At 47.5% G+C, this 70,676-nt stretch overlaps 2 protein-coding genes across 3 annotated transcripts; one reads left to right on the top strand and one right to left on the bottom strand.

Annotated features, from left to right (window-relative positions):
- The first annotated feature begins 11,882 nt into the window (after window positions 1-11,882).
- Window positions 11,883-20,981, top strand: ISCU (iron-sulfur cluster assembly enzyme). Of its 2 annotated transcripts, XM_074295887.1 has the most exons (6): window positions 11,883-12,537; window positions 13,738-13,981; window positions 15,935-16,048; window positions 16,768-16,878; window positions 17,911-17,989; window positions 20,384-20,981. In XM_074295887.1, the coding sequence occupies exons 2-6, from the start codon at window positions 13,874-13,876 to the stop codon at window positions 20,473-20,475; spliced, it is 504 nt and encodes a 167-aa protein (XP_074151988.1). In that variant the 5' UTR covers window positions 11,883-12,537; window positions 13,738-13,873; the 3' UTR covers window positions 20,476-20,981. The 2 variants fall into 2 exon arrangements, with proteins under 2 accessions (XP_074151988.1, XP_074151977.1); XM_074295876.1 differs by lacking the exon at window positions 13,738-13,981 and having other exon boundaries at window positions 11,896-12,537.
- Window positions 20,982-40,686: 19,705 nt separating this feature from the next.
- TMEM119 (transmembrane protein 119) lies at window positions 40,687-51,456 on the bottom strand. Its single transcript, XM_074295864.1, has 3 exons — window positions 51,282-51,456; window positions 48,316-48,438; window positions 40,687-42,725 (listed from the first exon to the last, which is right to left on the bottom strand). Exon 3 carries the CDS (start codon window positions 42,697-42,699, stop codon window positions 41,803-41,805), a length of 897 nt encoding a protein of 298 aa, XP_074151965.1. The 5' UTR covers window positions 42,700-42,725; window positions 48,316-48,438; window positions 51,282-51,456; the 3' UTR covers window positions 40,687-41,802.
- Window positions 51,457-70,676: the final 19,220 nt, after the last annotated feature.

The raw sequence follows: 70,676 nt of genomic DNA, 5'->3' as shown, positions 1-70,676 counted from the left end.
GGGGGGCGGGCCGTACAGGATTAGGCGCCATTTGGGGAAGGACAAGGGCGCTTTACCTACTGGTCCTTAAGTCTGCGCAGGACGCATGCTCCAGGCAGGTGCATCGAGGCACTTGAGCCCTGGGTGCTCTTCTGGCCGCGCGTGCGCGCCTTGGCTTAGCTTTGCTAAACGTAGTCAGCTGCGTCAGAATCTCTAGTGTTTTTCTGTTCCATTACACGGGCTTCGATACGTCTGGAACCAAACTGTCCTCGGCCGGTGGACTCCAGTGAGTTATGACTCACTCCCCGCCCCGCAGTTAACTCGGAGCTAGCCTGTGCTCTGCCTCCCCCGGCAGGAAACTGCACTGGATTTGGGACCTGCGAATAAATCACTTCCCTATGTTGTCAGTAAAAATGACTCATATCTTCTGGCCCCATTCAAAGAGACACATGCGGTCTAAGCTGACTATGAAGAAAAAGTCCGTCGAAAACAAATAAAGGACCCTTCCCTCCCCCCCCCCCGAAAAAACCACGCAAGTTCCCAAGGTCAAGGCCCTAAAGAAAACTGCATATACTTTACCAATTTATCAATTAAGCACATTCCTGATGTACATGCATGAATATATATATATATATATGGAATATATATGGAATGATAGGACAATTCCTCAAGTTTTCCCTACAGTCAAGTGATGTTTAATTCACAGAAAGTAAAAAGCAGAGAACTGAGGTAATGAGGTGTAATTTAAATGAAAAAGGTTACCCACTGCTATATTATCACTTTATGAAATATAAAAAAGGCCCTAGTTGAATTGGAAAGGAAGTTTAGCCCTGATCCTAGGAAGTTAAAAAGAATCCACTAGACCTGTCTACCAATGCAAGAGGAACAAGATGCAAACCCTCAAAAGCTACCAGAATTTAGGCATCCCTTTCCCAAAGCACACATAAGACTTGGTATAAATACCTTCAATTACAAGGTACGATTTACAGGAATAAAAACAAATAGCTGGAGAGATATTCATTGCTCGTGCCTATACCGTGGCAGCATAAAAATATTTCCAAACTTAATTTATATTTTTAATGTTACATTATCACAAGGATGCTTTGTAGAACTTTACAGAATTTGATTTTTAAAAATCCATTGGGAAAAGATGAAAGATAATATAAAGGAACATAAGTGAGTTATGGAAGAAGAACTATTTTATAAAGCATCACTCATCAAAACCATCTGGTAAAACAGAAAGTTAAATCAATGTAACAGTGTCCTAGAGAAATGAGAATCAGAAAAAATGGAATTTCAATAAACAAAAAAGTCAATTACTTAGGAAAAAAACCTATGACAAAAATAGCAAAATCATCGGAAATAAATTAAACTTGGGACATACTTACCATGTCACAAATGGACATGTGACTATAATATAAAGGTCATATCAGAAATTGGGAGACAAGCAGATCATATAGATATCCCATCTATGGATAAGAGATGTAATCAAGGAATAGAAGAAATCACAAATGTTAATATTACATGAAATTGAAAAATTTCTGCACAAGCAAGATAATGCATCTAAGTTAAGAGAAATGGTCAAGTGGGGGAGGAGGGAATCCATAAAATATATTAGATAAGGGTTTGGTATCTAAGATATTTATATATAGAGAGAGTGTCCCACAAGTCCTATTAGTTTTAAAAGTTTATGACTCTAATCATAAGCCATATTAAAACTGCACTAAGATTTGTGGGAGAGCCTAAATATGACCACTCCCCAATAGATAATTGATCAAATCATAGGAACAGTTCTCAAAAGTACAACAACAAACTATTAATAACTACATAAAATACTCTAAATCCCAAGAGAAAGGTAAAACAATCGAAGTTTTACCTCATGCAACAAATCGACAGAGATGACAAAAGATGGGAATAGTCAATGCTGGAAGAGTTTTTAGGAAAATAGGTATATTCGTGCATTGTTGAAGCTGCAAGTCAATGCTATCATTTTGGAAAGCAAATTGGAATTACTCAAATGAAGTCATTAAAATGCCCATATTCTTTCACCCAGAGATTCTTTCATAAAAGCAAATACTCTAAAGGGACTATTGATAAAATGTCCACATACCCCCAAACATGTATATCACCATTTTTGGTAGCACAAACTTGCAAAGCGGATAAACTGTGGTATATGAATGTAAAGGAAAATTACTGTGCTATCATAAATGATTCCCTCATGGAAGTCTAAAGGTATTCCATACAGACACTAGTAAGGTTGTTTCCTAAAAGTCACAGCAACAAGTATTTATTAAGTCCTTACTCTTAAGCCTCTAAAACTATGGGTTGCAATCCCATATGGAGTCTCAGAATTGAATGTGGAGGGTAATGAAATTATGATCTGTATACCTATTATACATACCTATATACCCTGTATTTCTCAGATGAAAAGGAATCATAAGTGGAAAAAATTTAAGAAGCCCTGATGTATGTCAGGCACAGGATTAAGCACAGAAGGACAAAAACAAGGCATCTGCTTTCAAGGAAGTAACAGAATAATAATAAGGGAGACAATATGCAAACAATAAATTATCTGCCACAACATATGTAGATAGATGAAAAGACTCTCAGAGGGGAAAAAACTGTTTTTGGGTTTGTTTGTTTGTTTGTTTGTTTGTTTGTTTAACTTAAAGCAGTTAAAATAAACTGTGTTAAACACAGGCATTGCTTATGTGAGTATATTTATTGAGAATGCAATTGGGAAGAGAGGAACATCCCTGGATTAGAAAGATCTTTTAAACTGTTCTGGCATCATTTGGGAGGGGTTTGGAGGGGGAAGAGAAGGAGGGAAAGAGAGAAAGAGAAAAGAGAAGGAGGAAGAGGAAGAAAAGAAGGAGGAGGAAAAAGAGGAAGAGAAAGAGGAGGAGGAGGGGAGGAGGAGGAAAAGGAGGGGAGGGAGAGGAGGAGAAGGAAAAGGAGAAAGAGGAGGAGAAGGAGGAAGAGGAAGGAGGGAAGGGGAGGAGGGAGAGAGGGAGAGAAGAAAAGAAAGAATATAAACAGAAGAGGACAAAGAAAATGATAGATTCATTACAATTTCCCAGAATCCAAAGAAAAAGTTTATATTTGGCAATCCATTTAGACAATAAGTCAGTAAGGAGATACGGACTGGCTGCAGAACAAAATGAATAGTGCTGGACTTAGAATGTCTTGGGTTTAATCTTGCTTCAGACACTTACTGTTGACCCTGAACAACTCTCTGAGCCACTAGACTTGGCCTCCAAGCTCCCTTTAATGTCTGGCTGTACCACATAACCCTGCTGACTGCTTCCCACAAACAGCCCTGCTATGTATATCCCATAGAATCTCCCCCAACAGAATAGGGGTTGCTTTCTTAAGGACAAGAACCGTTTGATTGATTTTGCATCCCCAGTATCTAGAACAGTGCCTGGCACACAGTAGGTATTTAATATTTGCTTATTGATGACAGATCAAACAGTCCAGGGGGGTTTAAACTGAGATTCCCTGAACTAGATAGATGAATATAGTTTAGGGAACTCATGTTTTATAATGCACACACATACATGCATGCATATATACATACACATACACATATACACATAAATAATTGACTTTATTTGTAAGCATAAATCTGATTTTAGACATTTAAAACATTCTGAGCAGGGCTTTGTAGCTTTTACCAGACTCACTGCCCATGGAGTCCAAGCCACAAACAAGAACCCTGACATAGTCTAACTCCTGTATCTTACAGAGCAGAACACAGGTTAGAGAGGAAGCGGCATGCTTGCAGTCACAGCCCAGACTCTGACCCACCGCATCCAACACCGAATCACAGGTCATTTTTTTAGGAGAAAAGATCCAGAGCTGAGGAGACTGCCTGCTCCAGCTCCCCCTGCTGCACATGGAGGCTCTGGTGCCTCTTGACTGCACTGGGCTGCAGCAGGGCACCGTAGAAAAGTGCTGGGCTTTGAGGCTGAAGTCCTTCTATCTTGATAACACCGTTCCCTCTCCTTAAATCCTAAGGGTTGGGCTAACCGAGCTTTGAGGTCTTGCTGCTCCATCCATCAGGTGCTTGAGTGAAGTGCTGGTGACAGAGCAATGACCAGACCAGATGGGGATAATGGGTGGACTTGGGGAGGGAATCAATAACTCCTTTAAAATGCAGAGATGCTAGAAGCATGGAATGTAAACTCCTCAGCATAAGGTTGTCTCTCAATTCCCCCAATCCCTTACCCCTGACACACAGCGGCTGGAACCAGAAGTGGAAGATTTCCTATCTCCCTACCATGCTGTCCAAAGGAATGGGCATTAATAAATTTTATTAAACAAATGCTGTTATTATTTAGTTCAACAAACACCTGGTACCTTCTGCTTGAGATCAAGAATGCAAAAAAGTGACACACTTTGGCCATCAGCAACCCCCAGGATTAGAGCAGAGGGGGCCTTTGGCATCCTAGGGTCCATGTTAGAGAATACTTGGACACTGACATCAGTGCTGAGGATCTCCCCCAGGCCTACTGATCAGATCCTGACCGTGGCATAGGCTTGGTCAGCCCAGGCTAAAAGAATATCTCCCAAGAAAGATGCTTCGATGTGTCACTGAATCAGCATCAATGACCAAGAAAAGGCCATCCTTACCACACTGAATCAGGCCATCTTCCAAAGAGTCCATTCTAGGTTTATCAAGGAACCTGCCATATTTGTAACAGCTACATGGTTATCTGCCTCAGGCAGTGGTTTTGAGGAAAGTCTCAGCCAACCTTGTGAAGGGAAATGAATTAAATGTATGGTGATGATGTCACTACTTTGAGGATCTATAAGTTCACGGATGTAGATGACCCTGTAATAAGACCACAGATCTAGAGCTGGAAGGGACCTTGAAGGTCAGAATCCAACTTGCTCATTTTACAAATAAGGAAACAGACCCAGAGGGGTCACTTTCCCATGTTCTGGGTTCAAAAAGTATCTGAAGCAAGATTTGAACCCGACTCCAAATCCAACTCTCTAATATACACCACATAACCTCTATGTTTTAGTATGTGGTTTTAGAGTAGAAAACTCATTGCCCAGTGTGCCCCTAGTGGACACAAATCTGAATTCAGGAGGGTTCTTGAATAAGAGCTATAGCCTGGGCCTGTACCTGAAGTCTTGACAGTTTGAGAACCTAGGATCCCCTCACACCCCAAGGAGGTATTGGAGGCAGACTTGGGTGTAAACACTCCCAGGATGTGATTTTGGGAAGGCCATTTTTCTGCCCCTCAGCCTCAATCTCAACTATAAAAGAGGTTGAATGACAGATGCTCTTCTAGCCTTCTGACATAAGAAAATACAGCCACTTTCTGAAATCTTATGGTAAGCAAATGTAGAAATGAGATAACAGCTCTATTCTTCATCCCTCACCTTTCATTCCTTTCAGCATCTTAAGTTCCAACTTCCACATCTTTCCATCTTCATGTGGTTCTCCTCCATTCACACTGTTCTACCTGAATGAACCTCTTAGCTCTTCTCTGAGCATAAAGTTCCATAGGAAGTAAAGAACTTCAATAAATGGCCCCGAGTTCAAATCCAAATTTTGCCATTTATTATTTTTGACAAATTTAATAACTTTTTTATTTTTCCAAATACAAATATAATTTTCAACATTCCCCTTTGCAAAACCTTGTTTTTAAAATTGTTCGCCCTCTCTTCCCCCCATCCCCTCCCATAAACAGCAAATAATCCAATATAGGTTAAATGTGCAATTCTTCTAAACATTTTCATATTCATCATGCTGCACAAGAAAAAATCCGATCAAAAGTTGAAAAAATGAGAAAAGAAGCAAACAACAAAAGTGAAAATATAATTCTTTGATCCACATTCAGTCCCCATGGTCTTCTCTCTGGGTACACATGGCTGACTCCATCACAAATATATTGGAATTCGCCTGAATCTCCTGTTGAAAAGAGCCAAGACCATCACAGTTGATCATCGCATCATAATCTTGTTGCTGTATACAATGTTCCCTTGGTTCTACATCAGTTCATGCAAGTTTTTCCAAGTTTTTGTTCAGAAAATGATTAACACCAACTGTGATGTGGACTGCCACAACCTCCTAGTCATCCTGATAACGTCAACATACCAATAATGTCCTTCATTCCTACTCTTAAAATGAAGAGATTAGCTTGAGTTGTCACACTCTGAAGTCCTATACTGAGATTTCCCTTGTCCCAGTCAAGCTGGTTCTAGGCCTTCAAAGTTCTTGCCCCTTCTACTAGAATTTATGGTTTGAAAAGCAAAACAGCCAAAATGAAGTGGTTCTCCTTGCTCAGATTGCCAAGACAATTGAGAACTCATTTCCAGGCCTTGCTACCTCATGCTGCCTCTTCCCCCTTAACTCCCAAGGGTATAAAAGACTTTTGGCCTCTAGTTGGGGAAATCCACTGGCTGTCCGTAGGGTTTGCTACTTTGTTCTCTCAACTAAAGCCCCTTTCTCAACTCACTTACAGATAAGGAAACTGAGACCCAAAGGAGTCACTTCCCATGTTCTGGGTTCAGAAAGTATCTGAAGTAGGATTTGAGTCCAACTCCAAATCCAACTCTCTTAATATTTCAGAATTTGCCATCTTAAAGAAGCCACTTCATGTCTTGGACCCTTATTATGCTTGACTGTAAAATGGAGTTGAGGACTGAACTAGATTAGCTTCTAAGTCCCTTCCAGATTCAGATCTAAGACTCTTATCTCCCACCTCTATTGCCTTGCATAGCAGTGCCTGAAATTCCTTCTTTCCTTACTTTCTCTTAGAATTCTTAGCTTCCTTCATAACCCAGCTCTAACTTATATGAACTGCTGTTAAGTGAAAGGAGCAGAACCAGGAGATCATTATACACGGCAACAAGACTATATGATGATCAATTCTGATGGACATGGCTCTCTTCAACAATGAGATGATTCAAACCAGTTCCAATTGTTCAGTAAAGAAGAGAGCCAGCTACACTCAGGGAGAGAACTATGGGAACTGAGTTTACAGTATAGCATTTTCACTTTTTGTTTGCTAGCATTTTATTTTGCTTCTCTTTTTTTCTTGTGTGGCACAATATATATATACATATTTTGGATTTATACATCTCTACCATGTTTAACATATATTGGACTACTTGCCATCTAGGGGAGGGCGTGGGAGAAAGGGGGGGATTGGAACACAAGGTTTTGCAAGGGGTAATGTTGAAAAATTGTGCACACATGTTTTGAAAAATTAAAAGTTTTAAAATAAAAAATAAAGGGAAAAAAACAACTTTAGGGGCACCTCAAAATCCAGACTTTATTAATTTGTCCAATTGTTACTAAATTTTCTTTAAAATGACTTCCTTTATTCATCTGTGTGTGTTTTACTTCCCAATAAAAAGGAATCTCTTTGAAAGTAGGGATTCTGCATCCCCAGTGCGCAGATCTGTGGAATTTGTTTATTGAACTGATTGTGGACATAACAATGCTCCCACCTGGCAATGCTCTATTTCTTATCACTGAGGGATACAGAGGTCACAGGTCACATTCTCCAGAAGGGAAAAGTCCTCCAATTCAATTCAATAGACAAGTATATCAAGCAACTATTATATACAAAGCATTGTGCTAGGGATAAAAAGTAGTCCTGGACCTCAGTTTATCTTCTACTTGCATAGATTAAAGCAGTATACTTTTTAAAATTTATACTTTTAACATATTTCCATATGAGCCAAGTTGGGGAAGAAAAATCAGATAAAGGAAAAACCATGAGAAAGAGAAAAAGATGAAAATTGTATCTTCAATCTATATTCAGTCTCAATCTCTCTCTGGATATGTGTAAAGGGTCAGTGTCAGTTGGGAAACTCTGGGTGAGGTATAAGACCCTTCAGCCCAGAGGGAACCAGCTAACAATGTCTGGTTTGGCTCCCCATCCTCCCTAAGGGCTCTCAACCTTCCTGAGAAATCAGGGGGGTGGTGACAACCTGTTATGATTGAAAGAGTGTGATACCAGGTAGCAAACTATATACAATAGCAAGTTGTTTATGTGGTCCTATATCTGCAGTATATACTGGGCATATGCCCAGTGTTTTTGTCAAAGGGTATAAGGGTATGAGAAAAGACTTTGAAATAAATGGACTCCATTTTTCCACCATCTTCAGGAATCCTGCCTCATCACTTCTCCACTAGGAAGGTATATTTTAATCACCCCAGTGTGGGGGCTCTAGAAAGCAGTGCTATGTTTTGTCACCCCGACTTGGGGGCTCTAGAAAGCAGGACACAACAGATATGGATGGCATTTTCCATCCACAGCTTATTGGACTTGTTAAGAAGGGTTGATCATCATACAATCTTGCTGTTGCTGAGTACAATGTTTTCCTGGTTGTGATTCCCTTCATTCAGTATCACTTCATGTCTTTCCAAGCTTTTCTAAAAATCGGTCTGCTCATTATTTCTTATGGAACAATAATATTCTATTACTCATATACCATAAGTCATTCACCCATTCCCCAGTTGATGAGCATCCTCTCGATTTCCAATTCCTTGCCACCTCTACAAATGGAGCTAAAATATTTTTTGCATATATGGATCCTTTGCCCTTTTTTATGATCTCTTTGGAATACAGACCTAGTAGTAACTGGAGCAAAAGGTATGGAGTGTTAGATAAGCTTCTGGGTATAGTTTTAAATTGATCTTCAGAATGGCTGGATCAGCTCTGCACCTCCACTAACACCCCCTCCAACATTTATCATCTTTTCCTGTCATCTTAACCAAACTAATAGGTTTGAGATGGTATCTAAGAGTTGTTTTAATTTGCATTGCTCTGATCTATAGTGATTTAGAGCATTTTATATGACTATAGATGGTTTTAATTTCATCTGAAAATTGGTTCATATTCTTTCATCATTTTTCAATTGAGAAGGGAATTGTATTCTTTTACATTTGACCGAATTCTCCATATGTTTTAGTAGCGAAGCCTTTATGAGAAACACTGGCTCTAAAGAATTGTTTCCCAGCTTTCTGCTTCCCTTTTAATCTTGGCTGCATTAGTTTTGTTTGTGCAAAAACTTTAATCAAAATCATCCATTTTGCATTTCATAATGTTCTCTATTTCTTGGTCATAAATTCCTCCCTTCTCCAAAGATACAAATAAATTATCTTGCTCTCCTAATTTACTTAACAGTATCACCATATCTAAATCATTATACAAGGTAATTTGAGGAAAGAGAGAAAACACCTGAGCAAGTTAGGGGAAGGTTCTTTGAAGAGGTGATACCAGTGCTGAGCTTCAGAGCTCGAGGTTCAAGAGGCAAAAAGAACATTCTGGATAAGAAAACAGCTTATACTAATGAGGAATAAAAAGTTGGGACAAGGAGTGTTTGGAATAAAGCTGGAAATGTGCGTGGGAGTTGCTTGTAAAGACCTCGGAAGCCAGGAGTGTGATTGAGACAATCGGGGATCATTCAAGGTTTGGGGAAACCTACTTTAAAGAACCAAGATCAAAGGAACTGGCAGGTTAATTGGTGATCATCTTTTACCAGAGAAGGCTTGCCTGGGGAATTCGATGAGCTGAGGCAGGGAGAGGGATCACTGCAGAAATCTTTTAAACAAAAGATGTAAGATTAATTTTTAAACATGAGAATTTCTGCTACAGTAAAAGCTCCTTCGCATGGTGCTTTATATGCAGGAGTTCATTTGTTCTTCCCCACAATTCTGGGAGGTAAATGCCACAGCTAGTGATTTTATAGATGAGGAAATGGAGAATGACTCGATGACTTTCTTCAGAGGTAGGATTGGATCTTGTGGATACCAAGTCCAGTATTCTGATGTTGCACACTAGCTGTTGTTGCAACTGTCATCAGGACAAAAGGGCTTGAATCAAGGTGGTAGCCATGGAAAGAAAGGGAAAGGGAGGGAAGGAAGGATGAAGGGACAGACACGAGGGGGTATGGATAGATGAGATAAATAGGATATAGAGATGATAGGTGAGATGCATGGATGGATAGATAAGGTAGGTAGATAGGATAAATATAGACTACAGATGGATCAATGGATGATGAGCTATGTAGCTATAAATGAGCTACATTTGAATGAGCTAGATGAATTCATAAGACAGCTAGATGTATGATATAGATGAAAGTATGAGGGAGAATATTTGTGCCAGATATTGTGCCAAAGCAAGCTCTAGTATCTTCCCTCAGAGCACTTCTATTCTAACGGGGGAAGCCTCGTGTCCACACCTTAGTCCCAACCGGGAAGCTACGCCAGAGAGATGTCTGATAATTTTTTTTTTTTTGAGGCAATTGGGGTTAAGTGACTTGCCCAGGGTCACACAGCCAGGAAGTGTTAAGTGTCTGAGGGCAGATTTGAACTCAGGGCTAGTGCTCTGTCCACTGCGCCACCCAGCTGCCCCAGTGATAATTCTTTAAAAACAAGTATCAATAAAACCTATCCATGATTATTATGCAAAGGGAATTTAAAATCATTTGAATGAATGAGCTCAAGAGTTTACATTTGACCCGCACAGATAAAATAGTACAAGCTTTGTGAAGCGCATCTTATATGCCAAGTACCGTGCCGATCCCTGAATGAAAAAGTAGCTGCTGCTGTTGGAGAGCTCACATTTAAGGAAGGAGACGGCACATGAGGGATCAGGTGCAGGGCCATCGGCAAGGACTGGCAGCCCTTGGGATGACACCACTGCTCATCCACCGTTTTGCTCCTAATGAAGGGAATGAAATACCCAGAAAGGGAAGCCCTGTTGTGACAAAAGGTTCTGCCTCTGATTTTTAAGGTTGCCACCTTCGGCCTTCAGTCTCATGGTGACCTGGGTGGTACCAGGAGGACCAAGATGATAAGTGACTATCTCAGAAATCTCAATGGTAGAGATAAGCATTCTGCAAACACTGGAGTCCGGTAGAAATTGGAGTTATCCCCATTACAATGGTCCCTAAATCCTCTAAATGCAACAGGTTTCCATTGTAATGCGCTGCAGCCAGAAAAGTTTCTTTGCTGGGCCGCCTTCTGGTGGTGAGGTGGCAGGCTCCTTGTGAGGGCACAAAGGCAGGCTGGGCTGTCAGGGCCTGGGGTCAAGGCTGAGGCCGTGGGGGGGTTGCCCCCGCTGGAATTCCTGCGAAACCAAGGTCCCCACTCTGGGCCACCGCCTCTGGAGCCTCATTTCCTTCTCTGTAAAATCAGTGCTCCCGCAACAGGGCCGAAAGACCTCGGGCTCTAAAGCCGGGGCCCCTGGGCCAGAGTCCGAGAACGTCACCCTAACATAACCCGCAGGCACTGCAGCTTGTGCCCCTTGGCTGTCCCCCCTACAAAGTGTAAGCTCTGTCTGTGATTCCCCGCACCGGGCCTGCACAGCACAGGCCCTCCGTGTCAGGGGGCCTTCGGTAACCGGGACCCTGGATGCGCTTCCCGAGGTTTCCCGAAGTTTCCGTCACTAGTTAGTGGAGATGACATATCCCTGCCCTTCCCATCCAGGCCCGGCTGGTAATAACAGCATTTAACGCTTCCAGGCTGCAGTTTTATAAAAGCGAACTCCCCTCACCCCTCGCCCTGCCAGGAAAGGACACAGAGGTGGGTCTGGCCCTGGATCGGGCAGCCTCAAACTCGGGACTGGACTCGTGCCCCGGGAGGAAGCCCGACCCGGGCCTCAGTCTCCTCGCCGGGTAGAGGACCCGTTCCGTCCCCGTCCTGTAAACATAGGCCAGGGGGCTGGCCGCATAGGTCTTTTCAGACGCGCAGGGCCCACGTGGCGGAGGTCAGCTTCTCCGGGCTTCGTTCCCTTGCCCAGGACCCGGCTCTTCTCTCCTCCGCCCCCGGGGGCGGCCGCCCAGGTGCCCAGAGTCCACTCCTGATGTCCTCGTGGGCGCGGCCGGGAGACAGGGGGCGTGGCCACGCGAGAGACAAAACCCGGAAGGCCCGCCACTAGGGTGCAGTCACGTGAAGAGAGCTGGGCAGAGCGCGGCCGCAAGGGCTCCCCTCCCATTACCCCGCCCCTCCCCCTCCATTCCCCCATCCCTCCCCCTCCTCCTCCCTTTCTCCCTCGGCCTAGCGGCCGCCCCGCTTTCCCCTCCGGCTTAGGCCCCCACCTCTGAGCCCTCTTTCTCCTTTCCTCCCCCTCCCCACCCCGCCCCGTGTTCCTCGCGTTTCCTCCCCTCTCCCCTTTCTCTCCTCCTCGCTCGGTCCCAGCTCGGCCCCGCCCCCCAGTTCCGCCCCGCCCCCGCCCGGTAGACCCCACCCCCACCTGCTAGGGCCCCGCCCCCCTCACTTTCTAGAGTCCAGTCGAACTGGGTCCCGCCCCCTCACTCTCTCCACCCCTTCGCCTTCGGCACTACCCGCCCGATTTGGGCCCCGTCCCTTCGACTACCTTCCCTAGCACCGAGCTCCGCCCCCCAGACTGTCGGCCGCGGCCCCGCCTCCTCAGCGGTTCAGCATTCAGACACAACATGGCAGCGGCGGCGGCGAAGGCCGGATTGGCAGGGTTGAGGCGAGCGGCCTCGGTGGTGTGCCTACGCACTCGTCGGCCGCCCCTCCGGGAGCTCTCGGCTCCGGCCCGCCTGTACCATAAGAAGGTAGGGGCCGCGGCGCGCCTGGGAAAGCGGGGTCGTTGGAGACAGGGATGACGCCGTTAGTTAGAAGCGGCGCGCCCCTCCTGCGCCTGCGCGCCCCTCCCCCCTCTCGGCGTGCGCATGCGCACCCGGCAGTGTCCGTATGTCCTCTGAGCATCCCCCCCCCCAATCTCCTAGGGCGCCGGCTGAGCTGGTCGGGATTACAAGCATTTAATAAGCACCTACTGTGTGCCAGGCACATAGATAAACAGGGGACAGCGCCCTGAAAAAGGGACTGACTCGTAGAGAGGAGGAAAGTGGTCATTGCAGTGGGAGAGTGACCGTTGGGGAAACAGGTTCAGAGAAGAAGGCGTGGGGTCCATGGCTCCTTGGCGAGGCGGGGCCCTTAAACACCCCAGGGTGCTGCCTGTGGGGGGGCTTACAGTAGTGAGCCCAGGTAGCGGAACTTTGGGAATTAGGCAGAAAGGCCGCTCCCTTGCTGGGCCGGAGTGCCGGCTTAATCCGCGTGGGCTGGCGTGGAGGACCCGGCCCCTGCGCGCGGCGGTCGTGCCCCGCACCCACTGCAAAGCCAAAGTCACTCCGCCATTGCGCCCCCCTTCAGCTCCCCGCCAGGAAACGTCGGGAGTGGCCTCTGAACTTGGGGTCTCCCGGTCTCCGGGCTTACCATTCATTATTACACCTGCCGCCCGTGCACAGAAGGAAACTGAGGCGCTGGTAAATGTCGGAGCTGGGCTCGGCCCCGCCCGCAGGGAGATCCGAAAGCTTTAGTTCTTATTGGAGGGCCCAGATTTATGCACGTGAAACAAAGTAGCAATGATTCAGACCCCTGCGGTTTCACCGCAGCTGGTCCTCCTTTTCTCAGTGCGTGCTTCAATGACGACTTTTGTCCAGACCGGTCTGTGTGCTCAGTGCCTGGTACACCCTAGGTGCTTAATAAATGTTGACTTGCTCTTAGCTAGGCCGACCTCCAGGCAAGCGGCCTCCCCTCCCACTCTGGCAGGTGTTGCCGGCACAGCTCCTGGGCCACGAAAAGTTTCCCGCTTTATGGCCTCCAGCTTTACTGCAAAGCACTTTATGGTGAGGTGGCAGGCTCAGCGTCACCCCCTTTTCCACATCAGAAGCAGGAGTTGGTCTCCGTCTGAGAGCCAGAGGCCACACGGCCGGGATTTGACCCCAATCTAGGGCTCCTTTCTACTCTACCAGCAGGAAGGATTCTGAGCAGATCAGCCCTAAGTTCCCTCCTGGTCTAGACGAGTCAGGACTGCCTCTCTATGAGCTGCTTTGGTCTTAAAGCAAAGAGCTCTGAAGCAGCGGGTGATGATCAGGGCTGCAGAAGGGGATGTCAGACTGCCAGGAACCCGAGGCTCCCACGGGGAAGGGGACTTGCTGTCAGCCTGGATCTCCTCACCCCCGCCGCCTCCTTCCATGTCAGGTCCACCTGTCTCTGGTATGTTGGTGCTGGGGGGCTGGGGAGAAGCCAGGAGAGCAGGGGGCAAATGATAACCCGGTACTCGGTGATGGCCCGGGCGGGAAGGGCCGTCCTCTGGAAAACCACCTGATCCGTGTGGGACTCCTGGAAAAAATCTGCATCAAGGAGCTGTTCTCTTCAGGCCCTGCCTTAGAGCCCTTTGGTTTTTTCCTAAGGAAACAGCACCGGTCAGATTTTGGGGGTGGGCCCAGGTGACCCCTATGGTCCCTTTGAGGTCCTGATCATTTTCTTATGGTAGCGAGCATTAATATAACAGGTTAAGGCTGGGGAAGTTTTTGACCACTCTGACCTCGTTTGACCCTCACAAGAACATCTGACCCCTGGGTATCCGCTCCTTCCCGCCTTGTTGCTGTGGCCGATCCCACATCTGACCCCCGGTGTCCACTCCCTGGCCCTGCGGGATACGTCCAAGTCCAGACGGGCCAGCTGCAGTTCCGCCTGCCTCTCCTGCCTCCAAAGAAGGGGGAGGAGGGTCTGTGACGATGATGAGGTTTTCCCGGGAATTTACTCCCCACCCCTGAGGCAGCTGTGGTTGACCCGGAGCTGGTTCAGCAGCCAGTCTGATAGACCCAGGAGGTTCCTCATGCTCTGGGCTGTCCCCAGCCCGACACTGACCCAGGAAGGAGTTTAACAGGAAGTAGAAACCTGTGCGGGCTGGGCTGGGGTAGTCAAGTGCGCCCCTGCTTTAGCACCTGCTTACTGGGACCTTCTTCCTGGAAAGAGCTGCTGGGACTGGGCAGCCCTGGGGGAACAGCCAGAAGTCTTTCCAGCTCTCTTGGTGGGGGGAAGGGGGGATTGCTCTAAACCAGGGGTTCTCAAACTACCCGCTGAGGACATTTATGCGCCCGCCGGGTTATGGCAAATGGGCTGGGGGGGGGGAGACAGAGTGAGCTTTTGTTTTTACTCTGGTCCGGCCCTCCCACAGTCTGAGGGACAGGGAACTGGCCCCTGTTTTAAAAGTTTGAGGCCCCTGCTCTAAAGTGAGTGTGACAGATTTTCCCTAAGGGTCTCATGGCCTGGGCTTCCCAGATGTTCTCACGGCGCAGTGTGCAGTTAAGGGGCCAAGCTCTGGACAGTCAGGCTGGGACCTGGCATCGGGGCGTGTACTTGTTGGGGGGGGGGGGCTCCAGTTACTGCATTCTGTAGTTGTGCCTTGTGTACCTCCCTCATTGCAGCCTCCACTTCTGGGGTGGGTTGGGAATGGCCTCGGGCCGACTTTCAGCGTCTGGTCTGAAGCAGCTGGGATAGCGGCTCCTCTTTCTACATTAGGGGACCCCTGGTCTGCTCCCCCATGACTCATGTCCCTTTCCCCTAAGCTCGCCACTAGAGGCACTTGCCGAGTGGGCCAGCCCGCCTGCCCCTTGTGCCATAAGCTGGGCCCTTGTCCTGCCCACTGAGGACTCTCCGGGCGCCGGCCCCTCGGTGCTTTGGGCCAGAGCATCATGGACTCATGGGCATCCACACGGGCCTATGGAGCAAAATAAAGTACAATGAGATGGATACTAGCCAAGCTTTAAATTGTATCCTTTTGTGGCCCAGGCCCATTTCTATTGGAGTGTGGCTCTAGCCCGCCTTGGTAGAAGGAGTTTCTCCATCGGCAAAGTGGAATTTCCAGTCCCTGTCCCCATGGTGACCAGTGAATCGGACACCGCTGCAGGCAGGCCGAGTCGCCCTGGTCTTTGTGCCCCCAGGGAGCCAGTGACCGGCTGCATGGACGTTAACCCCCAGCAGTCCTGATGAAGCAGACACAGGAAGGTGCCGCTGAGTTTGGAGGAGGGGGAATGCCCTGGGAGAGCCGGCTTCATGCCACGGTCCAGGGTTACAGGCGGAGCATTTCACAGGGGCCTTGGTCCCCTCTGCTCCCCCAAAGGGAAGGAAATCTCTGTTGATTTTACAATCCTCTCATTTCAGGTGGTCGACCACTACGAGAACCCCAGAAACGTAGGGTCCCTGGACAAGAAATCCAAAAATGTCGGCACTGGGTTGGTAGGGGCGCCGGCCTGTGGGGATGTTATGAAATTACAGGTGAGAGCGGGTTTCATCTTTCTCAAAAAGTCACATGACTGCCGTCCACTCTGCCCCCCTCTCCTTAGCTGGGCTAAGTTCTCACTAAATTCATGGACTGTGATTAGCAGAAGGCAAGGGGTGACCCTAATGGGGGGCACTGTTTTGAACAAGGTGAACCCCAAAGCTGGGATCCTATAAGCCTAATTCATTATCAGTCATATTAAGCCTAGCAGCTGCGAATGTTTTTGTTTGAACAAATTCTAACTTGGCCCCGTCATGGGTGAGGACAGGCCGCTCTGAGCTGGGACATCCCCTTGTAGCTGGTGACCTCTCCAGGAGGCGGGGGGCGGGGCTGGGCTGTTTTTGAGTTACTCTAGGTCAACAATTGCCTCATCATGATGGGGAGGAGCCCGATTCTCTGCCTGCCAGAGGTTTTCCCTCTTATCTGGGAGTACAGAAATGGGCCGGCCGAGAACTGGAACAGGCCTCAGGACACAAGAAAAAGCCGTAGTCTGAACCCAGAACCGGAGCAAAGCATTCCAGCTCCTGGCATTGAGGTCTCTGGCTAGGCCAGGGGCTGGACAGGCCGGGAAGGGGCTGTCTTGAGTGGGTGTTGGCCGGTGACTTGGAATGAGTCAGGTGTTAAATGTCTAAAATGGAGCAGAAGTCCCCGATGGGGGCCCAGACAGGCCCTGGAACCCCATCACCCAGGGACACGGGCCACTTTGCTTTTCTAGATCCAAGTGGATGAAAAAGGGAAGATTGTGGATGCCCGGTTCAAGACGTTTGGCTGTGGCTCTGCCATCGCTTCGAGCTCCCTGGCCACTGAGTGGGTTAAAGGGAAAACGGTAAGACAGTGACCGGCTTCCCATGCCGAGCTCCCCCCTGCCGCTCTCGAAGGAGTTTTTGGGAGATGATGGAGTCTGGGGGTGGGGGAGGTCTCTTTCACATCAGTTTAATCAGCCAGCAGGCGGGCATCCCTTCTGGGCTCAGGCCCTCGCTTGCACCCCAGCAGCCCCCAGTGTCGGGCAGCAGCCTTTGGATCCTCTCAGAGGCGAGGGGCAGTCAGATGTCGCAGCCATGGCAGGGGCAGGCCGGGGTTCCATCCTTATCAGCACCCCAGGCCATGGGTCTGACTGGGGCAGTACACACACGTACAACAGAACACAGTATCTGAAACATAGTAGGTGCTTAATAAATGCTCCAGGTGAGAGGCAGCAGAGAAGGGTGGGAAAGTCAGCTGCATGGACATCGGGGGGAAGGAGTCCGGGCTAGACCACTGTTCCCCCTTCCTTGTTCTGGCTCTTGGGCTGCTGTCGGGCACGAGGGGGCAGCGCCATGATGCCCAGAGTCAGCAGGACTGGGCTCTCAGAGTTCAGATCCAGCCTTGGACACTTCCTAGCTGGGTGAACCCTGGGCAAGTCACCTAACCCTGCCTGCCTCAGTTTCCCCAACTGGAAAATGAGTAGGAGAAGGAAATGGCTACACATGCCGGTATCTGTGCCAGGAAAACCCACATGGGGTCCCAGAGAGACGGGCACAGAGGCTAAGAGGGCACCAGCTGTCATTTCTTTGGGGGATCAGCAGACGTCCCCACACGGTCTCTAGCCTTATTCATCTCCTTTCCTGCTCCTGTCCTTGGACTTGGTGACCAGCAAACTTTTGCTCATTCACAGCATCAAGGGCTGAACTAGGAGCCCTCGGCCCTGTTTATCGTGGACTGTCCGGGCTCGGTGGGTTCTAGGCACTAAGCAGAAACACCCACTGCCTGGTTCCAAATAGGGCGGAGGGAGGGCGGAAATGGGTGATAAAGGAAGGGGGCCGTGGTGGAAGCTGTCTCTATGCTCTGACACTCGTGTCTTTTCATTCACAACTCTCAGGTGGAAGAGGCCTTAACCATCAAGAACACCGACATCGCCAAGGAGTTGTGCCTCCCCCCGGTGAAGCTGCACTGCTCCAGTAAGTCAGGGCCCTGCCGAGAGGCCGCCGACCCCGTGTGGGACAGACGAGGACCTGGCGTCCGCCTGAGGGGGGAGGGGCAGGGGGGCCTCTGGCGGTCCCAGAGCTCTCAGGGTGCAGGAGGTCTGTGGCCTGGGGAGATCCCAGCCTTGCAGGGCGCTGTCCGTCTCTGCCCCATGGGGTCCTGACCCCCGTGTCCTATTTCTCGTCACTGGGAGGGCCATGGGGCTCCACATAGGGACTGTGGGAGTCCAGCTGCACTCCTGCTGTGTCCCCTGCACGTTCTCCAAAGGGGAGGCGCTTCGTTGGGCAGCTCTGTGAGCTTTTCAGTCTCTCCCAGCATTGGATCCCAAAATTAAGTGTTTCCTCCATCCTCCCAGCGGTTCCAGGAGTGAGCCAGGTCATGCTGCTCTCCTGGACTCCACGGGTCTGTTCTCTGCTTCAGGAAGAGTGGGAAGGGCCCCTGAGAAAGAAGGGAACGAAAGTTGAGCCTTGAGAAGGATTTGTGATCCCCCAGGCTGCTAGCCTCAGGCCAGGGGCCAGCCCTTCTGTTACCTGTGACCCTGGGCCATTGCTGACTTAGGATACTTAGCCCTTCGTTCTGGCTTCTCCTGAGACCTCCCTGAGCCTTAACTGCCATATCTCTGTTGTCAGGGCTCCTCATCCACTGTCACAAAGGGATCTCAGAAGCTCCCTAATGGAGCTTCTGGACAGCCCCCCAGTAAGGGGTCCGCTCCTCAGTAAGGGGTCCTCCCTTCAGTAAGGGCACACCTGCCTGTGCTGGAGGCCCTTCTGGGATGGGCCCCGGGCCTCTTGCCTCTTCCTTCCTCATCCTTGCCATAGTTCCAGGAGAACCTGGCCCAAGGTCACGACCTCTGATGGGTGTCCAGACCCTCAAGCCCAGGCTTTGCTCACCACGATGCTTGACCTCTGGTAGAATGTCCCATGGCCCCCTTGCACCACGCCACTTCCTCACAGCCTGGAAACTGCTGCTTAGCCACTGGGTGGCTTCAGACTAAGGGTGGGAAGGGCCAGTGAGTGCTGGGGGCTAAGCCGGCCTGATTGGGCTTGGGAAGTGAAGGGGGAGAGCAGCTGGTCCAGGTCAGTGGCAAGAAACTTGGGAACAGCCTCCAGGCCTGCAGTGGGCTGCTGGGAGTTAGGAGGGGGCTGGATCCCAACCCCTATGAGGGAAGCTCTAAGGACACTCCCACAAGGATCCAGATCGGGAGAGGGAATCCAGAAAGGTGGGGGGGGGGGCTCTGAGGCAGAGGGGAGGAGGAGGCTTTGAATACCTGGAGGCAATAGGGAGCCATGGAGTTAATGGAGTAGGGATCTGCTCTGAGAGGAGGCTGGTTGTCCAGCTGGTTAATGAGGAGCCTGAGGGGAGGGCAGGAGGGTTCAGAGGTCCTTCCTAGGGAGCCATGGCTGGGCGAGCTCTCCCAAGTCCAGACCCTCTCCAAGGGCTCTTAGATGCCATGAGTCCAGCCCCTTTCCTTATAGGCAAGAAAGCAAGGTCATAACGTAAGAATTCGAACTCAGAGCTTCCAATGCAGCTTCCAGCTCTGTCCCTTCTTCCCCACGTGGGAAAGCCGTCTTCTCTCCACAGGCTAAACCTCCTGCTCTGGCTCTCCTCGTCTAAATGCCCTCTGGCTTGTGGAGAATGGAAATTGAACCCAGGTTTGGGCCCTGCTTCTCAGGGCGGCCTAAGATTGTGGTCACTTAGAACCCTAAGACCCCTAGATCTTCTTCAGGCAAGTTATCTGGCCACTGTGTCCCGATGTGAGTTTGTGAAATGGCTAAGGTTATGGCGGGACATCTTTCCCATCACGTTTTATCCCAGTTAGTTTCAACTTGTCAGTTTTGGGGGAATCTTGGACTTTTTGTCCAGTGTAGCTTCCCCTGCCCCCTGCTCTGTGTCCTCTGCAGATGTGACAAATGCTATCCAGAATAAATTGGAAATATCAAAATATTAAATAAAAATGATGTAGATCAGTCCCAACTGACCAGGGGACCAAAGCAAGGTACTCTTGCTAAATGTTTATTGGATGAACAAATGAATGAGGTGGACTCTGAACGCCACAACAGGGAGTGGAGGATCTCAGAGCTGGGCCAGTGGCCTGGGATGAGGGGGATAGGTGGAACGGGGGTGAGGATTGGACAAAATCAATGCAGACTTTTGTCAAAAAACTGGGACCACGAACTCAGATGGGGCCAACTCTGTGCTGACGAAGCTGCTGGTGCCTCTTTGCGGGCTGCTCCATCACAGGTTGCCATTTGGGGGTTCCCCAGTCCAGTTTTAAGACAGTTTGCCCTTTCTAGTAGTTTCAAAATGTCAGCCTTCATCTCCCTCCTTCTTCCTCTCCTTTTCTCCTCCCTTCCTTTCTTCTTTCCTAGTGCTTGCTGAAGATGCAATCAAGGCTGCCCTGGCGGACTACAAACTGAAGCAGGGCACCGCAAAGAAAGAGGAACCCGAGGAGAAGAAGTGATTGCCCCCCCGCCCCGCTCCCCCACTCCCGCTGCGGCCTGCAGGCTGGCTGGGCTGTCCAGGCTCCCCTTCCAGTGCAGTCGATCTCACCATAGAGCTTAGGAAGCTCTTGTACCCCAATAAAAGCGCTATGTGGTAATCACACACAATGTCCTCCTGTTCTGCTAGCAGCTCTGATCCCTGTGAAGTGCACACCTTGTCTTCTCTGTCCTTGGGCTCGCTTCTATACCATCACCCACCTCGAGGCCTGATGAGACTGGATATTGTGAATTGCATGCTCTGTGTTAACCTTGACAGATACTGGAACCCCAAAATGGCTTTCACCTGAAGGGGATGACTGTGATTTAGCACTTAATTCACCTGAGTGGGTTTGGGGAAAAGAGTTATTGCTATGGATTGCCTTGGTATAAATATTTGAAAGAACCATTATTGTACATAAAAAAGATCTATCTATACATACATCTATGCATATATATATATAAAGCATAATAAAATCCTATAAGAATCCATCTGTCCTCAGTCGGCTCTTGTCTTGTGGATCACTCGCTGTCCCCTCAAAGGCATTCAGTGGGTGGTTCTGGGCAGTCCGCTTCCTAGCGCACACACACAAGGCACTTCAAGGTGCTTGGTTCCTGTTACAAAGAGGAAGACACGACGGGATTGATTCGTTTTTCTCAGTGAGCATCCTTTGCAGACTATTTCAGAGCTCCAACATCTTGTTCCAGAGGCCCTGAAGGCCTCACAAAAGCATGGTGTTCCCTCTTCCCCCTCTATTTACCTGGCAGAATCCTACAATTTGTTGTTTACAAGAAATACATTTAAAGCAGAGTGATGCAGAGTAAAGGTAAAAGGCTGGAGCAGGATCTATTATGCTTCAGGTGAAGTCAAAAAGCAGGGGTAGCCATCCTGATCTCGGATCAAGCAAAAACAGATCTCATTAAAACATAAGGAACATATCCTACTAAACATATCCTACTAAAGGGTACCATAGATAATGAAACAATATCAATACTAAACACGTATGCACAAGTGGTATAGCATGCAAATTCCTAGAGGAGAAATTATGAGAGCTGCAAGAAGAAATAGATAGTAAAACTACACTAGTGGGGGATCTCAATCTTGCACTCTCAGAACTAGATAAATTGAACCACAAATTAAGTTGTGATAAACAGAATTCTAGAAAAGTTAGGTATGATAGACCTCTGCAGAAAATTGAATGAAGACACTTACTCTTTTTTTACTCTTTTTTTTTTTTTTTTTTTTTTTACTCGGCAGTAATTGGAACCTATACAAAAATTGGTCATGTGTTAGGGCATAAAAACTCTCAAAATCAAAGGCAGAAATAGTAAATGCATTTTTTCCCAGATCAGGATGCAATAAAGAGCCAGAGGAAAATAGAACAAAAATTAATTGGAAACTCAATAATCTCATCCTAAAGAACGAGTGGGTGAAACGACAAATAGACACAATCGATAATTTCATCCAAGAGAATGATGATAATGAGACAACACACCAAAATTTGTGGGATGCAGCCAAGGCAGTTCTTAAGGGAAATTTTATATCTTTAGATGCTTACTTGCATAAAATAAAGAGAAGATCAATGAATTGGGCTTGCAACTAAAAAAGCTAGAAAAAGAACAAATTAAAAACCTCCAATGAAATACCAAATTTGAAATTATGAAAATAAAAGGGGAGATTAATAAAACTGAGTAAGAAAACTTGAATTAATAAAGCTGAGTTGGTTTTATGGAAAAACCAACAAAATAGACCTTTAGTTAATTTGAGTAGAAAAAGGAAAGAAAACCAATTTGTTAGTATCAAAAATGAATAGGGAGAACTTTCCACCAATGAAGAGGAAATTAGAGCAATAATTAGGAGTTATTTTGCCCAACTATATGGCAATAAATCTGATAATCTAAGTGAAATGAAGTAATATAGATTGCTCTGATTAACAAAAGAGGAAATAAAGTACTTAAATAGTCCCATTTTAGAAAAAGAGTTTGAACAAGCATTAAAAAAAAAATTCCTGGTTATCTTCCTGATTTTTCAGAATCTTTTTGAGTCATGCCATGTGGAGCCTTTATTTTCAGGAAGAAGGTTCACCCAACCCCCTTAAGACTCCAAGACCCTGGGGGGGGGAGAACCCCAGTTTATAGAGAGGACTATATTCCCATGCAGTCCAGCCCCCCAGTAGTTTTGGATTTGCTTCCAAGATGGGGTTTTTACTAGAGAACCTACCAAGAGTTACCCAGACCAGGTGGGCCAGGATGGGACAATGGGGCTATCAACCGAGTTTCTGGGGACGCGTGCTCAGCCGCACTCTGTCTGGCCACTTGGGGGCATCCATCTACCAAGGACATTTATCCTCAGGCGGCCTTGAAATTGAGACCTGGCTTGCTAAGGGAGACCTGGGTCCGTTATAGACGGCCTCTCCGTTTTTAGGGTGGTATGCCAAAGGCTCACACTTGTTGCCCTTGAAAGAATGCTGGGTTTAGAATCAGATGATTTGAGATTCAAGGCCCAAATCTGCTAATATTAATGTTGATAATAACAGATTTACATAGCACTTAACAGTTTGGAAAGGGATTTATTTATGTAGGTGATGATCTCTCAGTCTTACAGCCTCCAGAGGAAGGTTCCATAGACATTTCCTACCAATAGAGATAACCGTCCGTCTCTTGGAGACTTTGGAATCAGCTGCGTCTTCGTGTCTTCCGAAGCTTTCTCTACCCAAGCTGCCTTGCACGGAGTAAATAGTTGATGCTTATTTTTTGAAATTACAAAAGTTCAACTCACGGTGAGGTCAAGTATCACACCAGGAAAATCCCCCTGACCATCGGAGCTGTCCCAAAGGAATCCAGACCATCTCGGGAGGCGCCCGACGCCCATCACCAGCCGGCCAGCGAGCCGAGGCTGGCCCCCGTTTTAGTGAGAAGTCCTTTCAGGTTTGGGCCGGGCCGGAGGGCCTGCCTCCTTCCAGGGCTGAAATCCTCTGGAACGTCAGAGGGCCTTCTCTGTGCAGCTCACTCCGTGCTCCAACTGTGACATCAGTCTGGAATTCGCATTTTTCCTCGGCTAGAAAATCTCTGTGGACCATGAGCTGTTTGGATTTCCAACGCTTGGAAGATGAGGTCAGATGTCCCATGAGGGAGAGCGCTTGCTCTCGGTGAAAAATAAGGCCTTTGGAATAACCTCTTCCCACTCCACTCTGGGATGGACCGTTATGGTGCTGGGGGTGCAGATCCGGGCACAGTGCCCGGTACCTGGTAGGCAATTAATAAGTGCTTTGGAAGGGTTATCATCATATCCCTTCCCGTGGGCTCGTGGTCAAGCTCAGGGGAGGAGGCCGGAGAATCCTGCTTTTCTGGGTCCGACAGAGAGGGCCTCGGTTGCTGTTTGTGCCTGGCCTCCGGGTCAGTCTCCCCCCTTCCTCGAGCCCCCCCACATTTCGATAGCCCTCTGCATCAGATCTTGGCTTCTGCTGAGGCGATGATTAATCTCTCCCAAGCGGCCCCCGATGCTGGGTACAAACTCTGAGATACCTCCTGACCCTGTTGACAGAAGGCAGGGAAGAGAGGGAGGTGGGGGAACGGGTCATCCTTCACTCTTCCAGGCAAAGAGAAAAGGGAAAGGGAGCCAGACCCATAAATCAGCCAAGTGCGGCACTTCAGAAGCCATCTGCAGTGACCCCTGCTTTCACCGAGGAGGAAACCGAGCCCCAATTTCAGCCCTCGAACTTGGAAGGAGGAGCCCTGGATTCAGATCCAGCCCTTAAAGCTCACTAGCCAGGGGATGCGGAAGCCTGGTTTTTAACCAGACCCTGCCCAAGACACACCGCTGGACTGCAGTGATCCAACAAGGAAAGGTCCTCCCCTTCTCAGTTTGTTTGTGAGGAGAAATGGGACATCACACATCTGTAGGATGGCCATCCCATACATGGTGATCGAAAGGAAGAGGAAGAAAAGGAACGTGCATTCATTAAGTGCCTACTGTATTCCAGGCACTGTCTAAGGCTTTACAAATATCGTCTCCTCAATAGCCTCTCCCCCCAAGATCTTCCTGCTGCCTCTCACAGGGTCTGAAATTCCACCCGTGGAGATTCACTCCTTTGGATGCTAAAGGTTTCCAAGATTCCTTAGGAAAAGAGAGGAGTCTCAGCTAGAGCCGCTGAGGGTTTGTTTCACCCAGTCTGGCCAGAGGGAATGAGAATGAGCAAAAAGTCACAGGGGGAAGGGGCAAGAGAGCGGGGTTCTGCTCTGGAGTGGCCTTCCAACCTCCGACCTTCTCGCTTGTTCTGCTCCGTAAAGTGAAGACATTAAACAATAAAAACTAATAGACTTTCATATACTTAACTGCATTTAGTTATTTATATTAGTATAATTAGTTATACAAAAGTAATGTAGTCACTTGTACAATATCAAATCCTATCAATTATATTGATATAATGAATTTCATTAATCAATGTGGTCGAGTATATTAATCGGTGTAATTAATTGGCCAATGCGATAAATGAATATAATTGTTATTATTAAAATGTAGGACTTGGGATTGAGCTGGAAGGAACCTTAGTCCAGCTGGTCCAAGTCCTCACTTTACAGAGAGGGAAACTGACGCCCAGAGAGAGGACGTTGCAGGTCACATGGGAAGACACGGCAAAGCTAGGATTCGAATCCAGGCCCCCGGCATCCGCTCACACGCTTGGTACGAGTGGCCGCCAGCTGTGAGTGTGTGACTTTGGACTTTGCAAAACAATTTCTCCTACTTCCTCTCCTTGGTTCTGCAGGATGTATAATATGCAAACCATGATCTGTGTTTTACAGGGAAGGAGACTGAGGAAAAGCATTTTTTAAAAAGTCCAAAAAACAAATCATAGGAGTCTGAAACGAAGTGGAACCTAGAGATTATCTGCTCCAACCTCCCCCTCCATCTTACAGAGATAGGCCCGGAAATGGCGTCATGGAACAGTTGTCCTGGCTCGGAGGACCCAGGTTCGAATGATGACTCCGCCACCCCGGACCACTCAATTCTTTCTGAACTTCCTTACCCATAAGGTTGGGGTGCTAGACTCCGTATCCCCACAGTCCTGGCTCCAGTTCTTTTGTTTTGTTTTGTTTTGATTTTTGTTTTTTGTTTTTCCTGAGGCTGGGGTTAAGTGACTTGCTCAGGGTCACACAGTAGGAAGGGTTAAGTGTCTGAGACCACATTTGAACTCAAGTCCTCCTGAATTCGAGGCCAGTGCTCTATCCACTGCGCCACCTAGCTGCCCCCATCCAGTTCTTATTCTATGATCCTATTATGGACTCCGAGGCCATGGGAGCCAGTCCTGGACCCCAAGGCCTCCTGGACCCTTCTTTAATCCCAGGAGGGACGGATCTGTGGGGGCTCATAACCTGTCTGTGTCCTGGACCCCTTGGGCAGTCAGGCTGTTGGACCTTTCTCAGAATCATGTTTTTAAATGAAGAAAATGCTCAGTTTCAGTTAGAAGTGAGTGAACCGAAAGTTGTAACTTCTTTTCTCAGATCCAAGCTCAAGGACCCTGCCAGTCCCCTGTCGCACTCCTGGGAGCCGAACGGGGGAGGGGGGAGTGATGGGCAGCAGGCACAAGAGGGGAAAGTGGGGCTGCCAGGCCCGGAGTGGGGCACGGGGTGAGGGCAAAGCCACACTCTGCTGATCTGGCCACTTGGCCCAAGGCTGGCTCTGCTGCGAGTCCCTGAGCCAACGTGTGAGTCACACTTGTTTATTCAGCCTAGCAACCAGCCCTCACCCCCCCCCCCCAAGAACAATTCCACGTCCTTCCACGTCCACTTGCCCAGCCCCTGCTGGCTCCCCATCCATGGAGAACTTCCCCTCGCCCGCCTGTGCCCAGCGCCCTTAACCCAATCAGGTTGTGCCAGCGGGCGGCGACTGGAACAAAAATAAGGCACAACTGGTCGTTTCCAGCATGTCTCTCCCGGGATTAAAACAGGAAATAGTCAGCATAGCTCCAGCAGTCACAGGGAACTCTGCTGACAGAGCAGAGCCGGATGGCTCACACCGCATTGTCTCCCCTCTCTGCGATGTGGAGAGGTTAGACTCCGGATGTCGGGGAGAGAGGGCCCAAGTCTAGAACATGGGATGCATGGGGGCCCTGGAATCTTGGCCAGGCCACTTCCCTTCGCCAGGACTCAGTTTCCCCCTCTGTCACCTTAAGGAGGGTATAGAACAAGGATTTTTTTTTTAATAGTCTTTGAATGTTAAAGATGCTAAACCTCGTGTTCCAAGTTTTTCTCCCTCCCTCCTCCTATAGACAATAATCCACTATAGGTTAAATATCTGCAATTCTAAACATATCTCCATATGTTGCCCAAGAAAAATCAGATCAAAAGGGGAAAAAATATGAAAAAGAAAAAAAAAAAAGCTAACAAACAAACAATAAAAAGAGTGAAAATTCTGTGCTTTGATGCCCGCTCAGTCCCCACAGTCTCTCTCTGGGTGCAGACGGGTCTCTCCATCCCAAGTCTATTGGAATTGGTCTGAATCACCTCATTGTTGACAAGAGCCACGTCAGGATTGATCATCACATAATCTTGCTGTTGTGTACAATGTTCTCTTGGTTCTGCTCCCTTCACTCAGCATCGGTTCCTGTCAGTCTCTCCAGGCCTCTCAGAAATCATTCTGAGACCGTTTTTTATAGAACAATAATATTCCTATACCATCCCTTAGTCAGTCATTCCCCAAATGATGGGCGTCCACTGTACAGTTCCCAGTTTCTTGCCTCTACAAAAAGCGCTGCTATAAACATTTCTGCACATGTGGCTCCTTTTCCCATTTTTATGATTTCTTCGGGATACAGGCCTGTAGAGTAGAGACACTTGGAACAAGCATTCTTTAGACTTTCTATGTCATGGGCCCCTTTACCCCTTCTCTGTTAAAAATTCATGTTTGTTGCCTTGGAGAGGGCCCTGTAGGGGGGGAGGGGAAAAAATTTAGAACACAAAGTTTTTGCAAAGGTGAATATTAAAAACTATCTTTGCGTGTATTTAGAAAAATAAGATCCTACTGAAAAATAAATAAAGAAAAAAAAGTCAAGCAAAACAAATTTATTGACTTCAGGTTAAGAATCTCTGGACTAAATGTTTTTGAAAGATTTGTCCAGGTCTCACTTTCTGGGTTCTAAGGGACCTCCCAGCTCTGATATTAAAAACTCTAGTTCCTTTCCATCTCTATGTTCTATTCTATTTTATGTTCACATTCTATGTCCTGAAACTCTTCAGAGCTGGGACATCCCCTGTTCTAAGGCCCCTCCAGCCCTAACATCCCCTGTTCTAAGGCCCCTCCAGCCCTGACATCCCCTGTTCTAAGGCCCCTCCCAGCTCTGACATCCCCTGTTCTAAGACCCCCCAGCCCTGACATCCCCTGTTCTAAGGCCCCTCCAGCCCTGACATCCCCTGTTCTAAGGCCCCTCCCAGCCCTGACATCCCCTGTTCTAGGCTCCCTCCCAGCCCTGACATCCCCTGTTCTAAGGCCCCTCCCAGCCCTGACATTCTTTTCCCTTCCCAGTTTGGACATCTTCCTAAGATCTTTTCCAAGTCTGACATTCCCCGTTCTGTGGTTTCCCCCACATTTCTCCGTTTTGTGAAACGAGGCCATTTTCAGAAGGTCACAAATACAGAAACAAACAGGAAAGCACCAACTGAATCACCGGTGCTGGCTGTGGGCCCAAACCACTTCCCTGAGCCCTCTGACTGGTAGATATGGAGGAATCTGCCTTGTAAATAGCGAGTCATTGACCTACCTTAAAGGCCTTCACTTAAACCTCACCATCAGCTCTACCCTTCTGCATTGTAATTAGGAATTTTTGCACTTGGGGAAAGTCTCTCAAACTGTTTCCAGGAAAAGTTGAGCTGGAGTGTAAGAGATGAAGGACACAGCCCACAATTTGATAGCTTCCTGTTTTGACTAATTATTTGTGCTAACTCTAGGCTTAGCTCTTTGAGGCTAAAAGACTAAATACTGTACTTGTAAATTTATTACCCTAAGACAAAGCTCCAGTTGTCCTACCCTAGTTACATATCTACTGCCCTGTGCCATACACTCTGCTCTCCATTTAATTCCAAATTTCTTATCTCTTGAATATCTCTTTCAACAATTAGGTTAAATCCCAGGCACTTCATTAAGATTATAGGATTATAGGCTTTAGAGCTGGAAGGGACCTTTGAGATCATCCTTAAAAAAAAAAAAAAAAAAAAGTCAACTCATTCAAAACACAGTTCATTTTCTTTCTTCCCCAAACTATCCCCCTTTCCAACTTTCTAGTGCTGCCTAGGGCACCATTACTCCTCCACTTTGTCATCTCAGCAGTATCTAGCCTTGAAGATGGAATATAAACTTTTCTTTTGGGCCCTGAAAGCCCTTCACAACTTGGACCCTTCCTAACTTTCCATCTTTATTGAACATTGTCCCCCTTCTTGTACTCGAATCAGCAAAATGGCATTCTCACTGTTCTTCACACACAGCATTCCATCTACTGTCTCCACACCTTTGCCTCAGCCGTCCCTTCTGCCTGGAATGCCCTTCTTCCTTATCATTCAAATCTCTAATTTTCCTTTCCTAGATCCTGAGCCTTTTCCCCAACCGTTAGGGCCCTCCCTCCCAAGCCATCCTGTATTTATGATGAACACACACAATATGACACGTAAATAACATATGTTTATATGTAACATGTCATAGCATTTAACAGCTATACTGACATATTGTAGTTCTATTTAATATATAACAATGCATCACATAATAATAGGCATACATAGGGGCAGCTAGGGGGCGCAGTGGATAGAGCACTAGCACTGGAGTCAGGAGGACCCGAGTTCAAATCTGCTCTTACTTAATACTTCCTGGCTGTGTGGCCCTGGGCAAGTCACTTAACCCCAATTGCCTCAGGAAAAAAAAAAAAAAAGAAAGAAAGAAATAGTCCTACATGCACACAACTAATATAACAATGTATTTAACATATCACAACCCTCCCTATTATACATGTATATATGCACACGTGCGTGTTGTATTTGTATCTAATGTCTATTATAATGCATCATAATTTATGCACATACAGACATTATATATGTTACATTTATATATTGATTAGTCACAAATACATGCATGTATACATGTGTGTATAGGTTATGTTTGTGTTTAATATATTACAGCATCTCATATAATACATATACTCACATAGATTTTAGATTCGTGTGTAATATATCACAGGATAGCATATAATGCATGCATATATACACCCGTGTTACATTTATATCTCTTGCAATCTATCCTATACACTTACACATATTATACATGTTATATGTATACATATATTCACACATATTGTTATTTTACTATCACCTATTATAATGCAGCATATAATTGATCTTGATATACATATGCATTTGATGTGTATATATAATATATGTATACATAAACATTATAATACACAGATACCTGCAGGTGTGTGTGTGTATGTGTGTGTGTTTGTGTATGTGTGTGTGTTTGTGTGTGTGTGTTTGCGTATGTGTGTGTTTGTGTTTGTGTATGTGTGTGTATGTTTATGTGTGTGTTTGTGTATGCGTGTGTGTATGTGTGTGTGTTTGTGTATGTGTGTTTGTGTGTGTGTGTTTGTGTATGTGTGTGTTTGTGTGTGTTTGTGTATGTATGTGTGTGTGTTTTTGTGTGTGTTTGTATATATGTGTGTATGTGTGTGTTTGCGTGTGTGTGTGTTTGTGTATGTGTGTGTGTTTGTGTATGTGTGTGTTTGTGTGTGTGTTTGTGTACGTGTGTGTATGTGGATGTATGTGTTTGTGTGTGTATGTGTGTGTTTGCGTGTGTGTGTGTTTGTGTATGTGTGTGTGTGTTTGTGTATGTGTGTGTTTGTGTGTGTGTTTGTGTACGTGTGTGTATGTGGATGTATGTGTTTGTGTGTGTTTGTGTATGTGTGTGTGTTTGTGTGTGTATGTGGATGTATGTGTTTGTGTGTGTTTGTGTATGTGTGTGTTTGTGTGTTTGTGTATGTGTGTGTTTGTGTATGTGTTTATGTGTGTTTGTATATGTGTGTGTGTTTGTGTATGTGTTTGTGTGTATGTGTGTGTATGTTTATGTGTGTGTTTGTGTATGTGTGTGTGTTTGTGTGTATGTGTGTGTGTGTTTGTGTGTGTGTGTATGTGTGTGTGTTTGTGTATGTGTGTGTTTGTGTATGTGTGTGTTTGCGTATGTGTGTGTTTGTGTTTGTGTATGTGTGTGTTTGTTTATGTGTGTGTTTGTGTATGTGTGTTTGTGTATGTGTGTGTTTGTGTGTGTGTTTGTGTATGTGTGTGTTTGTGTGTGTGTTTGTGTATGTATGTGTGTGTGTGTTTTTGTGTGTGTTTGTATATGTGTGTGTATGTGTGTGTTTGCGTGTGTGTGTGTTTGTGTATGTGTGTGTTTGTGTGTGTGTTTGTGTATGTGTGTGTTTGTATATGTGTTTATGTGTGTTTGTACATGTGTGTGTGTTTGTGTATGTGTATGTGTGTTTGTGTGTGTGTGTTTGTATATGTGTGTGTGTGTATGTGTGTGTGTGTGTGTGTGTGTTCAGAGAGGGCCAGATCTCTAAAAGATCATACATCCAGATGACGTCTCAGGATCTTTCCCATCCATCAACAAGGTTAGCGAGCGTCAGGGCTCTGTTGTTAGCTGGGCCAGGACAATCACCTCCAGTTGGTGGATGAGGAGACTGGAGCAGAGGGCGGTACAAGGACTGACTTGTCCAGCCATCCCTTTAGAAGATGAAAGGCCCACTATATCCCCCGATTTCCCCAGCGCTGCTTGCTTTCTACAGTAGCAACAATATGGTACCCCCTGACTGGGGGAAAGGCCTGGATAAATCCTGTTGAAAAATAGAATGGAGCATTCGTTATTGGACTGTAAGAAATGAGAAACAAGAGCCTTCCTCTCCACTTAGAAGTTGGGATCTTCCAAATATGGAAATATGTTTAAAAGAATTGCATCTATTTAATCTGTATCAGATTACTTGCTGTCTTGGGGAGGGGGCAGGGAAGGAAGGGAGGGAGAACAATTTGAAACACAAAATCTTACAAAAATGAATGCTGAGATGGCATCAGATCTTAGGGGTTCCTGACTCCTCGCTGTCTCATAATTCACCCCCCGACAGCAATCCAGCCATGGCCACACAGGGCTTTAATGGCCGAGTCGAGAGGCAGACCTCTAACTTCAGACTCCAATGTTTTCTCTACTTTGTCCCAGTTTCTGACAAGAAAGGAAGGAGATTTCACGAGTGTTTGGGTTTCCACACCTGTGGTAGCTGAGCTCCGCCTGGCTCTGGCCCAGATCCCCTCTCACTCTCCCCTCCAAAACAGATGACGATTTTATGGGACCACCCAAGAGGGCCCAAGCTCTCGGCCCCTCTCGGCAGCCACTCTTCCCCTCCAGAGGACCAGACACCATTGAGACTCTTGGCTGATGTCATCGGGACCAGAGAACAGCTGTGGCTCACTCTCTTTTTCTATCCACCTTCCAAAGGCAACAAGCCCCTCCGGAGGGAAGACTGGGTCTTGGTAGCATTGGGCCTATCTTGTCAGCCCTGATATAGATCCTATATTAGAACCCGGTCTCAGACAATTACTAGCTGTGTGAACCTGGGCAAGTCACTTCACTCTGTTTACCTCAGTTTCCTCATCTGTAAATTGAACTGGAGAAGGAAATGGCTCCAGTATCTTTGCAAAAAAAAAAAAAAAATGAGGCCATGAAGAATTGGACATAACTTAACCAACAAATAACAACAATAGGCTAAAAAATTGACATCAGTTTTTTTTTTTTCAATTGTTTTTGCTTTTTTGAAAAAAAAAGTCTTTGTTCTAAAGGATGGCTCTCTGGGAAGGGAAAGGGAGAAGGATAAAAGGAAAGGCCTAGGTGATGTAAAAACAATAGATAATGAAAGAAATCTATTTTAAAATAATATTCTATTTTTTTCCTGAGTTATATGGCAATTTTAAGCTTTAGCTTTAAAAAACGTTGAATCCCAAATCTTTTCCTTTCCCTCTCCTCCCCCTCCTTACATTTTATCATTTTAGTCATATTGTGAACAAAAACATACACAAAGGGGAAAAAAAGAGGGAAAATGCTATGTTGTGAAACACACTCAGTTCCCACAGTCCTCTCTCTTGTAGATGGCTCTCTTCATCACGAGATCATTGGAACTGGCCTGGATCATCTCAGTGTTGAAGAGAGTCACGTCCATCAGATTTCATCATTGCATAGTCTTCTTGTTGCCGTGTACAATACCCTCCTGGCTCTGCTCGTTTCTCTTAGCTTCAGTCCCTGTAAGTCTCTCCAGGCCTCTCTGACCAGTGGTCTCCATGATCTCTCTGGTCAGCATGTGGTCCCCAGGTTCCTGCCTTTGCTTTTCCACGGGCCCCAGAACATCAGCCCCTGCTTAATGATAACCTGCTAGAATGTGATCATAGAAAGCACTGGGTACCAGCCGGTAGGTGACACACAAAACCCTGGGCTCGGAATCAGGAAGGCTCAATTTTACGAGTTCAAATCTAGCCTCAGACACTTATGAGCTGGTTGACTCTGGGCAAGTCAAATATTCCCCATCTGGAAAATGAGTGAAGAAGGAAATGGCAAAGTGCTCCAGTGTCTTTGCCAAGAAAACCCCACCTAGGACTCGGCTGAAATGACAAAGCAACAACCCCACCACCCTATCGGTCTCAGTCCCACTCTTGGGTACAAAGGGCAAGATAGAACTATGGCTGTTTGGATAACCTTGCCCTGGAGCAGAGCCGTCTCTCTGCCATTGCCTTATCTCTTCCCTCCAGCCCATAGGATAGAGGGTTGAAATGGATCTTAGGTCCTTCCATTTTCAGAGAAAGGGACTTGCCTAAAGTCACCGAGATTGCCAAACATCATCTCAGTCTGTGTTGGGAAAAACATCAGAGACCATTCCTCCAATGCCCATTTGTAAAATGAGGAACTGAGACCGAGGGAGGTCCCATCAGTGGGCAAAGCCATCATCGCCTCTCCTGTCCCCACCATGCTTTTGTGTCCGGGGACAGCTCCCCCACCTGGAGCCCACCCTCCCAGGGCCCTCTCCTAGAAGGGATCCCCTCGCCCAGACCGGGCCTTGGTCCCCACCACTATCTCCAAAGCTGTGTCTGGGAGGATACCCTAATCCGGGCACTGAAGCCAGTATCCGGTGGCAGCGGGGAATGGCAGGAACCAATTTACTAGCAGCCGTTTTATTTTATACGGTGCAGCTGCTGCTATAAAGCCTCCCCCTGCCCAGGAGAACAGAGCCAGCAGCTGCAAGGGAATTTGTGAGGGCAACCTGAGCTGGGCCAAATCCCCCCAGCGGCAGGGATGGGGGAGGAAGAGAAGAGAAAAAAGGAGAGGCTCATTTATGGGGGGAAGGGGAGAAAGAGGGCCCTCAGATCCAGGGGCTTCTATGCGACCACAGCTGCTGATTTCGGTTCACAGACCCTTACCTAAGGGGAGGCCACTGGGGTACTGGCCCAGGTTGCTGGGATTTAGTCAGTATTCCTCTTTCTCTGAGACAGAAACAATAAGTGTGATAGAATAATTAGTTAAACTCCTTGACCCAAGTACTGCTGTACCCCAGTCCGTGAGACTGCCATGTCCCTCTTTGCAGTGCTTTAAAGATAGGGGTGTCTTAGTAAATATTTAACAACCAGCTCTCTGGGGTGGGGAGGGGAGAATTATAGCTATAACACTCTAAGTTAAATCTGCATTATCCACATTTTCACCATCACTTTATTGAATCTAGAAAATAAAAATAAGACAATAGATCAAACTCTGATTTGTACGTAGCATTTGCTGTTTTCCTAGGTGTAAATACTCTTGCAGGAAATTTAAGAAGTGGCTTTCACAAACCACCAGAGCTGGTTCCAGCACGGCCCCTGCTAGGTTCTATGTGTCTCTCCCCACAATGTTTGTTTCATCATTCTCACTGGAAACTTGTGTCCCAAAATCCAACATTTCTCCCTCAATGGCACCTAACTTTGTCTGTAAAAGTTGAATGGAAGGCCCCTTTTTTGCTGCTCACCCCACGCAGCAGAATTGCTAGTTCTTAGTTCTTTAAGACAGTATCTGGTGGGCAGGGTGGGACACCTCTTCCAAGCAGACAGGTAGATCCCAGGTGGATGGATGACTCCCTAACCCACCTTCTTCAGAAAAGCACAAAGGGCCAATTTCCCTCTCCCAGGGAACCTGCAGCAGAATCCCTATTCAGGAATATAAAGAATGACTCCATGTGTCTTGGTGGGGAAATGTGTCCAGAGAGGAGCAATCTGGTCGGGGAAGGGACTTGGGAACTGTGTCACGGGAGGGTGGACAAAAGCTTTTGGGGGTATTAATCCAGAAGGAGAAAAGCTCATTAGAGAGACCCTCCATCTTTGAGATCCCTTCTGGTTTGGACCTTCTGATTTGGGATTCATTCATTCATGCAAGGAATCTTTTCCAAGTACTTAAGATGAGAAGGGACTCTGGGAGAGCCATTTAATGTCTCAGTTCCTGGAGGAAGCTCAGTGAGAGCTTAAAGTATAGAAGAGACATGATGTACATTGGCTGAAGGAAAAAGACATTTCCTAAGTTCCTCAAAAAACCCAATTCTACTGGGGAAGGAAATGGAAGAGGGGCATCTGAAGGGCTATTATTGGAAGGAGGCACCAGATTTCGCTTGTCCCTTAGAGAGCAAAACTAGGACCAGTGGGGTAAGTTACTTATTTTGGCTCATAAAAATGGAAGAACTCCCTATTAATTGTTGTTTAGCCATGTCTGACTCTTTGTGAGCCCATGTGGGGTTTTCTTTGTTTTGTTTTTTAATAGCTTTTTATTTTCCCAAATACACGTGAAAATAATTTTCAATGTTCACCTTTGCAAAAGCTTGTATTCCAAATTTTTCTCCCTCCCCTAGACAGCAAGCAATACCATATAGTTTAAATGTGCAATTCTTCTAAATGTATTTCCATATTCATCATGCTGAGCAAGGAAAATCAGATCAAAAGAAAAAAAAAAACACAAGAGGAGAAAAAAAGAGCAAACAAACAACCACAACAACGAAGGTGAAAGTCCTTTGTTGTGATCCACATTCAGTCTACCATCACAAATTTATTGGAATTATTTTGAATCGCCTCATTGTTGAAAAGAGCTACATCCATCAAAATTAATAATCGCACAATCTTGCTTTTGCTTTGTACAATGTTTTCTTAGTTCTACTCATTTTACTCAGCATCAGTTCCTGTCAGTCTCTCCAGGCCTTTCTGAAATCATCCTGCTGGTCATTTCTTACAGAACAATAATATTCCATAACCTTCATATACCAGAACTTATTCAGCCATTCCCCAACTGATGGGCAGCCACTCAGTTTCCAGTTTCTTGCTATTATGAAAAGGGTTGCTACAAAAGTTTTTGCACATGTGGGTCCCTTTCCCTCCTCTCCTTGAGACATAAGCCCAGTAAAAACATTACTGGATCAAAGGGTATGCACAATTTAGTCGCCCTTTGGGCACAGAATTGCTCCAGAATGTTTGGATCAGTTCACAACTCCACCAACAATGTATCAGTGTCCCAGTTTTCCCATACCCCCTCCAACATTTATCTTTTCCTGTCATCTTAACCAATCTGAGAGGCATGAGGTGATACCTCAGAGATGTCTTAATTTGCATTTCTCTAATCAATAGTGATTTAGAGCATTTTTTTCACATGACTAGAAATCAGCTTAAATTTCTTCGTCTGAAAATTGTCTGTTTGTATCCTTTGATCATTTATCGATTGGCGAACATTCGGGGTTTTCTTGCCAAAGATACTGGAGTGTTCTGCCATTTCCTTCTCCAACTCATTTGAGAGATGAGAAACTGAGGCAAACAAAGTGAGGGGACTTACCCAGAATCTTACAGACAGTAAATGTCTGAGGCTTGACTTGTCCTCAGGTCTTCCTGACAGTAGCCTGGGCACTCTATCCACTGTGCCACCTAGCTTTTCTATTAATTAGCACCGACCAAAAGTGAGACAGTTGTTCTAAAGGTAGTGAGGTCCTTGTGAGTAGGCCGAATGAGCAGGTGCTGGGAGTCGTTCTAGAGCAGAAGCGTCAAATCCAGGATGTTCGAGGCACACCACGGGTCCAGGGGCAAACAATGTGTACCTGCGAGGATGCTTCTGAAAAGGTACACGGCCCTGCTTTTGCATGGGGTAGAAGGCCGAACTAAGAGAAGGCCTGGGGGTGGAGGGGAGTGGGAAGGGAAGGAAAGAGCAGAGGGGGAAGGGGAAGAGGACCAATTTTCTGGCTGGAAGCCCCGGGCCCTGGATTCCCACATCCCTAGGTCTCTCGCTTCCGCAGACTGAGTTTTATTGGTTGCCGAGAGCTTTTCTTCCTCACCACTAAGACAGAGGAAAAAGTTGGCAGAGTAACAGCCTCCATCCCGGCCCTCAGCCTTCAGCCTCCTCCCCATCCCCTGGGGGCAGATGTGAGTTTTATTTGGCACATCTCTGGACATTTTTACAAGCAAGGGACAGAAGAAGGGCTGTTCAGACATTGGCAGGGACCCCAACAAGCCTAACAATGGTCTCCTAGGCTCACCTCTCGTCCTCCTCCTCCCCCAGCTGGATAGAGAGGCTTCCAAGTGATTTCTCCTCCCCGTTCTTGGTGGGAGCAAGGGTGGTGACCCCTCCATGGAGGCTGGGCTGAGGAGTAGGAAGAAAAGAGATCTGAATTCTCAGCTCATCTCAACTTTCCAAGCTGATTGACCTTCGGCAACTGCTAACTAATCTGGGTCTCAGTTTCCCTATCTGTAAAATTAAGGACCTCAACTAAATCTTCAATTCAACAGCCATTTGTTAACTCCTTGGGGACAGAGAAACAAAAATCAAACCGTCTCTACATAGAGGGGAAGGAGGGAGGATAGAGAATTTGAGATAGAAATTTGAGAAGTCGGTGAATAAATACACTTAAGGCAGGGTATGAAGCACACTCAGCTGGGAGGCCGGGGAAAGGCTTTCTGAGCTGAGCCTTGAAGGCAATCAAGTGGGCTGAGCTCCAAAGTCCATTCTGAATCTTCACCTCCTAGCATCTCCCTGCCTTCAACTCATACTTACGGATTGGTCACAATTCTTGGGATTCGGTCACCTCATATGGAAAAGGAGAGGGTCAGACTTGAAGAACCAGGAAGCTCTGAGTTCAAATCCTACCTTACATACTTACTAGCTGTATGAGGACCCTATTTCATTTATTAATTAGAGATCTTGAAGTCCAGTAGGTCCCTTCTAGTTCTAAATCTCTGGTCCTGTTACAGAATATAGAAAAGTGGGCTTAATCCACAATTAGTTTGGATCCCCAGAGCGAGGTCACTGTTTCTGCCCCCCCTTTGTGCTCCCCCCTTTAGAACACTGAGAAGTTTTCTTTTGCTCTATTTCTATTGCTTACAAGCCCTCATTTGATGTGTTCATTCCAGTATCAGTTACTGAGTTAACACCTCCTCAACATCCATTTTACCTGTGCTTTAATTTCAATATCAATTAGCTGATTAATGTCAATTAACTTTTGCAAAGGATTATTGACTCAGAAGCCACAGCAAGATCCAAACTAGCTCAGAATGGTCCCAAACTTAGAAGCGGTGACCACCCAATAGTCCCCCAGTTAAATTCAGTTCTGAATGGGGCACCCAATGGACAAATCATGCCCTTTCTTTTTCTTTTTCTTTTTTTTTTTTTTTTTTTTTTCCTGAGGCTGGGGTTAAGTGACTTGCCTAGGGTCACACAGCTAGGAAATGTTAAGTGTCTGAGATCAGATTTGAACTTGGGTCCTCCTGAATTCAAGGCTGGTGCTCTATCCACTGCGCCCCCTAGCGGCCCCAAATCATGCCCTTCCTTGCAGGACATCTTAGCTGCACTGGATCCAGCAAGCTCCCCCTCTGAGCTGGGGGACTGCCTGTTATTGCTGGCAAATCCTGCTATAGATTCTAGCTGCTAGCTTCTCTGACCTTTAAAACTCACAAGGTTATCTCCAGGTTCATTCTGTTTCTAATAATCATCTAAAATCAGCACAGAATAACACAATTCTGGCAAAAGTATGGTCGTGCCACGCCGTCACGGCCATGCGGCAGCCAGGGAGAAAGCTGGCCCACGACTTATCCCGTGCTTGCAACCTCAAGGTAGTTCTTTCTCCTCCCCCAAAAGAAAATTAGGAAGAGAGAGAAATTTCATCTGATTGCACCTTTTTTATGCACACTGAAGAACCAATTTAAAGACTTTTGGTTACTCCATAGCAATATAACAGAAAATGTGCTTCTACATACTAGGCCAGGAAAAGAAAAGGCCCTGGTCTCTCCATCACACATATCTGAAAACAAGCTCTTCATACCCTTATAGGAAGGGTAGAATATTGTGTATGCTCTAAACCAGGGGTTCTCAAACTACGGCCTGTGGGCCAGATGCCGCGGCTGAGGACCGTTTATGTGCTCACCGGGTTATGGCAAATGGGCTGAGGGGCGGAGACAGAGTGTGAACTTTTGTTTTTACTATCGTCCGGCCCTCCAAGAGTTTGAGGGATGGTGAACTGGCCCCCTATTTAAAAAGTTTGAGGACCACTGCTCTAAACACTCAACCATCATGGGCCAGGACCCCTATTACATTGTATTTCTATGTTCCTACGATCTTTGAGGTCCCTTCCAGATACAAATCTATGATGCTATGATTCCCAGTGTGCCCAAGGGGCCTAATGAGAGTGACATTTCTATCTTATTTTGGGGCTCATATCCCAGTTTTGTTACTAACTGGCCATGTGAGCTCTGGGCAATCTGTAAAAGGAGAGGGATGCCTTATTTCATGGCATCCCTGCTATTTCAAATATCTCCCATAAGCAAACCAGATATGAGGGGATCCAGTCATCAGCTAATGGCTTCCTGTCATCCCATTGTCCCTATAGTTCCCACAAGGGACAGGCAGGAGGCCTCTCCAGGAGTTTAAATCTCTCTGTGTCACTTCCATTCTTTGACTCTTGCTCAGATCTCTGGGGTCAAGCAGCTCTGGCCTCTGGGGTCAAGTGGAGAAAGGCTAATTCCCTCCTTCAAAGGAAAAGAGGGATGGAAAAGACTCCATTTTCCTGGCCCCCACTCCCTGTCTACTTTATGCAAGTAACACAAAACTCCCATGAGGCCCCGGGGCTGGGCAGAGCCCACAGCTGCCTTCCTCTCCTCTGCTGCACATTGATGAGGAATGGTATGGAACAGGGGATGAGAAGCTTCCCCAACAACAACCAGAGTCGGGGCCCTGAATGCCACCCCAGGCTGGAAAACTATTTGACTCAGAAGGTTCCATTTTTGAGGTTTGATCTGTCTGTCCAGACATCTTTCTGAAAGTTAAGCCAGAGCCAGAGGCTGCCTCACTTTCCTGCAGTGTAGAGGCAGTGGGGAGAATCCCACTGTTCCAGAGGACACTGTGTCATGGTGAAATGCAAAACCAAGGCCTGTTTGGGCCAGACCCAGCGTCCAGGAGAGTCACATGATCTCAGAGAGAGCCACATCCCCTCCCTTCCCTCTTGTGTCCCATGCCGGATTGCTAGAAGGCTCCCGACACATCTGGGTCTCATCTGGAACTCTCCAGAGACCCCCAAGGACAAGGAAAAACCAGAGGAAAAGAATCACCCAGAAGGCAGCCGCCTGCCTTTGAGGGTCTGTGGGTGCCTAAGCAGGGCCTGCAGAGGCTGGGGTCTGAGGGGATGTGGGAGAGGGCCCTGCCTCTGCTGGCTATTGTAGGAAAAAAAACCCTGGACTTAGAGATGCAGAGTTGGTTTGAATTTTGGCTCTGTTCCTTATTACCCAGTCACCCAACTATTCTGAGCATGTTTGCTCATCTATAAAATGGAGAAGTTAGCTGATTTCTTAGGGGCCTTCTAGCTCCCAATCAATGAGCCAAGTCCACTTAGGTAGCTCTAAATCTTGGGAAGTTTTTCCATCAGCCAACCTTCAGTTTTCCTCTTGGGACCCCGCTTTGTCCTTTCCGTCCCAGGCCCCAGACTCTGTGACCAAGTCCTGGATCTGCCAGTCAAAGCCACCGGAGGCTGAAATCTCCTCGCTCTCCCTTCCAGGCTCTCCTCCTTCCTGAAGCTTCACCACCCCCCCTCCCTCCACCCCTCTAGGCTTTGACAACTAGGACCCAAAGAAAGGCAGCCTCACAAGGTGGATCGCACCAGAGCAGTTTTATTAGAATGTATCATCGTTATTATTGCTAGATGGAGCAGTGCGCTCCTTCTTGTCCTTACTAAAAGGGTACCAGGAGGCCTGGAGGATGCTGGTGTGGGGAGCTCCTGCTCCTCATCCCCAGAGCAGCGGTCCCGCGATCCGGCCCCAATCTGAGAGACGTGTTGGCAGTGAAGCTCTAATGGGCGGGTAAGGGTAACCCATCCTGAAGCCCGTGGGACAGACATAAGTGATTACAAAAGGAGGAGAGAGACCCTTCGGCCTGCCTTTTTTAGTTTAAATGGAGGAGACTCCCTCGTTGGGTCAGACCGTCTCCTTTGTACCAGTCATAGCTTTGGGAAGAGGAAGGTCACTGACATCCATTACAGGCTTGAGGCCCGGTACCCAGTTCCAGCCGTCCCCCAGGCCCTGCCTCAGGTGGTTTCCTGAGCCAGAGAGTCGTGTCTCTCCTCGGCGAACCTCCAAGTTCAGGGTACAGGTTCCTGCTTCCAGGATCCTAAGGGCCTTCAAGCAAACCTCTCAGGGGAAACGAAGGAACCCCTAATCCTTTGCTCCAGCAGTGACATCCTCCATCCTCCTGTTCCTCCCTCCATCCGGGGAAAGCCTCCGGAAGGCCCTTAGCTCTTATCAGAAGCCACCAGGGTCTAGCCCCAGATGGCAGTGCCAGGAGGAAGGACAAAGAAGGGGACCAGCAGAAAGTCGCTCCCCTTCATCCCCTGTTTCCTATGCCCTGCCCCCCCACGGAAAGATGGAGCCCCCAAGTGAATGATCAGGGCCCATGGCAAGCTGCCTGGAGTGCAGCTAAAAGGTGGAGTCTGCAGAGAAGGGGTTGGACCTTTATGTTGTGGGGGCTCGGACTCGGCGCAGTCTGACTCTGGGTGGGCTCTGGAGGCTCCGGAGGAAGTCCTTTCTGGGGCTGCTTGGATGGAAGCAGAGTGGAGAGTTGGGTCTCCTGGATAGTTTGGGATGGACGTTCAGGGCTCTGGGGAACAGGTCGGCTGAGATGTCCCCCAGCCGCAGGCAGACTCCCAGGGCCAGCCCAGCCTGGTCTAGGTGGTCGGGGAGCAGAGTCTGGAGGCCAGCTGGGCTTCAGGCCAGGTTCACTGAAGGCCGCTGGCTTGCTCGACCTCTGGAGAGGGACTGCCGCAGGCACAAGGACCCTCGGGGACGGGGAGAACGGCGGCTTCCCCAGCTTCTTGTGGCAATGAGGGAGCGCCCTCCCGCTCACCATGGTCCAGCCCAACGGCCGGCGGCTCCTCTGCCGTGGCCTCGGCCCCTGACGGACGACTCGGCTCAGCAGCCTCCCCGGAGGCGGCCTCTGGCTTCTCTTTGGGGCCCCCCTGGCCTCGGGCTTCCTCCTCAGCACCCTCATCCTCATCCTTCTTTCTTCCCTCCTTCTCCTCCATCTTGACTCCGTCCCCGTTGGCCAAGGGCCCCTTGGTTGGAGACTTGAGATTCTGAGTGGCGGCCAGGATGTCCGCCTGGAGCTGGCGGGAGGCGTCTACTGCAGCGTCGTCCGGGCGGGCATCGGGGGCCTTGTCGGGAACCTCGCTGAAGGCCCGGGTGCCCCCGGTCCTGTCACTCTGGTCCACATACTTCTTCTTGGGGAAGGAGGACGGGTAGTAGGCGGAGGCCTTGTGCTTCTGCTGGACGATGACGGCCGCACAGATGATGAACAGGAGCAGGAAGACCAGGGACCCCACCACGGCGATGAGCAGCATGTACTCCCTGAAGAAGTCCACAATCCCGTCCAGGAAGTTGGTGGGAGGCGAGGGCCCTGCCATCGGCGTGGGCCGGGGCCCCACCGAGGTGGGGCTGAGGGCCGGGGTCCGGGGTGGGGGGAGGCTGGGGGAGGAAGCCGAAGACCCCTCCAGCTCCCCGCTGCCCCCGCTGTCCTCCAGGACGGCGGCCTGGACCAGCACCGAGTGGGCCGGGGTGACCGGGGCCCTCAGGAGGGGCAGGAGCAACAGGAGGATGCCGGTCACCAACGGGGCCATTTTCTCAGTGGGCGTAGTGAGGAGATCTGTGGGAAATAGGAGAAGGTATTAGACCAGGTGCTTTTATTTCATTCAAGATGCATCGTGGCCCTAGAGTCAGAGCTGGGTTCGAATCCCACAATTATTCCTTACTAGCTCAGAGAGTGATTTTCCCTGCCTAGATTTTACAACATTGTAGACATGGATGTGGGGGAAGAAGATGAAGAATGAACGATGGAGTTGAAGAAACGGAAAGTAACCAGATTAACAACCTTGAGCTGAATGGGAATTTAAAGGTCATCTACCCTAATTCCCTTCCCATTTTACAGATGGGGATACTGAGGTCCAGAGAATTTAAAATGGCTGGGCAGTAAATAACAGAGCTCAGATGTGAATTTGGGTCCCCTGACTTCAAATCCGGTGCTCTACCTGCAGCCTCGGGTTCCTCCTGTATAAAATGAGGGAACTCCAGGCCCCAATTTGGAACTGGGCAAGTTAAAGGAACTGGCCACTGGTGTTCGTGGGGATTGGAACCAGGTCCTCCCATGGCAGATCTCTGAAATCCCCCCCCCCCAGTGCAACATCTGTGGGCATGGCCCGAGGTCAGGAGGCCGGCTCACCACAGCCTCGAGCCCTACGGAGTCCCCTCGCTTCCACCAAGACCCGGATTTCCCCGAGCTGACAGGGCTGACCTTCCTCACCCCGGGCAGGGCTCTGCCCTCCAAGGCTCAGATCTTCACCCGCCCTTCTCAGCTGCCCAGGCTCAGCCAGCCAGTGCCTTGCTCAGGGTCACAGAACAAGGAAGGGCCAGAGGCTGGAGCTTGGCTGCCTTGGTGCCCGGGGCATGGGCTCCAGGGGCGAGGCTGGAAAATCTGCTTTGTTTCATTCATCTCTAACAGACTCAGAGCACAAGGCCCCCCACAGTCCAGGGGCCAAAGCTTTTAACACTGAATCCAGTCACCCATTAGTCACAGTGCCACTGAATGCCAGCATGGGGCAGCTGGAAACTGGGTTGGGGATTTAAAAGGCTCTGAGTTCAAATCCCGTCATCGCTATTTTCTAATTACGTGACTTTGGCTGAGTCACTTCAGTTCAGCTGAATAAACATTTATTAAATGCCTACTGGATACCAGGCCTTATTCTAAACCCTGGGGATACAAATGAAGACAAAAATAATCCCGTCCCTGAAGGAGCTCACAATCTAATGTACATGTGCACAAATTGTTTTTATACAAAAATGTATAAATAACTATGAACAAGAAGATATCAAATGCTGAAGATATTCGGGGGGGGACTAGCTTGGTTGGGAGGGGGAGGGAACAAGAAAGTGGGGTTTGAGCTGAGCCCTGAAGGAAGCCAGAGCAGTAAGAGCCTGTAGGGAAGGGAGACGACATTCTAGGCAGTGGGTACGGCCAGTGCCAAGCCTCGGTGACAGGGGAAAAGCGGGAGCTTAACTGCCAAGAAGAGGTGCTTGTTTGGTCTTCGAGGTAATAGGGAGTCATTGATGGTTATTGAATGGGAGATGACATGGCTAGACCCCCACGCGCTTCAGGGAAACCATTTCAGCTCTAAATTGGGGACCTGATGATCCCTCATTTGATTATGGGAAGAAATCAAGGTTGGGTGAGAGCAGGGTCACACCACTTGGAAGTCCCTAAGAGGGAAGGGGAAGCAGCTTCAAGTCAGGAAAACCTGAGTTCAAATCCAGCCTCAGACTCTTTCTAGCTGGGCAATTAATTCACTCTGTTTGCCTCAGTTTCCCCATTTGTAAAATGAGCTGGAGGAAGGAAACCACAAACCGCTCCAGTTTCTTTGCCGAGAAAACCCCCAAAGGGGCTCACTCACAAAGAGTTGGACACAGTGGAAAAATGATTTTTTAAAAAGAGCGTGAGGCAAGACGACTTTGGGCCAATTAGCGTACCTCCCTGGCCCTGGGTTTACTCTGCATGAAAAAGGGGATAATGGCCTCCATCCAGCCTGTATGAGTCTGAAAGCTTGGCTCGGAAGCCTCTACGGGTCCGGAGGCTCGGGCCTTTGCAGAGCCTGGCTGGTGGGGGCCCAATAAGCCCACGTGGGCTGAGGGATGGCTGGATTACGTGGATGTGTATGAGAAGAGCTTAGAAATCCCGTGTGTTTGAAGTGCTCTGGAACAGTGTGGAAGGGAAACCTGTAGGGGAATCCTACGGGGAAAATCTCGCAAAAGTGGCTGGTATTGCAGGAAGCAGAGCAGGACAAAAATGCCCTTCGCCGAGTAACTGCTGCCCGCAGCTGGACCTCAGTTTCCTCATCTTTGAATTAGGGACAGACGTTCAGACGAGATCAAGGAAATGTGTTTGAAGACGGACCCAGTGCTGTCCACAGAGAGCAAGGGCCTTCCTGTCCTGTGCTCTGCTGAGGGACAGACGAGGGAAAGGAGGGAGGTGGCTCAAGGGGAAGCGTTCCCCGGCTCCGGCTGGCCCAGCCACCGGGGCACAGAAATGCCCGCTTGGCACGCCTGGCTCCACGGGGCTGCCAGCCAGAGCCGTGCCCTGGAATCTGACCACGGCCCAAAGCTCCAAAAGGCACAGTCAGCCCTTTGCAAGGGAGAGGGCTGCCCCCCACCCCCCGCCCGGGATCGCTACCCCACCTACCACAGTGCTTTCTGAGGGTACCACAGGCTGCCCAGAATACCAGGCTCCAGTGGGAGGGAGCCAAGCCCCAGGGCTCCAGGGGCAGGGAGCAACCTCGAGTTAATGGTGAGGGGGCCGCAGTCCTAGAATAGACACTGTCAGGGCTGGGAGAGACCTGAAGGATCAGAGATGGGAGGGACGTGGGGTAGGGAATATCAGGTCTAGGAGAGACCTTAGAACAGGGGATGTCAGAGCTGGGAGGGAGCTTAGAACAGGGGATGACAGAGCTGGGAGAGGCCTTAGAACAGGGTATGTCAGAGCTAGGAGGGAGCTTAGAACAGGGGATGTCAGGGCTGGGAGGGAGCTTAGAACAGGGGATGTCAGGGCTGGGAGGGAATGTCAGAGCTGAGAGGGGCTTAGAACAGGGAACACGTGCATTCTGGGGCATCCTTCCTTTAAAATGCAAGCCCCCCACTTCTGTCTGCCCATCCAAGTCTGAACCCTCCCTGACTGCCCCCTCAGCCTTTATTCTCCTTCGAGCTCCCCCCTCTCCCTCCGAGGACCTCCCCCTTCATTCTCTGTTCACTCTGGGCCACGTTCTATTTCCTCATGGCTCCCTTGAGCTTCTTGCTTCCCCACCCAGACCGTGAGCTCCCCGAGGACCGAGACAGTGTCCTCCCAGCAATGGGCACCCGATGTCTGCTCTAAGGGCGCTTGCGGGTGACTGGCTGGGGGACAGTCGGGTCAGAGCGTTTCTGGTTTTCATGTCTTCCAAGAGGCTCGAAGCAAACCCTATTTTTAATCAGCCCCCCCATTCGAACTCCACCTCCTTCCCCAGGAACTGAAACCTGGGCCCAGCCCCCACTGCTCTGAGATTCCGGGGGGGGGGGGGCTGGGGGCCCTGTTCTGTCTGCGCCTTGCCCCCACCCCCATCATGGCCTGAGATCCAGCCTTCTTCCCCATGGGTCTCCCTTCTGAAAACAATTTTGTAGGAAAAGCCCACAAACGTCTCGGGCTCCCGGGCTATTGCAGAATGCCGTTCCCCCAGCATGACGTGGGTCAGAGCAGATGAGAACCAGATGATCTAGCTCCTCTAGCTCCCGCCCACACGGCGGCTGGGCGGCTGCTCTGGGCACAAGCCCCCCCCCCCCGTACCAAGGCCCGTCTGCAGATTCCTGGCTTTGGGGTGGGAACCAAGACAGTTCCAAGAGCCCAGTCTGCCTGGGGCACCGGGGAGAGGGGAGACCCCAGTGGGGCGGAGCGGGGGCTGGGAAAGCAGCTAGAGGGGTGAGCCCGACTTCTAGTCCAGAATGGATTAATTGACTGCATAAGGGTGTCTGAGATCCTGGGAGTCTAGAATTCCAAGATTCTATGATTTCCGAGATCCAAAGTCCTGGGCATCCAAGTGGCACAGTGCATGGAACAGTGGGCCTGACGTCAGGAAGCCCCGAGTTCTAATGCAGCCTCAGACACTCGCTAGCTGTGTGACCCTGGGCAAGTCACTTCTCCCTCTTTACCTCACTTTCCTCATCTGTAAAATGAGCTGGGACAAGGAATTGGTGGTTTTCTTTGCCAAGAAAACCTCAAATTGGGTCAAGAAGAGTTGGACGGTACTAAACAACAAGATTTTTTCTAATTTAGTGATTGTATCTAAGACTCTAAATTTCTTTCATTATAAAAATCAAGTTCCAAAACTCTGATTCAGCAAGTGTATGGAACTGACTCCAAGACAGTATGATTTGGGCAGCTAGGTGGCGCAGTGGATAGAGCACCAGCCCTAAAATCAGGAGGACCTGAGTTCAAATATGACCTCAGACATTTAACACTCCCTAACTGTGTGTGTGACCCTGGGCAAGTCACTTAACCTTAATTGCCTCAGTGGGGGAAAAAAAGAAAGTATGATTCTACTATTCACTAATTATTCAATTGGGTGATTGTAAAATGATGTTTCTTCTCTAATTCAATGATTATATGATTCCTAGATTCTAGGATTCATAAATTCATTATTGTGGGACTCTAAGATTCTCTGATTCCTAGTTTCTGATTCAAAGATCATCTCATGTGATTTTTATATGAGTCTCATAATCTTTGTTCTAAGAATCTGCTTTCCCATAATTCAATGATTCCTGAATTCCATGATTCGTTTGCGGGATGTTGTGGTTCACTAGAAAGAGTTCTGGATTGGGAACAGCAGTTTAAAACCCGGCTCTGATTTTAGTCTCTGTGTAATCTTAAGCAAGCCACTCTGGGGCCTGTTATCTCAGTTGTGAAATGCAGGATTTGGGCTCAATGATCCCAAAGCTCTAAGCCTGTGATTCCGTGATTCAAAAAGCGACTTAGTGCCGGCCCTCAAGAGTTTGGGGATTCTTCGATACCTTCTGTCTGGGCAGAGAGCTTCTCTCCAGAGGCCCCCTCCTCATCTGGATTCTCTTCATTATCATCACTATTCTCCTAAGTAAATGGATGTGCACATGTATCCTCCGGCCCATCAACAATCATCCAGGGAGACGAACCCCAGGAGAGAGGGACATTTTCATTAGCGGCTTGGAAATGTTCATGTCTGTATTAAAAGTACCTTGGCTCCCACCTGCTGCTGAAACATCCTCAGCAGAATACAAGAGTATGGTTTGTTCTGTAACCAGGAGACCTCTCACAAGGGAGGCTATGACTTTGAGGAGGTCTGAGACAGGGAGGGAACCTGGACTGACCCCAGGATGCTGACACCTCTTGTTCTAAGCTCCCTCCCAGCTCTGACATCCCCTGTTCTAAGCCCCCTCCCACATCTCATGGTCTCGCAGTTCTTTAAACAGGATCATCTTCTCCTCCTACAGGAGGCCAAGGGTCCCTTCCACAGTGACTGGAGGGAATGGCGTTCTGAAGCAATAAATGTGGGGAAGAAAATGGGAAGAAGAAACAGACCTTTTCTCATCTCTCGACTGAGGGTCCACGTGCCTTCACCTCCCAATCCCCACTCATCTCTCAATAATCAACTTATAAAATTTTCCACCATTCTGCTTTCGCTCCTTACCTCCTTTGGGATTTTGGGCCCGTCACTTCCTGGATCTTGGACTCAGTTTCTCCAGCTGAGAAAGTAGCCGCTGAGCCAGAGACCCTCCAGTGGTCCTTCCCGGCCTAAAAGTCTGGTGATTTCCTGAGAACAGAGATCTGACTGTAAATAATTCAGTCCCATTTCGCATGTCCCTCTGGGGGACAGGTTTTCCCCCAACGTCAGGTCCTGTCTTCATCATTTTTAGAAACCGTCCTAGGGAAAATCCATCCCCAGCTCCCCTGAGAAGCAGGATGGCTGGCCCATCACTCGCTGAGGATTCTGGGTCTCAGCCTCTGGTGCCTGGGCAAGGGCAGCTTGCTTGTGCCCCAGCCCCAAGACATACAGATTCCAAAGCCCCCTGCTCATAGAATTTAAGGGCAGAAGGGAGTTTACAGGGTGCCTCGTCTAGCCCCCATCAGCTTCATGATAAGGGAACCAAGGCAGAGAGAGAGAGAGAGAGAGAGAGAGAGAGAGAGAGAGAGAGAGAGAGAGAGACAGAGACAGAGACAGAGACAGGGGGGGGGAGGGAGGGAGAGACACACACACAGACACAAAGAGATACAGAGACAAAGAGGGACAGAGACAGAAAGAGGAAGAAACAGAAACAGAGAAATAGAAGAGAGACAAGAGAGAGACAGGGGGAGAGAGAGAGAGAAAGAAACAGAAAAGAGAGAGACAAAGACAAACAGACAAACACAGAGAGGTACACAGAGAGAGGAGGCAGAAACAGACATAGAGAGACAGGGGAGAGACAAAAAGAAACCCAGAGAGAGACATACAGAGAGAGACAGAGATACAGACAGACAGACAGAGAGACAGAGACAGACAGACAAAGGAGAGAGAGAGAGAGAGAGAGAGAGAGAGAGAGAGAGAGAGAGAGAGAGAGAGAGACAGAGAGACAGAGAGAGACAGAGAGACAGAGAGAGACAGAGACACAGAGAGAGAGAGAGAAGAGAGAGACAGAGAGAGAGAGAAGAGAGAGACAGAGAGACAGAGAGAGACAGAGAGAGAGACAGAGAGAGGCATGAAAGTCAGAGAGAAAGAGACAAAGACACAAAGGAGAGAAAGCAGCAGAGAGGAGAGACAGAGACAGAGACAGAAAGAGAAGAGACAGACAGAGAGAAAGACAGAGAGAGAGACAGAGAGAGAGACATAGAGAGAAAGAGACACAGAGAGCGAGCTTTTCTAAGGTTACCCAGGAGATTCAAGAGCTGAGACCTACCCCGTCCCTCACCCTCTAGAGGGATCCCCCCATGCCAGAGGCTGGGCTGTCTCCTAGTCGTTCTCAGTGGTTTTCTCCCAGCAGCCTCTCTTCCTTGGGGTCTGTTCTCACACAGCCTGTCTGTTCCCAATCTCTCCTCCGCCCAGCTGCCCAGCAGATGCTCTTAGGGGCCCCCTCTGCCCCCCAATTTCTAACTCGGGAAACTGCCCCCCTGTTGCCTCTGCCGCCCCACCCCCTGGCATTTAAAGCTCTTGGTCTGCGCCACCTTCCAGGTGATTTGGTCTTTTCCCCTCAGGGTTCCGGCCCCCTCCTGCTTCCTGTGCGCCCCATGTCCCTCTCCCACCTCCGAATCTTTGTCTAGCCTGCCTCCCAGGCGGAAGGCACCCCTCTGAAGCCAAGGCCTCTTGGACGCTGGCCCTCGCTTTCTTCGGGGCTTTAACTCGGGGAGTTCCTGAGGCCCCTCCCTGATTTTCTCACTTGTAGCTGCACCCCTGCCCTCCCCCATTGCGCCCTGTGTTTTCTGTGCGCACCCCCACCCCAGCTCAGTGCCGACACCTCATAGGCTAAAGGAACAGTTATATATAAAAGAAATCCTTGCTTAGACTAAGTTATGAGTATGCAGATTATGCAAATGTGCCCCTCCCCTCCCGGGAGAGCCCCAAGGAGCTCCCCTGGCGCCCTGGAGAGCAGAGACTGGCCAGGGGTCTTCTCGGGCCGTCGGGCGGAGGCGAGGGGGGAAGGAGACGGGAAGGGGCCCACACACACAAAACCTGGTTTCAATTAAGGGAGAAGCGCAGACGGAGTCTGGCGGCGAGACTCGGGTTGCACAGCCTCCCAGTTCCCAGCGCCCATTTGGGGCCTTCTGACCCCTTCCCCCTCTGGCCAAGGGCTCCCCAGCCCCCTTTCCAGCCCCCCAACGGCGGAGGAGAGGAGGTAGGAGGGGGCGTGCCTCCTGAGGAAAGAAAAAGGAGCTAAAGGGTCCCCCAATCCCCCTAGACGATCGGCCTCGGTTTGACGGACTTGGGGACCAAGGAGCCCCCCCCCCCCCGTGGCCACCTCTGGGGACATGCCAGGGGACAAAGCTGCAGCGCGAGCCCCCAAGCTTCTGCAGCCACGCGAGCAATCACGCTGGACCCGCTGGGGCCCACGGGGGACACCCCGACCCACGCAGATTCATACAGCCCCAGATAAAACACAAACACCCACACAAATTCGGGGGCGTGGGGGCCGGGGAGGGAGAGGGACAGAAGTCTGAGACTTCGGGGAGCAGCGGGAAGTTAGGGGTGCAGTCCCAGGGATCCCCTTCCGTACGCCCGCGAGCGCCCCCGAGCCCCAGCAGCCCCTGGGAGCCCCAGCCGCCCCGCACCCGCGGGCGCCCCCGAGCCCCAGCAGCCCCCGGGAGCCCCAGCCGCCCCGCACCCGCGGGCGCCCCCGAGCCCCAGCAGCTCAGCCCAGCTCCCCCGCCCCCATGTGCCGCCGGGACCGCAAAGCCCCCCGTGTCACCCACCGAGCCCCGCTCAGAGGCCGGGCTCCCCGCTGGGAAAGGCCGCTCAAGTTCAAAGTGCCAGTCCCAGGGCAGCGGGAGGAGGCGGGGAGGGGACGCGGGGCAGGGGAGGCTGGTCTCCGGCCGTGGCGAGCCTCGGGGAGGATGGGAGAGCCCCGGACCTCCCCCCCCTCCCCCAGCCCGGAGCCGGACCCCCCTGGCCGGAAAGCCCAGACTCACCCGCGAGCGGCAGAGGGCGCGGTGGGGATGCGGGACCCCTGGGCCGGAGCCGGGGAAGAGGCAGCTTGGTGGAGCCCCGGCCCTCGCCCCTGTGGCCCGGCCCTCCTGCCCGCCTGCCTCCAGCTCCAGAATGAGGCCAGCCCCGCAGCTTGCTTTCATTAAACTAGTTTCAAGTGGGGACAGGCAGGGCTGGGGGAGGGGAGGGGGCAACGGGTGGGAGGGGCTGAGGGAGGAGGGACTGAGGGCTGAGCCAGCAGGGGCCACACGCGCGCACACACACGCAAGTGGGGAGGGGGAGGGGGCTGTCCGCCGCCGCGCGAGTTTCTGCTTCCCTCTCTACGGGCTTCGCTGCGGAGCAAAGTTTCCTTGAGGCAGGAGGTCGCGGGGAAAGCGGGGGGAGGGGGGAAGGAAGAGTTCCTGGGACCCCATAAAGAACGGGGGACCTGGGGAACCCCAAGAAAGAAGGGAAAATCACCCATTCTGGGCTTGCCTCAGTATTTCCATGGTGGGAGGGGAGGGGCAAGACACAGGAGAATGAGAGGAGACACAGAGAGACAGAGACAGAGACAGAGAGACACAGAAAGAGACAGAAAGACAGAGACAGAGACAGAGAGACAAAAAGATAGAAAGAGACAGAGACAGAAAGACACAGAGACACAGAGACAGAGAGAGACAGAGACAAAAAGACACAGAGACACAGAGACAGAGAGACACAGAAAGAGACAGACAGACAGAAAGACAGAGACAGAGAGACAAAAAGACAGAAAGAGACAGGGACAGAAAGACAGAGAGACACAGAGACAGAGAGACAGAGAGAGACAGAGACAAAAGGACACAGAGACAGAGAGATAGACAGAGAGACAGAAAGACAAAGAGAGACAGAGAGACAAAAAGACAGAAAGAGACAGAGAGAAAGAGAATAAAAAGAGAGAGACAGAGAGAAACAGAGAGAGAAACAGAGAGAGAGAGAGAGAGAGAGAGAGAGAGAGAGAGAGAGAGAGAGAGAGAGAGAGAGAGAGAGAGAGAGAGAGAGAGAGAGAGAGAGAGAGAGAGAGAGAGAGAGGAGCTATGGGTGCAGGAAGGGAAGGCATCCAGATACCCCTGGGGGACCCCTCAGGCAGCCTCATCAGGGAGACATCCCGGCAAACAAGCCTCCACTGCTCCCAAGCCTTCCCTTGCTTCCTTTCGAGCCAGGAAATGAGAGACCCATTGGGGAACCCATCATTCCCAACCATTGTCTCAGGGTTCGGGGTATCTGCTGCAGGATGGTCCAAGAGGTAACCACAAAACTATAGAGGAAGAGAGGAGGAGAAGGGAGTTCCTCAACTGTGGACCATAGAACATCATCTCCTAAAGAAATCTGACTTAGAATGCAGAAAATAGAGGGAGCCTTAGAGTAGGGGATGCCAGAGCTGGAAAAAGTCTTAGAACAGGGGATGTCAGAACTGGGAGGGAGCTTAGAAGAGGGGATGTCAGAGCTGGGAGGGGCTTAGAACAGGGGATGTCAGAACTGGGAGGGGCCTTAGAACAGGGGATGTCAGAGCTGGGAGGGGCTTAGAACAGGGGATGTCAGGGCTGGGAGGGAGCTTAGAACAGGGGATGTCAGAACTGGAAAAAGTCTTAGAATGGGATGTCAGAGTTAAAATGGGATTCAGAAGCAATTCAGTCCAGCCAATATCTGCCCCAGACTCCCCTTTACCACCTGAGCTTTGTCCAGCCCGTACCTGGAGATGGCAGGGACTGCTGCTGGGGCTCTTAGAAGCTCCCCCCACTCCACTTCATTCTCCACAGCTCCAAAGTGATTTTCCTAAAGGTCCCACCGTGTCACCTCCAAGGGTCCCTGCAGCCTTTAGGACCGAATAGAAACCTCTCTCTGTCCCTTAAGTCCCTCCTCCCTTGGTCTCTCCCTGCTTCCAGTCTCCCTACGCCTTCCTCCATCCCACAGTGCCCACACATCCTTTCTGTCCCTTCAACAAGACCCTCCATCTGTGGATTCTGGGCACGCGCCCCTTGCGGAGAACCCTCCTCCTCCTCCTCCTCCTCACCTCTTCCTACAGCTATCTTGATTTCCTACCGATTCCACCTAAAGCCCCCCCTTCCCCTGGAAGCCTTTCCTGGCTCTCCTTGATTCTAGAGCCTTCCCTCTGTCAAATTCCTCCCATTTGTCCTGTACATCATTGCTTTTGTCTAGCAGTTTGCCCACTTTCTCCCCCTTTGGACAGTGACCTCCATGAGCTCCTTCCTTTGCATCACCAATGCTCAGTATACAGTAGGGCCTTCACTAATGCTTGTTGATGGGACTTGATTCAAGATGGACCTCAGCCCTCAGGCTTGTCCAAGCCTTTCCAAAAACGATAACAACAGCAAATAATGATGTCATACCCATAATACCATGCCTTCAAGATCTATGAAACAGGCTTCTCACAAAGCCCGCGAGGCAAGAAGTATCCGAATCATTACCCCCAATTTATAGATGAGGAAATCGACTCATAAAAAAGTGAAATGACTTGCCCAATGTCATTCTGCTCCAAGAGTCCCTGACTTCTGAGCCCCTGAGGGTGGTTATGGGGAGTGGACTGGTTTTAATAGAGAGAAAAGGAACACACTGAGAGCTGACCCCCGTGTCTGAGAATTTCTTCATAATGCTGTTGGCAGTGACGGTCAGCCTAAAGAGGACCCTATATACAGTTCAGTTATTTTAGACTCTTCCTTAGCACCATTTGAGATGTTCTTGGCAGAGATGCTGGAGCGGCTGGCCATTTCCTTGTACAGATGGGGAAAGTGAGGCAGACAAGGTGAAGTGACTTATCCAGGGTCACACAACTAGTAAATATCGAAGACTAGATTTCAGTTCAGGTCTTCCTGACACCAGACCCAGCGCTCTACCCACTGAGCTACCTAGCTGCTCCTAAAAAGAAAGAACCCAGGGCCTGGATGCAAAAGAGTTGTGTTCTAGACTGGCAAGGTATTTTATCCCAGGAGCCTCAGCTATTCTATAAAATAAGAAAGTTGTTCTAGATGATCTCTAGGGTCGCTTCTAGCTCTGACAGCCCATGAATCCTAAGGACTCCTCCAGCTTTATCGTCCCCAGCGAAGATGGAATCCGGCTTCACAAATGCTGTGATAAACCCTGCTTGGGCCATCCTTAAAAAGGGGCGTCTCAATGTAAAGTCACAGGCTTGGGTTTAAATAGTCAATTTTTCCAGTCCAAGATGGAAAAGCATTGATAGATTACCAACAGATCTGGGAGTGCACCCTGTGATGTGGAAGCTAAAAAAAAGCGATTTACTCCTAAGTTAAATTTCCAAGGTCATGCACTCCAAGGCCAGGGGAGACAGAATGGATCCCATCAGCACCTGCAGCTGCTCTTGGTATCACAGATTAGGGAAAGAACGAAAGAAACAGGGCACATTCTGAGGCTGTGGACCAGCAGTGAAGGATCTTATGGAGGAGGGAGGGGAGGACCAAGATGGGAAAGATGGGATTTCTGTTTTAAAATATTGAAAGGGCTGAAGTAGGAAAGAGGGATTAGCTTCGTTCTCTTTGGTCCCAGACAACAGAACCAGTAGCAATGGGAAGAGGTAGCCTATAGTTAACTGAGGCACGCTGAGAAAATCTTCCCAGGGATTAGAATTGCACCCCCCCCAAAAAAAAATGGAATGAGCTGCACTGGGAGGCCAAGGCTTTCCTTCGTGGAGGCCTGAGGGCCATGGGGATGTCATCAGGGGTTCTGATTGCCAGAGGAGTGCTCCCTAAGGATCCTCAGAGTCTCTTTCTGCTCTGAGAGCCTTAGGTTCTGGGTCTCTCTCTGGCCCCGGTTCGTTTCCCTCAGAGCCTGGAGGATGGAGGGACTTGGAGAGAAGCCCATGGGTGGGGAGCTTCGGCGGGCCGTCAGACACAGGGAATGGAGGCTTGCAGCCCGTCTCTTGTCTCTCAGCAGCAGGGCTGCTCCCCAGGGCAGGGCTGAGGGCTGGCAAATTACATGGTGGGAAAGGGGCTGGGTCTCTGAGAGACCGCTAGGGGAACGGCTCGGCTCCATCCTCCAGCCCCCTGAAATTACACAGTTGGAACCCAGCTGCCTCCCACCCTGCCCTGCCCTGTGCCACAGGGCAGGCCCAGGGCCTCCCACTGCTCTGGGGGCCTGGGGCAAGCCTGAGGGTGGCTCATGATCAGGGTGGGCTTGGGGGAGAGACACAACACAGAATATGGAGTGTCCAAAGAGAGAGAGCACCTTAGAGAGGGAATATTGGAGAAGGGAAAGGAGAGCTGAAAAAACAGACTGCTGGGAGGGGCCTTAGAACAGGGGATGTCAGGGCTGGGAGGGAGCTTAGAACAGGGGATGTCAGGGCTGGGAGGGAGCTTAGAACAGGGGATGTCAGGGCTGGGAGGGCCTTAGAACAGGGGATGTCAGGGCTGGGAGGGAGCTTAGAACAGGGGATGTCAGAGGTGGAAGGGAGTATATAACAGGGGATGTCAAGGCTGGGAGGGGGCTTAGAACAGCGGGTGTCAGGACTGGGAGGGGGTTTAGAACAGGGGGTGTCAGGGCTGGGAATGGGGCTTAGGACAGGGGATGTCAAGCCAGGGGATCCAGAATGGAGAATTTCAGGACTAGAGTAGATCATAAACAACATCTGATTCAGTGGTCCCTACATAGATTTCACTGGGTCTGGGAATTTGAATAGAGGAAAAATAGATCTTTATTTTGACTAAAATTTAATGGAACTTTAGTGTTTCTATAACTTATGAGTTTTTTAAAAACAAGCTTTTTTTGAGAAGGGGTCTAGGAACTTGCCCAGACTGTCAAAGGGACCCACAACACCTAGAAAGTGAAGAACTTCTGATATGAATCCAATCCATAATTTATAAGAGAAATGACCTGTGAACCCAGAGGGTTAGTCACTTGGCCACAGTTCAATGCAATGTAACAAACAGTTATTAAGCACCTACTATGTGTTGGACCTGGAGGAACTGAAGATACAAGACAAAAACGAAGGAATCCCTGCCTTTTAATTTCTCATATCCCACTAAGGGGTAGGGAGGTGGGAGTGGGGGAGACACAATAATTTACAAACAAGTACAGGGTAAGGAACAGAAAGGAGGGAGAAAATGTTACTAATAGGGTGAGGGAAGAAAAGAAGCAATCAGGGAAGGCTTCCTTAAGGAGGTGGCCTCTTAGAGGAACCTTGGAAGATAACTAGGTTCTGAAGGGAGTCAAGGAGAGAGAACATCATGAGAACAGTCATCAGTTTGCATACATACCTCTAATGGGAGCTGGGCTACCTGCCAGTACGGTCTGATGAGAAGGCAGACTTTGTTAAGGAAAGAAAATTAAACATGTGGAAGGAGGGGGCTCAAAGGGGGGAATGGGAAAGGTACAAGTAGAAAAAAAAAAGAAGCAAGGAACCCAGGGACCTGGATGGACTGTGGGTCCTTGAGCAAACCACTTTCTCACTCTGACCCTCAGTTTTCTCCTCTGATAAGTGACCAGATGCCCTCTGAGCTCTGACATTCTGTGTTGTAGAATCTCTTCTGGATCTGACATTCCCCATTCTAAGGTTCCTCCCAGCTCTAATATTAAAGCCCCTCTCAGCTGGGATCCCCTGTTCTAATGCCTCTCCCAAATCAGACATCCCCTGTTCTGGGTCCTCCCAATCCTGACCTTATGTGCTCTAGATCTAACATTCTTTGTTCCAATGTTCTAGATCAGACATCCCCTGTTCTGGGTCCCTCCCAACCCTGACCTTATGGGCTCTAGATCTAACATTCTTTGTTCTAATGTTCTAGATCTGACATCCCTGTTCTGGTCCTTCCCAACCCTGACATTCTCTGCTCTAAGATCCCTCCCTGACCTAACACCCTCTGTTCCAAGGCCCCTCCTGCTCTGGATTTCCAGACACTTTTCTGTCTCTTTGCAGGACCCAGGGCTGCAGAAGCTCCAGGCATTGGCCAGCTGGCCCCGGCTGCCGTCAGCTCGCTACCTCGGGGAGCTCAGGGCCCTGAGCATGCATCTGTGTGTCTGCCTGTCTGTCTGCGTGTCTGTCTCTGTGTGTGTGTGTTATGTCTCTATACAGACCAGGTCAGCATCACCTGCTCAGTTCCTTCCCAGTATCTCTCCATGACTCCACAGCTGCTGCCCCCCCCCAACCCTTCCTCCGAGCCCCTCCTGGCGTCTCCAGACTGATCCCGTGTCTAAAAGAGGCAAACACATGGGAGGCCAGGGGGCCCAGCCCCTGCCAGGCCACCTGCTGTCTGGCCACATTAGAGAGAGAGGTCTTAGCAGGGAGTCCAGGGTCAGAGGGAAAGGGTCACCATAAATTGGGCTAGGGAGATCTTAGCAGGAGTCCAGGGTTGGGGGAGGGGGATCGCCACAAGGGTGAGGGACACCCAAATTGGTCGCCTCTATTCTCTTGGGCCAGACATGTGGGGCCACATTACACATAGACATGCACGTACACGTGTGCCCAGTTGCATGTAGACCCATACTTTCCTGCTTCCAAGTGCCATACGTACAATTATGGAAGCACTCCGTCCCTGCGTGAAAGGGAGCGTGGCGTGGGGGAAAGAACGCTTTTCACCGTCAGGCTCCTGGTTTCAAATTCTGGCTTTTCCACTCCTGTCGTTCCTCAAGTTTTCAGGAAGCGAGCTCTTTCTTATCGACAACATGAGTGTTTTGAACTCTGTGACCACTAAGGCCCTTCCCATCTCCAACTTTTGTGATCCTGTGATTATTTATTTAAATTTCTGCATTATATTAGATATTAATTAACATTAATTATACAACATATTTAAACATTAATTTCATGCATGCAAATAAATTAATCTATACTAATTGTGTTATAGATTACTTCATATTATATTGAAATATCTAAATTTATGCCTATAAATAATCTATATTAATCTGTATTAATTATATATTATACATTGACGTATGTGGTTATGCATTTAATTTATGCATATGAATATTGCATATTAATTTATAGAGCTATTTATTTAAATGGGGGAAGTGTGGGTATGAAAATCTGGGACCAAGAGGAGGAAACTGAAGGTATGTGGGAGTCAGAGAGAGGAGATTATAAGATGGCAGATCTAGAGCTGAAAGGGAGCTCAAAGCCATACAATCCAATCTCCTCATACGCAGGTCAAGGCTCAGAGAGTTTCAATTATTTGCCCAAGATCACACAGGCAAGAAGAGACAAAAGTGGGTTTTGATATCCTGTCCTTTGGAGCCCAAATCCAGAAGATGCTCTTTCCACTGGGCTACACTGCTTAAAAGTGGAAAGAAATCTGAGTGGGCAGACTGTGTCACCGGGGACTTAATATCCGTCTGATCCGAGGCAAGTCACCCCCTCTCCAAACTGAATTTTCATGGTTATAAAATGGGAATAAGAGGCAGAGAGAGAGAGACAGACAGAGAGAGACAGAGAGACAGAGACGGAGATAGATAGAGACAGAGATAGAGAGAAAGAGACAGAGAGAGACAGAGACACAGACAGACAGACAGAGACACAGACAGACACAGAAAGACACAGAGAGATAGAGAGACAGAGAGACAGAGACAGAGACACAGAGAGACATAGAGACAGAGACACAGACACAGAAAGACACAGAGAGACAGAGAGAGAGATAGACAGAGGGAAATTGAGGGAGAAAAAGAAAGAGACAGAGACAGAGACACAGAGAGAGAGAGAAAGGAGAGAGAGAGAGAGAGACAGAGACAGAGACAGAGAGACAGAGAGAGACAGAGACAGAGAGAGAGAGAGAGAAAGAGAGAGAGAGAGAGAGAGAGAGAGAGACAGAGAGAGAGAGAGAATGAGAGAGGATCTTGGAGGCAGAAAGGCCTCCCTCTGTTCCTTACTCCCTCTGTGATGATGGATAAATCACAATCCCCTTTGGACTGTTTCCCTATCTGCAGAGTGGGGAAAGACTCGGATGACCTCTCATATTTAATATTGCTCTAAATCTGCACATGATAGAAATGCTAACTACTCTTGTTTCTAGTCTGGAGTCAGAAAGACACATTTTCACAAGTTCAAATTCAGCCTCAAACACTTACTAGTTGTGTGACCCTGGACAAATCACTTTTAACCCTGTTTGCCTCGGTTTCTCTACTTGTCAAATGAGCTGGAGAAGTAAATGACAAATCACTCTGGTATCTCTGCTAAGAAAATCCCAAATGGGATTGCAGGGAGATGCTGAAAAATAACTGAACTACCACAAACCTGCCCAAACTGTTAGTTAATAGTCAGTCAACAAGCATTTATTAAGAACCTACTATGCGTCAGACCCTGGACCTGTAGCTGTAGTTAAAATTCCCAGAGGACCTTTGTCCCTGAGTTAGCATGAGGCTCACAAGGATAATATGCTTTAGGCTTTTGGTTATCTAAAAATGAGTTGGATGATACAATAGCTCTCCCCTCTCCAGACTGGCTTGGGCTCACAGTGTCGGCCAAGGAGGGCCAGGCTAACGAGACCAGCTAATCCTGGAAAATCTTTTGCATCAGGGAACAGAGGAGGGATCTGGATGCCCACACTCGGGCCTGTGCTTGGGCTCGGCTTCCCAGTGGAGAAAGAGATGGTTCTGGGAATGAAACAGCGGCTTGCTGCCCTCCCCCAGCCTCCTCTGGGGCCCTTTGGAATGCCTCTGATGTGTCCAAGGAGCCCAAGCCAGGCCTTAATTATACCAGCCAGGCTGGGGAACGAGCCTCCAAATTTAGCCTGCTCTGGGGAAGAAGAGTTCTAATTATCCAGCCTTGGGGCTTTCATGTGGACCAAGAGGCTTGGTCCAGGGAGGGAAGAAATCGCCGCCCTGTCCAGCCGGGCTAGGAGAGAAAGTTTCATGAGACACAGAATGTCCTTGAGTGTGGAGCCGGAAGCCCTAAACCTGAATCCCGGTTCTTCCTCCAACCCTGGAGGGTTGGCCTTCGTCTTGCCATGGGCGAGTCTCCGATTCTCAGAGTTCGAAGGTCCCTTGGAGGCCTCCATGACATTTTTTCCAATGGCTTTCCGGCCGTCCTCCACTTGGAGTCTTCCAGTGCTGGGAACTCCCCAGCTCCCAAAGCACCGACGCCATTTTGGAACAACCCAAGATGCTAACAACCTACTTGGACATGCCATCCATTTCCCAATCTACCTGCCAGGATTCAAATAGAAGCTGACTTTCTTCCTCAGGACATCCCTTCAAGGACTTAGAAAGTCCATTATTGCCTTCCTTGCCACACGTCCCTAACCCTTCATTCAATGCCCTGTCACAGGTCTTTAGTCTCTTCATCATCCTGGTTGCCTTCTTGTGAAAATGCAGAAGTTTATCAAGGTCCTTCCTCAAATGTCCAATATTAGCACAGATGTGGACAGACATCTTGGAGTAAGGATAAAGGGAAAACCTTAAAAAAAAAAGTATAAATGGGAAAAGTTGTTCTAGAAAAGGACATGTGGACAGACTGGAGGCGAATATAGTTAGACCAATATTTTCCTGATTCTAGATATTCTCTCTCCCTTACTAGAGCCAAAATCCTTTTCACTTTCCTGGCTGACATGATTTGTTGATTTGTATTGACGGAGTTTAGAGTCTACTAAAACTCCCTCACATCTTCCTCAACACCTGCTGAATACATTGGGCTGTAAGAAATTACTAGAATTGAAGTCAAGAGGACCTGAGTTCAAATCTGGCCTCAGGCATTTACCACTTCCTACCTGTGTGACCCTGGGCAAGTCACTTAACCTCAATTGTCTCAGGGCGAGCAAAAAGAAAAAGAAAAAGAAATGACTAGAGGGAGAATTTCAGAAAAACCTGGAAAGATTTATATGAACTGATACAAAGGAAACAGATGAAGAGAACAGTCGGTTAATGAGAAAATCACATCATCTAATGGTTTCCTTTTAGAGAATATTGGTTTGTTTTTTTCTTTCAACTTGTTTCTGTACAGCTAATCAGCCAGTCGTTCCTTCTAGGTATATGACGGCCTTTTTCCTCTCATTCACACTAAGAAAGGCAACAGGAGGTAGTAAAAAGAAGGGACCTGGGTTCGATTCATGTTGCTACTGATTAACTGTGTGACTTTGGGCAGGAACAGTAAGATTGGGAAGGCTCTCCAGCCTGGCAAGGTGCTGAGCTCCTTAAGAATAGGGGTTGTCTTTTCCCTTTGTGGCCCCACTGCTTAGCCCAGCGCCTAACACACAGTAGGTGCTTAATAGAAATTTAATGAGAGCAACATGGTGGTATGATGGATGGAAAAGTGGGCCTGGAATCAGGAAGACAAGTTCAAATGGAGCTTCAGATATTTACTACAATTCTATTTTTTCTTTTTTTTTATTATTAAAGTTTTTTTTTTTTATTTTCCAAATATCTGCATGGACAATTCTTCAACATTAGTCCTTGCAAAATCTTGTGTTCCAATTTTCTTTCCTCTTCCCTAAGATCCAATATATACTAAACATGATTTACTACAATTCTAGCCCTTAACTTTCATTTGCCTCAGTTCTTCAACTGTAAAATGGAGATAATATCAAAACCCACATTGTGGGATTGTGTGAGGATCAAATGAGACAATATTTTTCATGTTTAGTACATGGTAGGCATTTAAGAAATGCTTATTCCCTTCTCCTCCCCTTAATAAATTATCGTTGACCAACTTGCCAGATGAATGTCTCTAGTCCAATCAGTCCCTCTACTACCTCTCTTACAAATGACCTCTACTAAGGGTAGAAAGTTTGCAATCAATTTTACTTTTTTGTTGTTGTTTTCTTGCATTTTATTTTGCTTCTCTCTCTCTCTCTCTTTTTTTTTTACTGGTTTGAGCTGATAATTGTATAAATATGTATTCATATATTGGATTTAACATATATTTCTACCATGTTTAACATATATTGGAGTATTTGCCATCTAGGGGAGGGTGTGGGGGAAGGGAGGGGAAATTGGAGCACAGGGTTTTGCAAGGGCTAATGTTGAAGAATTGTCCACATATATGGTTTGAAAAATAAAAAGCTTTAATAAAAAAAGTTTGCCCAGTCTCCAAAGGATATGAACAGACAATTTTCAGATGATGAAATCGAAACTATTTTCACTCATATGAAAGTGTTCCAAATCACTATTGATCAGAGAAATGCAAATTAAGACAACTCTGAGATGCCACTACACACCTGTCAGATTGGCTAAGATGACAGGAACAAATAATGATGAATGTTGGAGGGGATGTGGGAAAACTGGGACACTGATACATTGTTGGTGGAGTTGTGAAAGAATCCAAACCTTCTGGAGAGCAATCTGGAATTATGCCCAAAAAGTTATCAAACTGTGCATACCCTTTAATCCAGCAGTGCTACTACTGGGCTTATATCTCAAGGAAATACTAAAGAAGGGAAAGGGACCTGTATGTGCCAAAATGTTTGTGGCAGCCCTTTTCATAGTGGCTAGAAACTGGAAAATGAATGGATGTCCATCAGTTGGAGAATGGTTGGGTAAATTATGGTATATGAAGGTTATGGAATATTATTGTTCTGTAAGAAATGACCAACTGGAAGAATACAGAGAGGCTTGGAGAGACTTACATCAACTGATGCTGAGTGAAGTGAGCCGAATAGGAGATCATTATACACTTTAACAACAATACTATATGAGGATGTATTCTGATGGAAGTGGATATCTTCAACATAGAGAAGAGCTAATCCAATTCCAATTGATCAATGATGGACAGAATCAGCTACACCCAGAGAAGGAACACTGGGAAATGAGTGTAAACTATTTGCATTTTTGGTTTTTCTTCCCAGGTTATTTTTACCTTCCAGATCCAATTCTTCCTTTGCTGCAACAACAACAACAAAATTCGGTTCTGCACATATATATTATATCTAGGATATACTATAACATATTTAATATGTATGGGAATGCCTGCCATCTAGGGGAGGGGGTGGAGGAAAGGAGGAGAAAATTCGGAACAGAAGGGAGTACAAGGGATAATGTTGTAAGAAATTACCTATGCATATGTACTGTCAAAAATGTTATAATTATAAAATTAATTTTAAAAAATCACCTTAAAAATAAAAAAAAATAAAAAAAGTTTGTACTGAGAAAATCATAACCCTTGGAGTAAGTATAAAGGGAAAATCTCTTGGTTCATGGGGAAAATTGTTGGAAAAGAATACCACTTCAGTTCAATCATCAATCACATCCTTCTTGGGACCTTTTTGGATTCTCCCAAAATCCCAGAATTCCCCTGCTAGAATCTCTCCTTTTAAAATTATCCTGTATATTTTTAAATTTATTTTTACATGTACCTATCACGTGTACATGAGGGCAGGATCATTATATTTTGTCTTTGCATACCCCTCACCCACCCAGTACCTGGCACATAGTAGGCATTTAATGAACATTTCCTAATTGATACATTCTCCAAGGATCTCAGAGAATCATAAAATGCTAGATTTAGAGCCGGAAGGGACCTTTCCAGGACATTGAGTCTACATCCCTCATTCTAACAGCTGAAGAAAATGAGGCACATGGAAGTCTATCACACAGCTGGTAAATATCAGAAGCATGATGTGAACTCAGCTTTTCCAGCGTTTGCTGTTCCCCCAAGTGTAAAGGAGAGGACAGAAAAAGCTTTAGTGTAAATGAGGGAAACAACTCATTTATTACTTGCTATTGCTCAGAGGGAGGGATGGGAAATCATCCAATCAACATGTATTAAGCACCTACTGTGTGCCAAGGGACAATGGCTGTGGTTCTGATAGCCTTCTCCCCTCCACCTCCCCAGAGGTTCTGCAACCCATTTTCCAAGGCCTGCTCCGGTTTTGCCTCCGAGAAAGCAGGCAGGGAGCAATCCTCGGATCCTCCCCATTCTTGTGGTCACCAGCCCCTCCAGATGCTGGTCCATTTGTAAACATTTATATTCACTGGGATGAAGGCAGAGGAGAACTTGTCTCATTCGGGCTGATGGAAAAATCTCCCTAAGCAAGCACGGAATGTAAACATGGCAGCACGGCCCCAGAAATGCCACGTTTCGGCAGCTCGTCGCACCAGTACCCTCTGGAATCCACGGCTTTGGAAAAGAGCGACGTCCCCCTTTGCCAGCTTCCCTTAGCTCCTCCTGGCCCGAGTCACTGGAGAAAAACCCAGATGAAAAGATTCGGTCCTTTAGGGTCAGGAAGGCAACTTCCCAATCATTCAAGCCAACCCATAGTCAATGGTGGTCTTCAGGCCAAGATGAAGTGGTCACTTATGGGGCTGCTCCACACGTGACAAATACGTTCTGCTTTATAGCCCCTCTCAGGGTTCTAGAATGCATTTCTCTATCGCCAGTGACTCAAGCCCCCATCAGTATAATACAATATATACTATAATATATAATAATACTCAATAAATAATATATAATATAATATAATATAATGTAACATAATTTAATGTAACACAATGTAACGCAATGTAACATAATGTAACACAATGTAACATAATGTAATACAATGTAACACAACAAAACATAATATAATATTATAATAATAAATAATATATAATAATACTCAATAAATAATATATAATGTAATTAATGTAACATAATATAATGTAACACAATGTAACACAATGTAACACAATGTAATACAATGTAACGCAATATAACATAATATAATAATACTCAATAAATAATATATAATATAATATAATGTAATGTAATGTAACATAATGTAATGTAATATAATGTAACACAATGTAATATAATGTAACACAATGTAACGCAATGTAGCATAATATAATATAATAATACTCAATAAATAATAAAGAAAAATAAATAAGAAAAAAAAAAACCACAGCTGTATCTTCACTGGACTCTAGGCCAATCAAGCCGTCCTCTCCTACCTCCCCCAACAAGGAACCATCTAACAAAGGTGGAAAGCTCTTCAATGGTGGAATACCCATGATGAGGAAATCATAATCTCTGAAATGAGTATGAAATGACGTCCCTCACTTGTCAGGAAAAATCATATTTCCAGAAGGACATTATTATAAACTTTTCAATGATCATCTCATCCAGCTCGAATAATAGTTGCCCCCAGAAAATCTAATGACTTATATTATTTTAGAAGATCTTTAGCCAAAAGAATGAATCTCTAATGGTGGAATTTTAATCAATCAAAGCTAGAAGTGGAGAAGGGAAACATGTAGCTGCCTATTTTGTCCCATCCTGCCTAGGGAAGGGCTAATTAGCATGTGATTATAGGTCAGTATTATGAAATAGTGTGATGGAATCCCCAAGAGGTACTTTGGGAGAGTCCGACTGTGTCCCAAGACATCAATCCTCAAACACATCTTAACTCGTGCTCACTCTGTACACGAAGGCCCTCCCTTCCTCCATCCATATACATTTAGGCCTTTTCCTTTCCCATTTATACCAAGACCTTTCCTCACTCTCCTTCCATTTATAATAAGTCCTACTGCCTCTCATTATACTGAGAAAGTAGAAAGAACATTGAATTTGAAGTCTCAAGAACTTGGGTTGGAATCCCAGCATTGCTGTGTATTAACTACATTAATTTTGGACGCATTTCTTCACTTTCTGGGTCTCAGTTTCTCCATCTGTAAAATTAGGGGATGGAATAAATAGCTTCATCTAGTTTTAATTTCTATTATCACTTAGTTCTTCTTTCCACCATTTCTCCCCAGGCCTTCTTCCTTTATTTTTACCAACATTTTTTAAACCAAAATTTATCAAAATAAAAAAATTTTACCAATATTTTTACCAACATTACAACAATTTTTGCACCAATATTTTATTCCCTCTTTGCCCATTTACCCCAAAGCTGTTCAGCACTTAACACAGTGCCTGGAAGATTATAGGCACTTAACAAATGTTTGCTACTCATTGTCTTCCCTTTTTTAATTCTTTTGTTTTGTTTTGTTTTGTTGTTGTTTTTTTTCGAGGCACTTGGGGTTAAGTGACTTGATCAGGGTCACACAGCTAATAAGTCTTAAGTAGCTGAGACCACATTTGAACTCAGATCCTCCTGATTCCACAGCCAGTTGCTCTATCCGCTGTGCCATCTAGCTGCCCCTCTTCCCTTTTTTAAAACTACATTTTTACTTAAGACCATCTCCCCAATTTCATATCTTTTTCTCCTGGACACCAAGCTCTTTCTTTTCCAAAACTGTAACCAGAGAAAAAGTTAGCTAGAAAAAGTCTAACTCTGGAGAAAGCTTTTCCTCTAAGCCAAACTTTCTTGTCTTTTTTTTTTTTTTTTTTTTTTTTTTGATATCACAGATCCCTTGGGTAGTCAGTTTGGCAGTTTATGAACCTCTTCTCAGAATCATATTTTTAATGCATAAAATTAAATGTGTGGTAAAGCAGATAGAGCTCTCAGTCTCAGACACAACTAGTTATATGATTCTGTGCAACTTACTTAATCTCTATCTGCCTCAGTTTCCTCAACTATAAAATATGGATAATAGTAGCACCTACCTCCCAGGATTGTTATAAGAATCAAATGAGATAATACTCATAAAATGCTTAGTAGAGTAACTAGCATATAGTAGGCATAATAAATAATAATCTAACAATTATTATACATTTATAATGTATATAATATATAGATAATAAATAATATAATGTACAATTATTATACATTTATAATAATAATATTATTACACTTTTATAATCTATATTTATTATAAGAGTATATATTTATAATGATATAATGATTACACATTTATAATAATATAATTAATACTTTACATTTATAATAACTATATATATATTTATAATGATAATGTAATAATATACACTTAAATAATATAATAATTATTGTACATTCATAATAATAATTATCCACAATAAATACATGCTTATTGTTATTATTGTGATTACAAAGGAAACCAATAATAATATTCAATAATATATAATAATACTCAATAAATAATATATAATATAATGTATAATATAATTCAATGTATAATATAATGTATAATTTAGCCCATCCAAGTTCCCAGAGTCCCAGAAGGCCCCCAGATTGCTAACGCCTGATTCAGACTGGATTCTCTCAGAGAGCAGCATGGGATATCATGGGCTCACTCCAGGTTCTGCTGAAGGTCTGCTCATTCTCACTGTCCCCTGGCTTCTAGCTCTTAAAAACTTTTTATTTAACTGTGGTCAAGGACTAGATCCATCCCAGAGCCAATTTTCCTTGAGAGGGGAGTGGAGAAGCTCTATTTGCGTGCTCAGTGGGACCTCAGGAGCTTTTTCTTTGGACTATGCTGATCCTCAAGCCTGTCTCCTGACTGTAACTCTTGTAAATCAAATTTCTGTCTGTTTATCCCAAGCAGAAGTGAGGGGAGCTCAGCTCTGGCTCACGATTCTTCTGAAGCAGGCTGGAACGGGGGGACATGGACATGGAAGAAATGCTTACAGACTACGGGTAAAACTGGTCCCATCTTGGGTTCAAATGCCAACCCTTCCCTTCGATCATAAGGACATCTAGTCTCCTTTTACAGAGAAAGAAACCGAGTCTTAAAAATATTAACTGACTTGCCTCAAGATCAGAAATAATAAGTAGCAGAACTATTATTTGAGGCCAAGTTTCTCCACAACCTGGCCTGGTCTTACTTATTACCTTCTTTCTTTCTCCTACTTTTTGGGGGTTTTTAATTTTTTTATTGAATTTTTATTTTCAAAACATATGCAAGGATAACTTTTCAACACTGACCCTTGCAAATCCTTGTGTTCCAATTTCCCCTCCTTCCCCCCACCCCTTCCCCTAGATAGCAAGTAGTCCAATATATGTTAAACATAGTAAAATATTTGTTAAATCCAATATATGTATACATATTTATACAATCCTCTTGCTGCACAAGAAAAATCAAATCAAAAAGGGAAAAATGAGAAAGAAAATAAAATTCAAGCAAACAACAAAAAGAGTGAAAATTCTATGTTGTGATCCACACTCAGGTCCCACAGTCCTCTCTCTGGGTGTGGATGGCTCTCTCTATCACAAGATCATTGGAACAGGCCAAAATCATCTCATTGTTGAAGAGAGCCACGTCCATCAGAATTGATCATCGTATAGTCTTTTTGTTACTGTGTACAATGATCTCCTGGTCCTGCTCATTTCACTCAGCATCAGTTCATGTAAGTCTCTCTAGGCCTTTCTGAAATCATCCTGCTGGTCCTTTCTTACAGAACAATAATATTCATAATATTCATATACCACAATTTATTCAGCCATTCTCCTCCAATTAATGGGCATCCATCCACTCAGTTTCCACTTTCTTGCCACTATAAAAAGGGCTGCCACAAACATTTTTCCCTCCTTTAAGATCTCTTTGGGATATAAGCCCAGGAGAAACAAAGGGTGTGTATAGTCTGATGACTTTTTGAGCAAAGCTCCAAATTGCTCTCCAGAATGGTTGGATCTGTTCACAATTCCACCAACAATGCATCAGTGTTCCAGTTCCCCTCCAACATTTGTCATTATCTTTTCCAGCCATCTTAGCCAATCTGACAGGTGTTCTGCTTTAAAAAAAAAAAATGTTTTTTACTAGTTTTTAATTTTTCCAAATATGTTCAAAGATAGTTTTCAATATTCATCTTTGCAAAACCTTGTGTTTCAAATTTTTCTCCTTCTCTCCCCAAGACAACAAACAATCTGATATAGGTAAAATATGTCTAATTCTTCTAAATATATTTCCATATTTGTCATGCGGCACAAGAGAAATCAGATCAAAAAGGGGGGATAAACATGTCTTTCTTCTACTTTCAACTGCAGCCAGGCCAGGTTTCTCTTACCTGATACCCACCAGGTTCTTTCCCACCTCTACACTCTTGCACATTCAAAGCCTGGAACACTCTTCACTTCTTCTCAGTTCTCACCATCCAGCTCAATCCAGTATACGCCAGCCTAGGGTGAGCTTTTTCTCCTTGGAGCGAACTCCCATAGCGCTCACTGTCTAGTCTTCATTTTCTATTGCTGCTGAATTGGTGCAGTGGATAGAGTGCCAGGCTTAGTGTGAGGAGAATCTGAGTTTAAATGTGGTCTCAAATACTAGCTATTTGAACCTGGTTGGGTCACTTTGCCCTGTCTGTCTCTGTTTCCTCATCAGTAAAAATGATCTGGAGAAGGGAATGGCAAACCCCTCCAGTATTTCTGCCAAAAAAATCCCAAATGGGATCATAAAGAGTCGGACACGGTTAAATAACAACGGTTTCATGTGTATAAATCTTACCTAAATAACTAAATATAATATAATACAATAAATATAATAACTAAATCTAAGCTTGTGGAAGGCTAGGATCATTCGCCCTCTCTGGGGTCTAAGACAAGAGGGAGTATACAACAAGTGCTTAGCAGTCTAGAATAATTCAAATGATGCTGAATTTGACTCAGGTTTTACTTTTGGGGGGGATTTTGCAATGATATAAATAGCTCAGACTTTGAAATGGGAAGCTCCTGCCTTTGACCTTGTGTGACTTGAGCACATCATTAGTGAGGGTCTCCTCATCTGTATAAGGAGGGCTTTGGATTGGGGTCCCTTTATAGCCTCCTGGTTTGGCCCCTTCTAGGCCTCCATCTGTAGCCCCTAGGTCAGCCCCTTCCCACCTCTTGACCTCAGGTTTCTGTAAAATTAGATGAGCAAATGAGATCTTTCAGGGCCATCCCAAGTTCAGTTCCCAGACCCCCATCACCCTTATAGGACTAGAGCTAAGCCAGACCTGCTAATTCCCCCTCATGGCCCAGAATCCCCCTCCGCCTGAAATTCCCACTCTTGAATTCCCCCAGCTCCCAAGAGCCTCCTGTCACTGACTCCCAGTCCCTGCTCACTGGTCTGTGGCCCTGCTGAGTTCCTCAGCTTAGCTCAGTCCCTTTGGTTGACTCCCGGCCCTCCCCTTAGAACCCTGCTCCCAGTGGGCCCCTCAGAGGGAGGAAGGAGCTGGGAATAGCTACGATGGTCCCCTTCATCCAACCCTAAGCCCACAGGAGGACACCACGAGGCAGGTTAGTGTCCAGGCAGCTGGGAGGCTGCCCTACCAGGACCTTTGAAGTGGATGTTCGCTGAGGGTGGGGAGGGAGGTCCGGCTCTCCACCCCCCACCACCCAGGCTCCAGATCCCCACAAGCTCCTGCTTAGACCCAGGTTGTAAAAAAAGCAGATTTATCTTAATCCAGAGCCCCAACCGCACGGAGCCATGTGTCCACTTGGGAAGAGCTTCTGGCACGGCCCAGTCTGGGGCGGGATGGAGAGCCAGACAGCTGCAAACATCTGGTTTAAATTGTCCATGGCAACCATCGGCCAAGGAATCTCGATGGCTGACTTTAAGCTGAGAGAGAGGAGACTCGGTTTGGCTTAGCCTGGGTCCTCATCCTCTGGGTCCTCATCTTCTGGGTCAGGGCTGGGGCCCAAGGAGGCCCCCACACGCGGCCT

The sequence above is a fragment of the Sminthopsis crassicaudata genome, chromosome 1 (genome assembly GCF_048593235.1).
Source record: "Sminthopsis crassicaudata isolate SCR6 chromosome 1, ASM4859323v1, whole genome shotgun sequence".
NCBI classification, from domain to species: Eukaryota; Metazoa; Chordata; class Mammalia; order Dasyuromorphia; family Dasyuridae; genus Sminthopsis; species Sminthopsis crassicaudata.
The sequence above is the reverse complement of the archived record's forward strand: the minus strand, read 5'-3'. Positions and strand labels throughout refer to the sequence as shown.

Bases quoted from the DNA above. Each gene is read 5' to 3' on its own strand.
- ISCU (XM_074295876.1), top strand. From the start codon at position 12,412: ATGGCAGCGGCGGCGGCGAAGGCCGGATTGGCAGGGTTGAGGCGAGCG. The intron at 16,879-17,910 runs GTAAGACAGTGA...CACAACTCTCAG, and splicing joins AGTGGGTTAAAGGGAAAACG to GTGGAAGAGGCCTTAACCAT. The intron at 17,990-20,383 runs GTAAGTCAGGGC...CTTCTTTCCTAG, and splicing joins GGTGAAGCTGCACTGCTCCA to TGCTTGCTGAAGATGCAATC.
- TMEM119 (XM_074295864.1), bottom strand. From the start codon at position 42,699: ATGGCCCCGTTGGTGACCGGCATCCTCCTGTTGCTCCTGCCCCTCCTG.